At 45.4% G+C, this 69,118-nt stretch overlaps 2 protein-coding genes across 10 annotated transcripts in view; both read right to left on the reverse strand.

Moving 5' to 3' along the window:
• The window catches only part of LOC147019368 (rho guanine nucleotide exchange factor 17-like), a 223,311-nt gene extending 210,926 nt beyond the window's left edge, over positions 1-12,385 (reverse strand). Inside the window, exon 1 of one of the 2 annotated variants that reach the window (XM_085899824.1) lies at positions 10,458-12,385. In XM_085899824.1, coding sequence (XP_085755950.1) covers positions 10,458-11,783 — 1,326 coding nt within the window. In that variant the 5' untranslated portion in view covers positions 11,784-12,385. The remainder of the gene's footprint in view (positions 1-10,457) is intronic. The other variant, XM_085899823.1, reaches the window with a different exon arrangement.
• A 10,954-nt stretch (positions 12,386-23,339) lies between these two features.
• LOC147019370 (uncharacterized) lies at positions 23,340-59,753 on the reverse strand. 8 transcript variants are annotated; one of them, XM_085899829.1, is made up of 9 exons: positions 52,663-59,753; positions 49,895-50,053; positions 49,507-49,549; positions 41,114-41,272; positions 36,793-36,949; positions 36,395-36,450; positions 30,496-30,723; positions 26,304-26,465; positions 23,340-23,679 (listed from the first exon to the last, which is right to left on the reverse strand). In XM_085899829.1, exon 1 carries the CDS (start codon positions 57,973-57,975, stop codon positions 55,390-55,392), a length of 2,586 nt encoding a protein of 861 aa, XP_085755955.1. In that variant the 5' UTR covers positions 57,976-59,753; the 3' UTR covers positions 23,340-23,679; positions 26,304-26,465; positions 30,496-30,723; positions 36,395-36,450; positions 36,793-36,949; positions 41,114-41,272; positions 49,507-49,549; positions 49,895-50,053; positions 52,663-55,389. The 8 variants fall into 8 exon arrangements, with proteins under 8 accessions (XP_085755955.1, XP_085755953.1, XP_085755954.1 ...); XM_085899827.1 differs by lacking the exon at positions 30,496-30,723 and adding an exon at positions 43,687-43,722; XM_085899828.1 differs by lacking the exon at positions 30,496-30,723 and adding an exon at positions 46,139-46,263.
• Positions 59,754-69,118: the final 9,365 nt, after the last annotated feature.

A 69,118-nucleotide genomic window follows, 5' to 3' on the forward strand; every position in this document is an offset into this window, starting at 1 on the left:
CTCCATATCCATCTCTCACCATCCGCCTCCATATCCATCTCTCACCATCCGCCTCCATATCCATCTCTCACCATCCGCCTCCATATCCATCTCCAGCCATCCGCCTCCATATCCATCTCCAGCCATCTGCCTCCATATCCATCTCCAGCCATCTGCCTCCATATCCATCTCCAGCCATCTGCCTCCATATCCATCTCCAGCCATCTGCCTCCATATCCATCTCCAGCCATCTGCCTCCATATCAATCTCCAGCCATCTGCCTCCATATCCATCTCCAGCCATCTGCCTCCATATCCATCTCTCACCATATCCATCTCCAGCCATCTGCCTCCATATCCATCTCTCACCATCTGCCTCCATATCCATCTCCAGCCATCTGCCTCCATATCCATCTCCAGCCATCTGCCTCCATATCCATCTCCAGCCATCTGCCTCCATATCCATCTCTCACCATCTGCCTCCATATCCATCTGCCTCCATATCCATCTCTCACCATCTGCCTCCATATCCATCTCTCACCATCTGCCTCCATATCCATCTCCAGCCATCTTCCTCCATATCCATCTCCAGCCATCTTCCTCCATATCCATCTCCAGCCATCTTCCTCCATATCCATCTCCAGCCATCTTCCTCCATATCCATCTCGAGCCATCTGCCTCCATATCCATTTCTAACCATCTGCCTCCATATCCATCTCGAGCCATCCGCCTCCATATCGTGTCGCCCACCTCCCTATCAATCTCTTGCCATCCGCCTCCCTCTCCATATCTCACTGTCCGCCTCAGTCTACCTGTCCATCCGGGCTGTCCGCCTCTGTATACCGATCCATCTCCAGCTGTCCGCCTTTGTCTACCTATCCATCCCCAGCTGTCCGCCTTGATCTACCTATCCATCCCCAGCTGTCCGCCTCAATCTACCAATCCACCCCCAGCAGTCCGCCTCAATCTACCAATCCACCCCCAGCAGTCCGCCTCCATATACCTATCCACCCCCAGCTATCCACCTCAGTCATCCTATCCATCCCCAGCAGTCCACCTCCATATACCTATCCACCCCCAGCTATCCACCTCAGTCATCCTATCCACCCCCAGCTATCCGCCTCCGTCATCCTATCCATCCCCAGCTGTCCGCTTCCGTCTACCTATCCATCCCCAGCTGTCCGGCTCTGTCCACCTATCTATCCCCAACTGTCCGACTTTGTCTACCTCTCCATCCCCAGCTGTCCGGCTCCATATACCTATCCATCCCCAGCTGTCCGGCTCCGTATACCTATCCATCCCCAGATGTCCACCTCAGTCTACCTTTCCATCCCCAGATGTCCGGCTCCGTCATCCTATCCATCCCAGATGTCCACCTCAGTCTACCTATCCATCCCCAGCTGTCCGGCTCTGTATAGCAATCTGTCCCCAACTGTCCGCCTCCGTCTATCTCTCCATCCCCAGCTGTCCGCCTCCGTCTATCTCTCCATCCCCAGCTGTCCGCCTCAGTCTACCTATCCATCCCCAGCTGTCCGCCTCAGTCTACCTATCCATCCCCAGCTGTCCGGCTTCGTATACCAATGTGTCCCCAACTGTCCGCCTCCGTCTATCTCTCCATCCCCAGCTGTCCGCCTCAGTCGACCTATCCATCCACAGCTGTCCGCCTCAGTCGACCTATCCATCCCCAGCTGTCCGCCTCAGTCGACCTATCCATCCCAGGCTGTCCGCCTCAGTCTACCTATCCACCGCCAGCTGTCCGCCTAAGTCTACCTATCCACCCCCAGCTGTCCACCTCCATCTACCTATCCACCCCAGCTGTCCACGTCCATCTACCTATCCACCCCCAGCTGTCCTCCTCCATCTACCTATCCACCCCCAGCTGTCTGCCTCCGTCATCCTATCCATCCCCAGATGTCCGCCTCCATCTACCTATCCATCCCCAGCTGTCCGGCTCCGTCTACCTATCTGTCCCCAACTGTCCACCTTTGTCTACCTATCTATCCCCAGATGTCCGCCTCAGTCTACCTATCCATCCCCAGCTGTCCACCTCAGTCTACCTATCCATCCCCAGCTGTCCGGCTCCATATACCAATGTGTCCCCAACTGTCTGCCTCCGTCTATCTCTCCATCCTCAGCTATCTGCCTCCGTCTACCTATCCATCCCCAGCTATCCACCTCCCTCTACCTATCCGTCCCCAACTGTCCACCTCCGTCTACCTTTCCATCCACAACTGTCCACCTCCATCTACCTTTCCGTCCCCAGCTGTCCACCTCCGTCTACCTTTCCATCCACAACTGTCCACCTCCATCTACCTTTCTGTCCCCAACTGTCCACCTCCATCGACCTTTCCATTCCCAGCTGTCAGCACTGTCTACCTACCCGTCCCCAGCTGTCTGCCTCTGTATACCTATCCATCCCAAGCTATCCGCCTCCCTCTACCTATCCGTACCCAAATGTCCACCTCCATCCACCTATCCATCCCCAGCTATCCACCTCAGTCTACCTATCCATCCCTAGCTGTTCGCCTCCATCTACCTTTTCATCTGCATCAGTCTCCCTATCCATCTCTCACCATCCACCTCCCGAACAATCCATCCCAAGCCTTCCGCCAGAGTCTACCTATCCATCCCTAGCCATCTGCTTCCATCCAGCTATAAATCCAAAGCTGTTGACCTCCATATACATATCCATATCCATACCTCGCTGTCCACCTCCATCTACCACTTGATCCTTCACCAGGGTGAGACACTATGGAGTTGGGGATGTCCTGTGGGAGGAAGGATTCTGTTAAACAGATTATGTCTGGTTTATTAGCAGCGGCCTGGATTGAGAAATCTGTCAGATTCAAGTGGAGACATCAGATGATTGAAGTCCACACAGTTAGAGATAGGGGGGGGGGGGGAGGAGGAGGCCTTAGGAAGGTGCAGAATGGGAGGAGGGGGGTTTGCAGGCATGAGTAAGGTGACGTGTTTTGGGGGGGGTGAGGGGAATGTTTGAGTGTGAGGAGTATGGGGGAAGGTTTGTGTGTGTGTGTGTGGGGGGGGGGAGGGGGAAGGATTGTGTGTGTGGGATGTGGGGTAAAGTTTGGGAGGGTGAAATGAGGAGGCATTAACTTGAACCTTTGAACAGGTGGGATGGAGGTGGATGTTTATTCTGATTCCAGAGTGCCATCTTTGACATGATCATGGGATGGGAGACAAGCTCCCTTGTTGAACACATGGAGAAACACTGCGCTGTATGTGCAGGGGGATGATTGTTGGACCAAGCACCGAGTGGACAAACACCTTTGAAAAATAATAATCCTTGTGAAGAAGAAAACAGAGAATAAGAAGAGACATCTCGTGGTGTCGAAGGAAAACATGTGCCGCATTTCTAAAGGAGAGACAATTAAGGGTTGAAATGTATTTTCAAATTTGTTTGAAATGCTTTTCAATGAGGAAGGAGCATTTTTATATTGTATGTCGATTCAGTTTGGAGATATTGAAAAAAAGAGGGAGGCACGGGAAATGTAGAATCAGAAGCAGAAGGAAAAAAAAGTAGAAAGAGTCGTTATGGAATGAAAAAGAAAAGTTTTTTTTTTGTTCATTTTGATTTTTTGAAACGAGGAAAGGAAATAGGATAATGTTGGGGAGGGAGAAGGAAGATACCTTGGAAGAAGAAAACAGATGAATTAAAATTAAATATAGCACAGGATACAATAGCAACACCAAGACGACAAACAATGACATAAAACATGACAAATCCAGTTAAAACAAGCTCAAATGAGGTAAGATCCTCGTCCTCTTAATGATGACGTCATTAAAAAAAACGAAAATGACGTCATTGTGATGTATCAGGTTTGCGATAAATTATGTGTTCATGCTCGGCTTGATTTCCGCAAACAAAATTCAAACAGCTTGCCTAGTTTCGGAGATAATGGTGTCGGCGATTTCCATTAGCGGCGATATTATCACGTCAACTTTTTTCCTAGGAAGAATTTCCAAAATCGGAGATGGTTACTGCCTGCGCGTGCGCTTTCTGCATATACATGGCAAGTTTCACGAAGATCCGATGAAAACTCTGGGTTGTGAAACAAAAATTGTCAAAAAATAGGAATGATGTCATAAAAATTGATATAACGTCATAATGATGTATCATACTGTACGTGCGGTAATTCATCTCTGCTGATGCCCTGTTCGATTCCCGCAAACAGAATTCAAAAAGCTTGCCTAGTTTCGGATATAATTTTTTCGGCGATTTCCATTAGCGGAGATATTTTGATGTCATAACTTTTTTTCTCAGAGGAATTTTCTAAATTGGAGATGGTTACTGTCTGCGCAGGGTATTTTTACATATATGTGCCAAGTTTCAGGAAGTTTCGATGAAAACTGTAGGCTGTGAAACAAAAAAGTCCACAACAAGAAGATGAAGACTTAGAGATCCTCCACGAAGATCTAAAAAAACCGATTTGTTTACAACAAAAAAAAACTTTTACAAAGGTTCTAAAAAAACAACTCAGCTATATGAAGTGGAAACGAGGAGCTCAGATGATCCCCGAACTGTTGGTTGAAGTGCTAACCCGGAAACACGGGTTAGTTTGAGTTACTCCATCAAAGATCGACGTAGAGAAGTTGATAATTGCTGTCGGTGAGATCATCGAGATTGAAAATGTCAAGGCAATTTCGCGTATGAGCAAACAAATTGTTTTTTTTTCGTTTCTGAAGTCCCGATGGTTGCCCAAGTCGTGGAGCACAGGGGTTTTTTTTTTTTTTTGACCCCAATATTTATATTCCTGTTTCCCCCATAGACACCCCTGGTACATAAATGGTGATTTCCAATTTGCCACCTTTTGTTAAAAACGACCAAATTGTAACGAAATTGAAAAAAAGGTGGTACGGTTATATCTCCAACTATAAGGGCACTCAGTAGAGCACATACCTCCCAAGCAATGCCCAATCCACGAGAACATATCAGGCCCAATACATTTTTAAGATATCATGCTATAAATCGTTTTTGGACCTTTCTCTCAATGGTGAAGAATCACTAGAAAAAATTTAAATAATCCTCCTATCCAGATCTCGATGCAGATCTTCATGAAAATCGAAACAGTTAGTCCTCGTCACACACCCAACATGTGCACCAAGTTTCATCCGAATCCGTCCACAACTTTTTCAGATATCATGCCCTCCATCGCTTTTTGATCCCATTTCTTTTACTTCTACTTACGTATGGCAGCTTGGCTGCCGGGTAGCTATCATTGTGTTGCGGTGCGACTATGCGGCTGATGCTGTGCCCCTATACCAGTACACTGGCACTCATTTTTCCAACCTCGGAAGAATGATAGGCTGAGTCAACCCCACCTCGTGTAAATTCAGCAGCCAACAGGGCTGAAACTCAGGACCATAATATCCCAAGCCAGCCACCTTAACCGATAAGCCAATGCCAGGCTTACCCTATATCTCAATGGTGAAGAAACACTTGAAAAATTAGAGTAGCCAGATCCAGATCTTCACCAAAATATAATCAGTTCATCCTTGTCACAGACCCAACCTACCCACAAAATTTCATCCGGCACTGTCTGCAACTTTTTGAGATATCATGCACAAAGACAAACAAACAAACGAACAAGAAGACGCCGTGCAGAGCATGGTGCTTGCAATATCCAAAAAAACAAATTTGACCTCAAAAATAATTGGTGCTTGAATTCAATGACCAAATATGTAAATCCTCTTCACATTTCAAGTCAATCATATGAAAATGGAGGATTTCAGAAATAACACCTTAGATGTTGACCGTTAGGTCTATGTCAACCTCAAAAATAATTGGTGCTTGAATTCAGACACCAAATATGCAAATCCTCTTCAAATTTACAGTGACTCGGATGAAAACTGACAATTTTAGAAAGTTGGCCCATGTTGACCATTTGGCCTAAGTTGACCTCAAAAATAATTGGCTGGTTGAATTCAGTGACATGATAAGCAAAAATCCTCTTCAAATTTCAAGTCAATGGGATGAAAATTGAGGATTTTAGAAATCTCACCGAAGTTGTTGACCTTTGGCCGATGTTGACCTTTTGACCTCAAAAATAACAGGCTTCTTCCTTATGACAAACTCTACCATTTGGTGAAATTTCGTGAAGATTGGTTTAAAATTTTGACCCGTCGGCGACTGACAGACAAACAGACAGACAGAATAACAAAATCGACTGGCCAGTGACCAATAAGACTTGAAAAAATCTTCGATTTTGCAAGTTACAAACAGACAGAAAAGCGGTGAAAACATAACCTCCTTCACCTTTGGTGGTGGAGGTAATACCAATGATGCCGTTTTGTATTCAAAGTAACAAGTTAAAGCACATAATATGTCGTTCCGTTGAATTTTATGCATGATGTTGCCTCCAGGTGTTACGTTTCATGTAGTACATCCCTTCAAAATAGAGAGACATACTTACATGGGGAACGCCATGACAGAAACCCTTGTACGTGTATGGTTGTGGGAAACTTGGCCATGTAAAAAACAAATCGTGCCCTCAGGATATGCCGAATCAAACTGTTCCAAAGGGTCCTCACCGCAGCGACTCCCTATCTCAGTTAATACGACCAATATAGACACAGAAGCTTCAAATGCAACAGCTGCTGTTATAAATTTCAGCACCAAAAAAAAAAAAAGATCTCTTTCGCCTTTTCGAAGCACCACTGAACTCGGAACAAAAGTTTTTATTGCTTCACCGGTCCCTCTCTCAATTGCGCAGACGGTCGTGGAGACTCGCTCGACAACACAGGCCCCATTTTGCTTCTGTTTTACCGGCTGGTTCCTCCTTTGAGTCACCTGGTACCTCTAAAATTGCTACATCACGATGTTGATGTTACTCACTCTCCTTCTCCTCTTATTCCTTCTCTTCCTTTCCCCCACCTCTTGGTCTTCCTTCTCCAACCACGACCAGAGTAGTCTTGATACTTCAAGTTCTTCAAGACACTTCAAACTACTTCGAAAAATGAGTAAACTTAAATGACTTTTTTTTTTTTCCTTCCAACTAACATGCTTTTGTCCAAAAAGCACGACACATTAATAAGAACCCAGGAGTTGTTGCAACATGGAGTGCTGTCAAGGAGTGCTGAGTCTTCGCTTGGATAAAGGAGGTCAAGGCCACACAGACTTGATCAGGAAGATTATGGCCTTTCATATGACTGTGATGAAGCACCTGCTACATGGATCTTCGTGTCTGCCTTGGAGGTATCTGGCCAACTCTCTTTTGAGCCGAGCTGATGCCCTGGGCTACTCGCAGGATTGTTGTCCGATTGATGTCCAACACCTGGACCTCACGCAATACTCTTACTCCAGCATGATGAAAACTTGGCAAGCATTTAAAGTAAGCCGCTGGAAAATGTTGTCCTCAAAATAAATATTCTTGCATGAAACCCACTTTAACAACCCATTATTCAAAAGTATTCTGAAGGATGAAAGTTTTGTTGAGAAATTTGTTGGGAATAACGTTCAGAGAGTGTACGATTTGTTGAACGTGGCAGGAAACTGTGCGAGTGCTGCTGCTCTGGCAGAAGCTGTAAGCATTAGGTCAGCAACATATGTCTCTCTTGTGCTATGTGGTGCTTTGAAAAGGTTTCGTGACAAGAACACCTACATGGGGAGGAAGTGCCACCTGCCCCTCCTTTTCCGGATCTTATGGTTTCCCCCCCCAAAAATATTGTACAACCCTCTTGGTCTATAAAATTTAAACTCCTCTCCTTTGGAAGGCCTCCCACCTATTACCTAAATTGAGTGACAGGAACTGGGCGAGCTTGTTACCGGATGTATTCCCCCTCTCAACCTGAATGCCATAGTTTTTTTTTATCAAAGACTTGTACCCAAAAGAACTGGGGACCCCCAGTGGAGACTAGCCCATTGTGTGTGAAAGACAAGGATTCTTCCATGGAACTGCTCACAAAGCTGTCAAGGTTTGGAAAAGTACTTTAGAAAAAAAGGGGCATCTCTGCACAATAAAAGGGTTGGAGAACTTTCACAACTTTCCCAAAAAGTTGACATCTTCAGCCCGTACTGCAAACTCCCAACGATGTGGACCGGTGCAAGGCCCAGACTGTGGACGGGTGCGTACTACTCAAACCCTTCACCAGACCATCGCGTGGGATTACCTTGTGTGAACATGGCTTGGTGATTGGTGATTTATTTAATGGAGGTCTGCAATTCCAAGGTTGATGCCATCATTCCCAGCATTCAGGCAGACATCCCAGAGGAAGACACTGTATCTGGTTTGGGTCCTTCTTAACACCGATGGAGATGTTATATCTGGCGCTTGTGGATGCACAGGGTGAGTTTAAAATGATGACATTTACTATTAATCATGTTACAAATGGGGGGGGGGAGGGGGTTGTGAGATTGGGAGCTGTATGGGCTGTGAGTGTGGTGTCATTATAAATAGGTTTTTTTGGTTCGACAAGAGAAATTATACTAGATATTTTTTGCATCTACTAGATTTTTTTACATCTATTGCAAAAAGGAGAAACATGGGCATGCGGTGTGTTTTATCCACTGCCGCTGCTCGCTAATTGTATTAACAGGAGATGTTGCGAACCCGACTCCTCTCATCCATGGATATTTCTCATGTATCCCATGTTTGTGCGAGTCCAATTTCCATCCAGGAACACAACAGTTCTAGTTAACCATCTTGAAATTGCCACTCCTTCCTTGAAATGCTTAAAATTATGTTATGAAGCAGATACAACTTACAGATTTGAAAATTTTACTTAAAAAGAAAACATGCTTACAAGTTTACATCCCCAGGCCACCACAATAACTATGGTTCCCATTCAAGCTGTTGCTGCACGGCTATGACGTCACTCTTCAGGCCCCTTTTGATGCCATTGGCTGATTACAAAAAAAAAGTAGGGCTACTGGACCTGGAGTTTATCTGCGCCCTGGCCTTGTTGCGAGTTGTAACCCAAATTTGGTAGCATTCTGACTGGTGGGTCTGGAGAAGAAGATTTTTGATGGAATTTACTAACTCTGCCATTTTGACCTTCTTTAAGTCAAGTGACATGAACGAGCTTTACAATCCCCTTAACCAGTCAGGAGCGGAACCTTGCTGTCCGTCAAATTTCAGGCAGATCGGCCCAGCCCGGTTTGCCCGGAGAAGTCGAAATAGGAGACGGACGGATGGACGGTCGGTGCATGATGACATTAACTCATGTGGAATTCCAATTCCAGATAAGTCAATAACTGCGGTGATCGTTTCTCCGTTTGTACTTATGTTGGCTCGTCTCTTGCTCTCTTCGAATGGAACATGCTCCACACGAGTTTCAGCATCATCACCAACAAATTAGAAAACCCTGCCCTGACTCCTGGGAAGGGAACAACAAACCACCCAACAGAACCCTTGTCAAGAGACTGCTGCGGTAGCACAGACATTGTCAAGAGTGTGCTACACATTGATGGTTGTCATCATTCATTATTCAGTAGTTGGAAGAAAAAAAAAATCCAGTGAATAACAAAAATCAGAGGTTGGTACAGCAGACCAAATGCCAGCCATTCAGAACTCCACTCACACTCACATCTTAAAAATAATTGTATCCTTTCAAATTTCTCAGTGAAATATTTTATATGGCAACAAAACTGTTATATTTTGGCTCAAACCTTCCAACACTCAGCCTTATATCAAACAGGTATGCAAGGGCCTCGCGTTGCCAGCCGTAGTGATGTGAAGGCTTTTGGTGTGTAGGGGTTTCCAGATTGCGGACTGGAGGCCAAAATGACAAACTTCCCTGCCAGGGGCCTCTGCTGAAGAAACACGTAAGGCTGCTTCAACTGTGCCCCTTGGGACGGAGCTGCAGCCCAACAAATCAAGGCCAGATGGTCCGATGGCCAGGAATGCCTTCTATGAATACAGAAACGCACAATCTCGCACCAGCCAGGTGAAAAGCTCCAGACAAATGTTGCGTGCACAAACAAAGGTCTCGTGAGGAGGCACAAACCCAGTTTATCCTGGACCGGTTAAACAAAGGTGTGCGTCTTGTGAGGAGGAACAACCCCAGTTTATCCCGGACCGGTTAAACAAAGGTGTGCGTCTTGTGAAGAGGCACAACCCCAGTTTATCCCGGACCGGTTAAACAAAGGTGTGCGTCTCGTGAGGAGGGACAAACCCAGTTTATCCCGGACCGGTTAAATCTCTCGCTCGTCCACTGCTCGGCACGCGAGGAATCAATGGACCTGTTCACGGGAATGAATGTGGTGAAGGAAAGGAATTTCCTGCATGCCAACATCTCGAGTCAACCTCACAAACATCGCTCGCCAGGTAATCAAAGTTGCTGACTTTGCTCAGCAAGCAGATAATGTGTATAAACGGACACACCTGCGGTAGACAACTCCACGAACCAGGATTACGGACCACCACCCAAAAGGGGTGGTGACGCGCAATGACCACGTGGCTTTGCAAAGGTCCACATGGAGCATGGGGTGTGTGAGCATTTCAAGCAACGTGCACATCTTACCTCTGGACCCGGTGGCTTGACCTCGCGATCTGCATCGCTCGTCGTGCACATCACTCCCGCTCCGTCCTTTCTGCCCTGGTCAGCTCTGGGCTCGATCGTCGAAGCGGGAGCCAGGCTCGGGCTCGGGGTGGGAGCTGGGACTGCACGGGCGACCTTGATGCGGAACTGCCTCCGAACATCTTCAAGTGAAGGCACCTGAGAGAGGAAAGCATGTCGAGCACGACCGCCCTCAGCACTCGGCTTTGCACGGCCTGGGAGAGACGCGGACTTGGTTTCGTGCAAAGACCGCATCGGATCGGCCGAACCTTTACGGGCTGCGCAGGGTAGTCCATGGTCCGGAGCGTGGGACACGAGGACGTGCTCCGAGAGGGACTCGCTCGTTTGTGTATTCCTCGGATGCGGCGAATCGCGACCCGGGATTCGAGAGCCCGTCGGCCAGGATGGCAAGAGCGTGTCAGAACGTGAGCGTGCTCGGAATTCGAGCGGTCTGTCGACTGGATCTCCAGCGGTTTTGGTGGTCGGGATTTGTGCAGAGCCTTCGGTCCGCATGTCCCCGTCCGGACGACAAGGAGCAACTACTCGAAGAGGGATTTCGCCCGGCGCGACCACCTCCACAGTGACGCCTCGGGGGCTGGAACCGCCGCTGCCGAGCGGAGAATCTTCGTCGCTGCACTCCGACAGGGTCGTACCCGTGGAAGAACCAGTCGTCCCGCTGGACCCCGAGGCGAGAGCCTGCAAGCCCTCGGCTTCCTCGCTCACCGAGCTCAGCCGGCGCAGCGCAGGGTCACTGTGGAAGCGACCGAGCTCCCCGGGATGCTCACGACCTCCGCGGTCGCACCGTCGCCTTCTCCCTGCTCCTTGGCTCGGCTCCTGCTCCGCTTTGCTCTTTTGCTTTCGCGCTCTGCCGCTCTCATGTTGCTTACCGATGCGGTTCTCCCTCGTAACCCCCACCCCACGGCACCCGCCTTGCTGCGCACCCGCTTCATCATTCACATCTTTGCTCGTCGTTTCCAAACAGGCATCCTTCAGACTGACCTGCTCCCTGTCCCGGGCGCGACCCAGTGACCGGAACGAGCTGCTCCGCACGACGGGACTCCCGGCGAGGTCGCTGCCGCCGATTGAGAATGATCGTGAGCGACGCAGTGCCGTGGTGAGCTGCCGGAGTCGGCCGGTCCTGCACCGGAGTTCGGGAGTGTTGCTCCCGAAGGAAGGAGAGTCGGCCTCTCGGGATTCCGGCACCTCGGCGCAGAGCCTCAGACTTGCCAGATCTCTCTGCAGGTGATTGAGTAAAGTCAGAGTCTCGCAGGTGAGATCCAGGCTCGTCATGACCCCCCCCCCCCAAATCACGGCTCCACGGTCCCGTCCCTTCCGTTGTCCTTTTATGGTCCAAAGCAAGCGCTCCCAACTGAGTCGATCCTTGTGCCTGTTGCCTCGCTGCGGGGGGTGCACACGAAATCGATGATGTCACCGGTCGTGCCGTGGACGAGCTGGAGAGCACTTGGCCATCGCGTGGACCCGTCCCGGCTGACGAGGTAAGTTGTCAGCCTTGTAATTTGGACCGGGGGGACCGGGCATAGTCCCACCAAACTCAGTAGATCCTTCACCAAACTCGGATGATCTCTCCTCGTCCAAAAATCGTTGATCTCCAGCTCGGTTCATGTGACAACATCCAATTAACGGGGAATATTTAACATACGCGAAAACACTTTCACACAACCAACGATTGATGAATGGTCCAGTAAGACAAGCGAAAGCGCACCACCTATACACCGCCAAAAACGTTATTGATGTTAACTGAAGTACACAGCGAGATGACGGGAAAAATTAATGAGACGAGCCAATATGTAGAAAATAACAGTAAACAAAGCTCAAAACTAAAGCAAAATTTGAACGTAAAAAAAAAAAAGAGTGTACTACGACTAAAAAGAGGGAAAACCTGACGATGTCACCTGGAAGGGAGCCTTGGCTCGCTCAAAGTGGCAATCCAAGATTTGAAGATTGGTCGCTCACCATCACTCTATCCTCCCTTGGATGAGCAAACCAAAACGTTGGGATTCACTCTTAAACCCGCATCAAGGTCTAAACCGATGACAACGTGAAGCGCACACATCACTCACGGCTCATCAGGACAGTGTTCATGGACCTTGTGACGAATGAGTGGAGCGCGGCAGGTCCTGAGTCCTGACCTGGACCTTGTGATGATGATGAGCGAGTGGAGCGCGGCAGGTCCCGAGTCCTGACCTGGAACTTGTGATGATGATGATGAGCGAGTGGAGCGCGGCAGGTCCTGAGTCCTGACCTGGACCTTGTGATGATGATGAGCGAGTGAAGCGCGGCAGGTCCTGAGTCCTGACCTGGACCTTATGATGATGAGCGAGTGGAACGTGGCGGGTCCTGAGTCCTGATGTGGACCTTGTGATGATGAGCGAGTGGAGCGCAGTGGGTCCTGAGTCCTGACGTGGACCTTGTGATGATTATGAGCGAGTGGAGCACGGTGGATCGAGTCCTGACCTGGACCTTGTGATGATGAGCGAGTGGAGCACGGCCGGTGCTGAGCTCGAGGCAGAGCCACACTCTCCAAACCGCTCAGAGAGTTGAACGCACAGGCACGCTATGACAGGAATGCGAGCTGTCTGGTAGTGGTCACGCGTTGCCCGAGGAGCCGTGACGTTTGGTCTGCTTTATATGGTCTTGAGACTTGAGGCGTACTGCGAGCAGCCCACGAGGCATTTCAGGAATGCACTTGCTGTCGGACAGCGGCTGGTTAAGGCCATCCTCGGATACCAAACCTTGAGGTTTTCTCCGAACACAAGGCAGTTTGAAGTTTGAGAAGGCCTTTTGGCCCATAATGCCTGCACTTTATCAACGGCACGTTGAGTAAATGTTATCACTTTATTGACTCAATTTCTCTGAGGAGAGCAATGAAAAAGAGGAGGTGGGCGGGTGGTAAGGACATCAACCAGGGTTTGAATAAGAACATATGTCTCTCATTAATCCAGCACGGATGTAAACAAGCCATGAACATAATCACAACCCTCCTCGGTTGCCCTTCAACCTCGATCCAAACTGAATACAGAATCCGCACCAACGATGGTTTCATTCACAATTTCAGCACCAAATGGGTCAGTTGTAAAAGCTTCACTTGCATTGATCTCGGGCGAATGGAAAAGGTTAAAACCAAATCGTATGAATGCCAAACAATTGAGGAGAGGTGAATAGAGTACATTTCAACACCCATTACAAATACAGCACATTTTAACATCCATGACAAACAATACAGCACATTTTAACACCCATCACAAATAATACAGCACATTTTAACACCCATCACAAACAATACAGCACATTTTAACACCCATCACAAACAATACAGAACAGTTTAACACCCATCACAAACAATACAGCACATTTTAACACCCATCACAAACAATACAGCACATTTTAACACCCATCACAAACAATACAGCACATTTTAACACCCATCACAAACAATACAGCACATTTTAACACCCATCACAAACAATACAGCACATTTTAACACCCATCACAAACAATACAGCACATTTTAACACCCATCACAAACAATACAGCACATTTTAACACCCATCACAAACAATACAGCACATTTTAACACCCATCACAAACAATACAGCACATTTTAACACCCATCACAAACAATACAGCACATTTTAACACCCATCACAAACAATACAGCACATTTTAACACCCATCACAAACAATACAGCACATTTTAACACCCATCACAAACAATACAGCACATTTTAACACCCATCACAAACAATACAGCACATTTTAACACCCATCACAAATAATACAGAACAGTTTAACACCCATCACAAATAACACAGTACATGTTAACACCCATCACAAACAACACAGTACATTTTAACATCCATTACAAATAATACAGTACATTTTAACATCCATTACAAATAATACAGTACATTTTAACATCCATTACAAATAATACAGCACCTTTTAACATCCATTACAAATAATACAGCACATTTTAACATCTGTTACAAACAATACAGAACAGTTTAACACCCATCACAAATAATACAGCACATTTTAACATTCATTACAAATACAGTACATTTTAACATCCATTACAAATAATACAGCACATTTTAACATCCATTCCAAATACAGCACCTTTTAACATCCATTACAAATAATACAGTACATTTTAACATCCATTACAAATACAGTACATTTTAACATCCATTACAAATAATACAGTACATTTTAACACCCATCACAAATACAGTACATTTTAACACCCATCACAAATACAGTACATTTTAACATCCATTACAAACAATACAGCACATTTTAACATCCATTACAAATAATACAGTACATTTTAACATCCATTACAAATAATACAGTACATTTTAACATCCATTACAAATACAGCACCTTTTCACATCCATTACAAATAATACAGTACATTTTAACATCCATTACAAATAATACAGTACATTTTAACATCCATTACAAATAATTCAGTACATTTTAACATCCATTACAAATAATACAGTACATTTTAACATCCATTACAAATAATTCAGTACATTTTAACATCCATTACAAATAATACAGCACCTTTTAACATCCATTACAAATAATACAGTACATTTTAACATCCATTACAAATAATACAGTACATTTTAACATCCATTACAAATAATACAGCACCTTTTAACATCCATTACAAATAATACAGTACATTTTAACATCCATTACAAATAATACAGCACCTTTTAACATCCATTACAAATAATACAGTACATTTTAACACCCATCACAAATACAGTACATTTTAACATCCATTACAAATACAGTACATTTTAACATCCATTACAAATAATACAGTACATTTTAACATCCATTACAAATAATACAGTACATTTTAACATCCATTACAAATAATACAGTACATTTTAACATCCATTACAAATAATAGTCCATTTTAACATCCATTACAAATAATACAGTACATTTTAACATCCATTACAAATAATACAGTACATTTTAACATCCATTACAAATAATACAGTCCATTTTAACATCCATTACAAATAATACAGTCCATTTTAACATCCATTACAAATAATACAGTCCATTTTAACATCCATTACAAATACAGCACCTTTTCACATCCATTACAAATAATACAGTACATTTTAACATCCATTACAAATAATTCAGTACATTTTAACATCCATTACAAATAATACAGCACCTTTTAATATCCATTACAAATAATACAGTACATTTTAACATCCATTACAAATAATACAGTACATTTTAACATCCATTACAAATAATTCAGTACATTTTAACATCCATTACAAATAATACAGTCCATTTTAACATCCATTACAAATAATACAGTCCATTTTAACATCCATTACAAATACAGCACCTTTTCACATCCATTACAAATAATACAGTACATTTTAACATCCATTACAAATAATTCAGTACATTTTAACATCCATTACAAATAATACAGTACATTTTAACATCCATTACAAATAATACAGTACATTTTAACATCCATTACAAATAATACAGTACATTTTAACATCCATTACAAATAATACAGTACATTTTAACATCCATTACAAATAATACAGTACATTTTAACATCCATTACAAATAATACAGTACATTTTAACATCCATTACAAATAATACAGTACATTTTAACATCCATTACAAATAATACAGTACATTTTAACATCCATTACAAATAATACAGTACATTTTAACATCCATTACAAATAATACAGTACATTTTAACATCCATTACAAATAATACAGTACATTTTAACATCCATTACAAATAATTCAGTACATTTTAACATCCATTACAAATAATACAGCACCTTTTAATATCCATTACAAATAATACAGTACATTTTAACATCCATTACAAATAATACAGTACATTTTAACATCCATTACAAATAATACAGTACATTTTAACATCCATTACAAATAATACAGTACATTTTAACATCCATTACAAATAATACAGTACATTTTAACATCCATTACAAATAATACAGTACATTTTAACATCCATTACAAATAATACAGTACATTTTAACATCCATTACAAATAATACAGTACATTTTAACATCCATTACAAATAATACAGTACATTTTAACATCCATTACAAATAATTCGGTACATTTTAACATCCATTACAAATAATACAGCACCTTTTAACATCCATTACAAACAATACAGCACATTTTAACATCCATTACAAATAATACAGTACATTTTAACATCCATTACAAATAATACAGCACCTTTTAACATCCATTACAAATAATACAGTACATTTTAACACCCATCACAAATACAGTACATTTTAACATCCATTACAAATACAGTACATTTTAACATCCATTACAAATAATACAGTACATTTTAACATCCATTACAAATAATACAGTACATTTTAACATCCATTGCAAATAATACAGTCCATTTTAACATCCATTACAAATAATACAGTACATTTTAACATCCATTACAAATAATACAGTACATTTTAACATCCATTACAAATAATACAGTCCATTTTAACATCCATTACAAATAATACAGTCCATTTTAACATGCATCAATCTCCTTTGCCACACCATTGGAATACCAAGTCCAGCGATGAGCTTGTGGGGCTGAAACCATGAACCAGCACCCCAAAGTCCATGACTTCTTGCTTGGAGTAACCACCCACCATGATCTCACCGCAATCCGGTCTACAACCAAAGAGTGCTGCAATACGGATGTCCAAATGCTTGAGCTCAGATGATAAGAGAAACAGTTGATCATCCTCTCTTCGGGAAAGGACATTCCAGGCACCCACCCAAAGGGACCACCTCAGGTTCACCCAAGGAGACCGCCATATGGTGGACGACACCTCAGCACCACCCCGACAAACTCTCCCACAATCTGACCCGGGAATGTTACCCTGTGGTTTCTCCTATCACCAAAGATTGGGGGTCCCGAAGGCTTTGCCCCCAATCACGTAATCGGGTGAGCTGCCCTGCGAAGGGAAGCTGCACACGAGGTACTCCCACGGAGTGGGTTTTCAGATTTTTTTCTGCTTTTGGAATGTCTTGCAGAACGAAGGGTTTTACGGTGGCCGGAATGCAAATCCTGCCACTAACCTCCCTATAAATAGTAACCCAACCGCAGGAGGACGTCTGCAGACAGTTGGGCATGAGATATGGATGGCTGTTGGCTCACACGGAGCTCCTCCGCCCTTTGACAGGTTTTGTTCTTCATCCTGCTGGGTGTCCATATCATACACCCTCCAAACCAATAAACTTGGTGGGGGAGACGGTGCAGTCGCCCACAACCCGCCCATGGAACAGGTAAATACATGTTTACACGGTACCTGTAGCAAGTCACAGATCTAATCTGACCTGACAAGAAACAGACTGCTCTCAATTTCAACAGACCTCTCAATTTTACCTTTCCTTCATCCCGTGTCTAAAATGTCCCACTGTAACAATATTTCTTCTCTCCATTCTCTTAATTCTCCTTCATTGCATCCCTCATGTAATGTCTTTAATCACATCTCTGACTTAAAAAAAATTAAAATCCCACTTTGCAATGGATGTTCGTGTTCCATCAAACTTTTTTTTTCCAACTTCAGTGCCAAGTCACCCCACCTCTTTAAATATACCTCCTCCTAACCCCTCACCTGTTATCCCCTCTACTTACCCCTCCCATCTTGCCCTTCATCCTACCTCTGCTCTTTGCACCTCTTCACCGTCTTCTGCTTCAATATCAGCTCCTCCTCTGTTGTCCCAAAGTGTGTGGTGTTCGAACATCTGTGGGCTCCATTCTAACCTTACAGGTATCTCACCTCACTCTCTCAATCAGTACACTCATCACAAACATGCACCTTCCTTCCTCTCAGCACACCTTCCCCTCTTCTCAACCCCTCAAATGTTGTACCTCCCCTGCCCATTCCCTTCTTCACCATACCTCTACCAAGTCTCATTCTTTCCCTCTCCCCACCTTTCCCATCGCCCTCCTGCCCATTGGCCGTGCCTGCTCTCGTCTCCCCTCACTCTCAAAGCAACCTTCACACTCTTCCCCTCACCCTTCTCCCTCAACTCTCCCCTCTCACCCTTCTCCCTTCAATCTACCCCCTCACTGCCCCTTCTCAAAGTTGCCCCCTCCCCCTCACATCCACAAAGCTGCCTCCTCCCCCTGCACGATCTCTTTCATATCAGCCTCCACCTCCTCAAATCTTCAACTTCCGTCTGCCTGTGGACCTCAAACACCAGGGCCTTCGGTCAAACCTGACAGATCTTTCCATTCAGGTTGCCACTGACAAACCAGACATAATCTGCTGAACAGAAACTTTCCTCCTCCAAGAGGTCTGACTCCTTGGTTACTTCCTCCTCCGGTATGACAGACCTGAGCCCCTCGTCCTGGTGAAGAAGGTGCTCTCTCCATCAAAAACTCCATTCCTCACTCTCCATGCACTGCTCTCACTCCCCCACACTCCCAGAAATACCTCTGGCTTCGGCTTCCCCTCCACTCCCACCATTAAAAAAAAATTGTACACATTGTCGAGGCTCGTCGGAGAGTTAACACACAACGCACAACAAGGGGGGCAGGGGACAAGAGGGGTGGGAGCAGGAAGGACAAAACAGCGGGGAACAGAGACATGAGGAGATCTGTGGAAGGGAGAGGGATGGGGCAGGGAACACGGGATAAACAAGATGGACACCACAGGGACTTTCAGGACCTTACACAACAGTGAACTTTCAGGAAGGAAAGCAGGGAATTTGAAGGAGGTGGGTTTGGGTGGATTAGCAGCGGAAGAAAACATCATGGTTTTGGATGGGGGAAGATAAGAGATGATGGTGAACAGCTGTTTTGAAGACCTGGAGGGAATAGGGGGGGGTTGAAGAGAGTGTGGGAGTTTGTTCCAAAGGTGGGGAAAAAGAGGAATGAAAGAGTGAAGGTGAGCAGCGATTCATGATTTTGGCAGTTTTATCAGAAGGGGTTTGCTGGCGGACCTTGAGCGGCCTGCGGAAATATGAGGGGGGGGGCAGGGGGAGCGAGACCAGAGAGGAGATGGTAGAAGACAGAAAGACCATCGACCTGACTGTGGTGAGAGACTGAGAAACCCAAAGACTCGGCCTCACCGCAGGAGATACCAATGATCCTAAATGCCTTGGTTTCCACAGCGTGAAGCCGAGAAAGGTGGGAGGCAGGAACACCAGCCCAGAGGAGAGAACAGTACTCCATCAGGCTGCAGACGAAAGCTTTGTATGTGGTCAGTTGCTCAGGTGGGCCAAGGAAGGACTTTGGACGACGGAGGATTCCCAGTCAGTGACTGGCTTTGGAGGCCAGCTTGGAAATGTGGCTTTCCTAGGAAAGATCATGGCAGTTGGTGAGACCCAGAATCTTGAATGAAAGGACTTCTTCCAGCAGATTGTTGAGAAAGTAGATGGGGGTGGGGGGGGGCAGGGGGTTCTAAACGGTCTTTTCAGAGACATAGTGAGAATGTGAGATTTGTCAGGATTGAATGACATGTTCCACACGTTGGACCAGTTTGTGATTTTATCCAGATCTGCAGAGAGCGAAGAAGCTGCTGTTTGTCAGTCTGAGGGATGACAGATGGTAAAACAGAGAATGGAGCCATCAGCAAAGAGATAAAGAGGATTTTCCAGAGACGGAGAGATCATTGATGAAGTTTTATGATGATGAAGGTTTTGGAAAAGTTTTATCAGAATTGCACGTGTAATTTCTAAGAAAAAAGCAAATACCTATTCTGGGGGGCAATCTCAGCAGCCCTCCTTCAAACTCAATTTTTTTTTAATGCCATGAATAAACTGTTGTGCATGCATGGTTATGCACATTGTGGTAAAGTTTCATCAAAATTGCATGTTTAGTTTCAGAGAAGTTACAACCTTCATCATCGGTTCAGACCATAAAAATATATATCGGGGTTTAAGTGGGTCTTCGGGGCGATTGCCCTCCAAAATATGCATTTGCTATAACATTGGTACATGTTTTTTAAAGTACTTAAAAAAAAAAAGTATTGCCCCTATTTTTTTTAAGATGACTGGAAGGAATAAGAAAAGAATATGCCTGGGCACTCACCTGGTCGAATAATGATACTGAGGAGGAAGTCAACTTGGAATGTAATCAACGAAATCTACCAATGAACCAATGTTACAGCAATTACCTATTTGGGGGGGGGGGGGGCAACCCCTTCCCCACCTGTAAACACTCTTAAACCCCGATTATTTTTAATATCGGGAACAAACTTTAGCACATCACGGGTGATGAAGGTTATGGTAGTTTCATCGAAATTGTATGTGTAGTTTGAGAGAAGTAGTTGCAAATATTTGAGGACGAACGGACAGGTGGATGGACTGATGACGCACCATCCCTTAAGGTCATCGGAACTATGTTCCAGGTTAGCTAAAATAGGGGCAATACCCCTGGGTGCTCACCTGGTAGAATAATAATACTGAGGAGGAAGTCAGCGTGGGACAGAATCAACAAAATGTACCAATGAACCAATGTTATAGCAAATAACTATTTTGGGGGGGGTAACCCCCTCATGAACCCCCTTTAACCCTGATTTTTCAAATAGTGTGAACAAACTTTGGTGCATCATGCTTGATGAAGGCTGTGGTAAAGTTTCATCGAAATTGTGTGGTTTCAGAGAAAAAAGCAAATACCTATTTTGGGGGGCAATCCCTCCCATAGATCCCCTTACACCCCGATTGTTTTTAATGCCACGAACAAACTCTGGTACATTCAGAGGGGTGAAGGTTGTAGTAAAGTTTCATTGAAATCGTGTGTGTATATCAAGAGAAGCTGCAAGTATTTGAGGGCGGATTCACGGACGACATGCCATCCCATAAGCTCCCTGGAGCAATGTTCCAGGTGAGATAAAAATTAACATGAACATCTGGATTAATGAAGATTTATTTATATTATCCCTTCAAGTAATCATTAAAATCAACATGAACATCTGGATTAATGAAGATTTATTTATATTATCCCTTCAAGTAATCATTAAAATCAACATGAACATCTGGATTAATGTAGATTTATTTATATTATCCCTTCAAGTAATCATTAAAATCAACATGAACATCTGGATTAATGTAGATTTATTTATATTATCCCTTCTGGTAATCTTTAAAATTAACATGATCGTTGAGATAAATGTAAATTCAACACTGATCTTGAATATTGACAATATAAAAAAAGGGAGATTTTGCCCTCATTTTTTGCGTCGGGTGGTACGAGTCAGAATGGAGTGAAACCAAGAATGCACAATTGACCTTTTAAAAGTCAATTAAAACATTTTAAATTGACAGATTAATTCAAACTTTTCTCATCACAAGCTTTTGTTTGCAGCATCTGCTTATCACCCTGCCGAAGAAGTGAAAGGCAGGGTTAACCAATTGGTTCATGTCGGTCAATATCAGTTTACTGGGGTGGATGTGCTGGCTCTGCTCACCTCTCCCGAATCAGAGATTTACGTCACAGATTTGCTGTATGGTCACGACTAGATTTATTTATATTATCATTTCCAATAATCTTTAAAATCAACATGAACATGTCGATTAATAGATTTTATTCATAAACATTTGTTTAGTCCAAATTCATTTGTAATATTGGTGATATATTTATTTGAAAACGATTTGTACTATTAAAAAGGTAGAAATGGTCTAAAGCTCCAAATGGTGAAGGGCAAAAGTCTCATCTATCTGAAGGCTCTAAGGGGTCTTCAGCATAAAAGGGGTCCAAGCAGTCTGCAAGGATCTCCCCAGCAAGAAACAGCGCAAGAAGTGAGGGACCTCCTAATTGCTCCTGCAGCCTCAGTCATACCAAACTCAAGGCTGACCTCATCAGGCATACCTCAGTTCCAGAACAAAAGACTACACAAACTACTCATTTCTGAAGACCTTAGTGATAGAAAATCCTATCAGCTTTCGCAAAGGATGGCAGCTGCTTGGGGACAATACATTGGAGAATACCATCTTACAATGGTGGTTTTGCTAGACTTCAACATCCAACTGATCTTGGTCTTAACGAAAGAGGCCATCGACATCGAACAACTGGCAGGCCTTGCCGACAAGATCATGGAAGTCTCTTCATCCTCGACGCATCGGAGCCTTTCAAAACCACAGCAATTTGCACATCAACCAGACAAGTCAAAAACAATACTGCGACTTCGAAGATAATTTTTTCATCTGTCTATACATGCGTGTATGTGTGTACGTGTGTGCTGACTGCATCTGGAGACACTGAAACAAGTGCACCAGTTACCCGCAGGACAGTAAACACACTAGATGGTGTTCATGGAATACATACTCCACACAATCTTGAGGACTTGGTGCTAAACCAACTCAAAACCACCTAGTTTTGTCGTACCTTGTAAACTTTTTGAGATATCATGATATATAATTTTTAACCCAAGCTCTCAATTGCAGAAATTAGGTTGATGTCGACATTTTGAACTCAAAAATATTTGGTGGTTGAATTCAGTGACCTGATATGGAAATCCTCTTAAAATTTCAAGTCTATCAGAAAAAAAAACTGACAATTTCAGAAATTTGGCCTATGTTGCCCTCACGAGTGACCACGACATCACATGGTCAGGGTAACATGCGATAACTTTTAATTTCCTCCGCTAAACTGTTTGTGATGTTTGCTTTTAACATGGACATGAACAATTGCTAAACCCTGGTTTTTGCTTCAGGAGTGCAGTACATGCCACACAAGTACACTAATGTGCACCGTTTGTTTTTCGGGTGAAACCAGCATTCAAAAAGAGAAAAGGATATTTTAAATGATATTTATTAATCCTGACCATCTTTAAAACGAAACGAATCAAAATCAAGAATGAATGACGAAGAAATTGCGGAATTAAAGCACAAACATCAATGCGGCTCTGAGTGAACCAACGACTTCAGGTGGCAACTTATCTCAGGTAACCAGTTTGTAAAATAAATCGCAGCACGTTATAAATGGGTGAAGGGTCGGTCGGCTGTGAGCACGTTTGAAGGGATCTCGTCCAGAGGGTGTGCACAGGATGCATCTGACAGACGCGTCACAAAAGTCCTCAGAAGGTAAAAGCCTTGCAAAACAGGTCAAGCTGAGGTTGAATTCAGGCACTCCAAGCTGTGAAGGACAATGCATGATTGGAAGCAGGTTAGGAGAGAATGGAGGAACAGGCAAGTCTGCCGTCTAAGCAACCAGCGAGGAGAAGCCTGCTTCTTCGAGATCTCCGAGACAACAGCAGTGCAGTAGATTCAACAAGCAGAGGGAGTTCAGCAAATTTTACCGCACCAGCTACAAGACAAGCTTAGCTCAATCATCACAGAAACATACAGCAGGGTGCAGTTGGTTTTACAGGAATTTACACCGGATGAAATCAAGCAGTTCAGGAAATGCGCCTTTCTTACACTAAATGAAATTGCATGTCAGGAGAATGCCTTTCTCCACTTCGTTCTTTCTACATTGTTCCGCACACAACCTTCCGGTGCCCATTACATCAAGATGCTTATCGTTGCAAAGGCCAATGCAGCTGCTTTCTCATGTTGTGGTCATTTCTGAAGAGCAGCAACCTTGGCTGGTGTTATCGTAATCAATCACCAGGACAACTTTCAACTGCCAAAAATAAATTTTCACCCTCAACACAATTAAATGTTATATCTGTCCATAACCCTCTGGCGAAACAAAACAATTACTATGTCCATAACAGTTTGTGGATATAAATATATATATACATATATAACGAGCAGGGAGACCTGGGTGGGGGGGGGAGAAGCTGAGGTGGGAGAAGCAGGAGATCCGCCAGGGCAGAGAATGAGGCAGGTGGATTGGGGGTCGGGGGGATGTAGGAGGCAGAAGAGCCAGAACATCAGTGGGTAAAGGGGTCTCAAGGGTCTGAGGTCTTCCAACTCTATGGGGGTCTTCAAAAGACTTGAGGGTCTCCAAGGTCTTGAATGTTTTAAAGTGCTAAATGTGTTCTGGGAATTCAAGGGTCTGCAGGGTCTTATCTCTCAAGCATGAAGAAAGTTTTTTCTCGAGTATGAAAGTCTGCGAGCATGTACAGAAAAAGGTCTTATGGTTCTTCAATGTCTTTAAAGGCTGAGGTTGTGGATGAAAATACCCTTAGGACAATTCCTGGATCGACTTGGGTTGTGTGCCAAATTTGGTGGTCCTCAATCCAGCAATCTTTGCAAAAAACAAGGACAGACAGACATCCAATGAATCTTATTTATTACTTATTTACAGTGCCTGCAGAACGTTCGCACCCCTTTTCAAAATGTTCACCTTTTGTTGTCTTTCAGCCTGGAATTAAATTGCATTAAATCAGACTTTTTCCACCTTTATTTACACATCGTAACCCACAACGTCAATGAAAAAACAATTTTCAGACAATTAAAAAAAAAAAATACAAAACGAGAATATCTTGGTTGGATAAGTGTTGGGTTTGCACCAAATGTATTTTGCATTGAGGCCAAAAAGTTCCATCAGAACACAAAATTTTGTCACACGACTTCAGAATATCTGGAGTGGTTTTTTTTTTTTTGCATAACCCAAACGGGACTCAAGGTGGGCTTTGAGTAATGGCTTCCTTCTTCCATTCAAACGTTCAGGCCAGATTTGTGGAGTGCTTGGGATGTCATCACATGCACACAGTGACCAGTCTTTGCCAGTAAGAGATTCTCGTGGCGATTGCATGTGCGAAAATGAAATAAAGAAGCGAACGCTGACATCTCCGGATGTTTATAAGAATTGCAATGTACCCAGCGATTTGTAGCTATGATGAACAGGCATTCGATAATACGAGTGAGGAAAGTGAAGACAGAAACAGGAGGAAAAAAAAAAAAAACAATAAAAACTATCGTTTAAAAATCGTTGCAGCCTGTTCTAAGTCAAGGCATGGTTGAGCAGGCCAAAAAACATGTCTGCTTCAGATCACAGAGGTTCTTCAGGAAACGCCTTGAGACTCCATCAAGAGCAGAGGATGTGCCTGATTAAGGATATAATTAAACAAGCCCGTTAATCATCTTCAAAAGGGGTGTTTTAATTAACCCAAACACCCAATTTTCACTCATGCACTTCCTTGGAATTCTTAGTTTGCATGAAGTTTAGGGCTGCGAGGTTTTGGAGTTTGGGAGCATGCGTGCGCGCACACAAGGAGTTCTTAAGATCTCGTTTGTCTCCTTTCATGAAGATGATAATCGCATGATATTCTTTACTGAAGTTTTTGTTGCCATGGCAAAAATTTCAACCAGAAAGTCAAAACATTTCCATGAATGATGGGCTCTGAGCTTTCAAAAAACATGGAATTTACCAATTTAAATGGTACCAAGTGGTTTGATTTGGGGTCTGGCTGAGAGAAGGAAGAAGAAACAAGTTTTTGAGGGGAGCATTTCACAAATTAAACACAATAAGAACCACAAGGATTACATCACAAAAAAGTATTTTTACATCACAAGCAAATGTTTCTTTTTTTCATGCTGGTGAAACCAAGTCTCAGACAAATGCCTTGTCATACAGACATCACATGATGAGGGAAAAGCACAATTAGGGCTGCACAGCGGTGTAGAACACACCTAACTGGACAACACACTCGTTGTACTGTCCACTCGTCAGACTCGTCATCATGTAATCACAGACATGGTACATCAATCACCAGGACGTCAAAAACCATCATTGGACACAAATGAACTTTTAACACTTAAAATGGCAAACCATTCCACAAATCGCACAACAGAATGTGGACGACCGACCTTGCATCAGATTCACGTGTACACGACAGCTTTTGTGGTTCTTCGTGGGGAGAAGCCATTCATGAGCTTTGTCCACTTCACTCTCTCTCTCGTCACCATGATCACAAAGTCGATGCTTCGTTCCTTCTCAATTTCACCCACAGAGTCTTCAGCACCGGCACCCTGCAATCGTGCAGGCACACAAGTATTAAACAAAAATGAATAAATAAACCATGTTTAAAAATAGTGTGAAAAGTAAAAGTGACACTTGAGGAAACGCACAAAGGAAAAGCTTTCAAATCATTCAACACAATCAAACTATTGTTGTGGAAATGACCTACAGGGGTTAACATGGATAAGCATACTTGAGTTGTACCCATACTAAATTTCAAAGAATAAGCATGAAGCAATTTAATCATGATATTAGACATGCGTTGATTTATGCACAGTCGTGGCCAAACATTGTCACCCTTACACTTTTCAAATAACTCACAATTTTCTCTGAAAACAAGTTTAAACTGATAAAAGTATTTTGTCTCCACCATTCTTTATTTCACTGTTCATATTACAGAACCTTTGTTTTTGATTCAGAAACTAATAGATCCTTTTAAATCAGAAAATAAAAATAAATGGCATTGATAAAATTATTGACACAGACTTAATATTCGGTATCACTGCCTTTGGACAAAGCTGCAGTCAAGTGTTTGCTACAGCCATTAATTAACTTCCTCCACCTCTCTACGCGCAGTTTGTCCCACTCTTCTTGTGCAAACTGCTCCAGTTCTCCCACATTTGAAGGGTGCCCTCTCTCAACTGTTTTCAGATCTCCCCACAGGCACGCGCACACCACACACCAAAATCATGGATATCGATATGGAGATGGTCACCCCTTTGCTGCAACAACAGCCTCCACTCTTCAAGGAAGACTTTCCACTGGATGTTGGAACATTGCTGCAGGGATTTGCTTGCATTCAGCCACAAGGGCATGAGTGAGGTCAGGCACTGATGTTGGGTAATTAGGTCTGGCCCACAGTCGGCATTCCAATTCATCCCAAAGGTGTTTGATGGGGATGAGGTCAGGGCTCTGTTCAGACCAGTCAAGTTCTTCCACACCGATCTCGACAACCCATTTCTGTATGGACCTTTGTGCACGGGGGCATTGTCCTGCTGAAACAGGAAAGAGCCTTCCCCAAACTGTTGCCACAAAGTTGAAAGCACAGAATCATCGAGAATGTCATTGTATGCTGTAGTGTTAAGATTTCCCTTCACAACAACCAAAGGGCCTCACCTGAACCATGAAAAACAGCCCCACACAATTATTCCTCCTTCACCAAACTTTACAGTTGGCACTATACATTAGGGCAGGCAGCGTTCTCCCAGCATTCACCAAACCCAGATTCGTCCGTCGGACTGCAGGATGGTGAAGCGTGATTCATCAGTGCAGATTCCAATGGCGGTGAGCTTTACACCACTCCAGCCGACATTTGGCATTGTGCATGGTGATCTTAGGCTTGTGTGTGGCTGCTTGGCCATGGAAACCCATTTCATGAGGCTCTCGACGAACAGTGCTTGTGCTGACATTGCTTCCAGAGTCAGTCTGGAACTTGATAGTGAGTGTTGCAACCAAGAACAGACGATTTTCCGTGCTACGCCCTTCAGCACTTGGCGGTCCCCTTCTGAGCTTGTGGCCTACCACTTCAAAGCTAAGCTGCTGTTGCTCAAAGACGTTTCCACTTCACAATAACAGCACAAAGATGACCGGGGCAGCTCCACCAGGACAGAAATTTGCTGAACTGACTTGTTGGAAAGGGGACATCCGATGACGGTGCCACGTTGAAAGTCACTGAGCTTTTCATATGGTCCATTCCACTGCCAATGTTTGTCTATGGAGATTGCTTGGCTGTGTGCTTGAGTTCATACACCTGTCAGCAATGGGAGTGCCTGAAATAGCCAAATCCACCAGTTACAAGGGTTGTCTGCATACTTTTGGTCATGTAGTGTATACACATACATACATGATTTGAGACACGTCTGACTTCTGTACACGCCTGAGCTGCTGGATGGAATGAATTAGAAAGTTATGCATGGACTCTGTACAAACTAGGAAGGCTTCAATCAATTTATTACAAGGGGGGGGGGAATTTGGGCCAAGGTTCAGGGTGAGGGTGGAACCAAATTCTCTCCAAGTGAATGTGTCTGATGATGTGGTGAGCATGGGGTCGTTGCGCACGACCACCTGGACATCGGTCACGATTTACCCTGCTGGCATCATTGAGCGGCATGACCATATCCTTGGGTTTTGTATACAATTCCTGAAGACATATAAACACACTTGCATGCTCTAATCCACAAATTGTGTACACATCCAGCAATCAAAATCACAGAATAGATGCATTCACAAGCATGGGGTTCGTTGCATGTTATAAACAAATATCTATTCTTAAGTCTTTGATACCTTTCATATTTACAAGATATATCAGTGGTATGAACCAGACAACCGCCACATGAAAGGCGTGCAGGGATGAACACAGACAACTTGCTCTACCCCCAAGAGATTAAAGCCACGACACCACAGATGAGGATGTTGCTTTGCCCAGTTCGAGGGGGAAGATGGATATCCATCACTTAAGCAAAATAGAAATACGCTGCAAGATCAATATTACCAATGCAAGGGATAAATACAATCACAGGCATATTGTTGTGAATCTGCAGCGCTTAACAGCACTGCCGTCTCAGGGGATATATCACCGGCAAGTTTGGCACAGGTCTCGGGTCACGTGCTTAAGATCACGATACCAAAGTACCCCTGTGCCTTGCCAGTTGGGGATATACCCCGGCTACAAACTGGGTTTGATCAGAGACCGAGCGAGGACTGCCGCAATCCGTAGGCAGTTTGGTTTTAAATACAAATCGAGCGATTGTTCTTCAGCGAGACACAAATAAATTCAGGGCGGCAAATTTCATATGAATCAGACAGATTTATTGGGGAAACATCGGGGAACACGACATGACAAAAGCAAAGCATTCGCGATAACGTTATAATTCATCTATAACCCGTCCTTATCTCTGGAGCTACGGATATGGGTTTCACAGGGGGGCCCGAGCAAAATAGCAAAAAAACCGTCTTATTTAAATTTTAATTCCTACTCGATTGCACCTAACCTTAAGTTTAACCCTGCAAAAGGCAGCTGCAGAGGAGGTACTCCCACGGGATGAGTTTTCAGTTCTCTTGGCATTTCTAGTGTTTTGCTCAGTGAAGGGTTTTATGGTGGATGGTGTGCAAATCCTGCCACAAACCGACTGGATTTTTTTTTTAAGCAACCCAACAGCAGGATGATGTCCGCAGACAGTTGGACACTGGAAATGGATAGCCGTTGGCTCATAAGGAGCTCCTCCGCCCTCTATTCACACAAACGCCAAATAAATGAAGGCTTTCAAAGAAGAAAACACATCCATTTAATTGGGTGATGGATAATGGCACTTTGGTGCCAAAAATATGAACCCAATGTACATGTAGTGCCTTCAGAAAGTATTCACACCCCTTGGCATGTCCCATTTTGTTGCAACAGCCCGAATTTAAAATAGATTATATTTAAAAAAAAAATAATAATAATTTGTCATTGATCGACACAATACCCCATAACATCAGTGGAATTTTTGTTTTTTCTCTCCATTGTCAAGGCTCAAATGAGCTAACAAACGCACAGCAAGGGGGGGAGGCATGAAACAAGAGGGGCAGGAGAGGGGAGGACAAAACATTGTGGAAGAGAGACATTATATTAGGATATCTGTGGAAGGGAGAGGGATGGGGCAGGGAACACGGGGAAAACAAGATGGACACTGCAGGGACTTTCAGGAAGGAAAGCAGGGAATTTTAAGGAGGTGGGTTTGGGGTGGATTAACGGGGGTAGAAAAGATCGAGGATTATGATGGGGGACGACAAGATGTGGTGGTGAACAGCTGCTTTGAAGGCCTGGAAGCAAGAATGGGATTGAACAGAGTGAGGGAGTTTATTCCAAAAGGCGGGAAAAAAAAGAATAACGAAAGAGGAAAGGTGAGCAGCCATTCGTGATTTTGGTAGTTTTACCAGAAGAGAGATGTTGGGGGACCTTGAGCACCCTGCGGAAATATGGTGGGGATAAATCGCAGACAGAGCAGGGGGGTGGGGGGGGCAAGACCAGAGAGGAGACAGTCGAAGACAAAGACCACTGACCTGCCTGCGGTGAGAGGTCCAAACACTCAGCCTCATCGTGAGAGATACCAACAATCCAAAATTATGTTTATTATGATGAGAAATTTTGACAAATTAAAAATGAAAAGCTGAAATGTCTTGCAGCAGTCAAGAAGTATTTGACCCCTTGGAATGACACTCCAAGTCAAAGTCAGGTGCATCCAATTTCCTTTGATCATCCTTGAGATGTTGAACACGATTGCAGTCCACCTGTGGCCAACACAATTGATTGGACATGATTTAGACAAACACCATTCCAGTGCCGATAGAAAGTCCACACCCTTTCAAAATTTTCACCTTTTTTGCCTTATAGCCTGAAATTAAATTGCATCTTGTCAACCTTTTCACACCTATATTCACGAATCGTAAATTTCCAAGTGAAAAACAAATTCTAAAAATGTCAGAAAATGAATTTATACAAAACTGGAATATCTTGGTTGGACAAGTGTTCATCCCCACGAGTTAATTATTACTTGATGGAAGCGCCTTTGACAGCAATTACAGCTGTGAGTCGGTTGGGATAGGTCTCCACCATCTTTGCACATTCTTCTGCACAAACCTGTTCAAGCTCAGTCAAGTTACGTGGGGAGCGTTGATGGACAGCAATCTTCAAGTCATGCCACAGATTTACGATTGGATTCAGGTCGGGGCTCTGACTGGGCCACTCAAGGACATTTATCTTTTTGTTTCTTAGCCACTCCAGCAGAGTTGGGGATGTGTGTTTCAGGTCATTGTCATACTGAAAGGTGAACTTGAGTCCCATTTTCAGATTTCTTGCAGAGGGCAGCAGGTTTTCCTCGATCCATTTTCCCTTCTATCCTGATAAGTGCCCCAGTCCCTGCTGATGAGAAACATCACCATGACATGATGCTGCCACCACCATGCTCCACAGTTGGGATGGTGTTCTTTGGGTGATGTGCTGTGTTGGGTTTGCACCAAACGTAACATTTTACATTTAGGCCAAAAAGTTCCATCTTGGTTTTGTCAGACCACAAAACTTTTTGCCGCATGGCTTCAGAATCTCCAAAAAAAAAAAATATATATATATATATATATATATATATATATATATATATATACATATAGATATATATATATATATATATATATATATATAGATATACATACATACCTCAAATGGGACTCAAGGTGGGCGTTTTTGTGTATTGGCTTCCTTCTTGCCACCCCACCATACAGGCCAGACTTGGAGTGTTTGGGATATGGTCACGTGCATGCAGTGACCAGTCTTTACAGCAAAAACATGTAGCTCTTTCAAAGTTTCCATTGGCCTCTTGGATCAGTCTTCTCTTTGCATGGTCATCCAGTTTGGGGGATGGATTGATCTTGGCAGGGTCTTGGTGGAACCAGACACACGCCACTTCTTAATGATCTTGACTGTGCTCCAAGGGATATTCAAGGCCTTGGAAATAGTTTTATTTCCATCCCCTGATGTGCCTTTCCACAACTTTATCCTGGAGGTATTTTGAAAGCTCCTTGGTACTCAAGGTTGAGTCTTTGCTGTGAAATATACTACGCAGCAGAGGACAGATACAGGAACAGCTGATTTTATTCTGAAATAATCACGACAATTTAACACATGTGGAGGTCAATTAACTTGGTGTGTGCTTTTGAAGGAGATGAGTTACACCTGAGATAATTTACAATTGCTACTATAAAAGGGGGGGGGGTGGTGTGGACACTTATCCAACCAAGATATTCTAGTTCTGTATTATTTAATTAATTTGCTGAAATTTGCGTTTGACTTTGAAGTTTTGGGTTACGATTTGTAAATAAAGGTGAAAAAAAGTGTTTTAAGGAAAATTCCAGGCACCAAGGTAACAATTTTGAAAGGCAGTGGAGACCTTCCACAGGCACTGGATACAACGAGTCAGACTTTTCCGTGAGCTGGCCGGATGACCAAACTGAGCAGCCAGGCAAGGACCTTGGTTAGTGAGGTGAACAACAACCCAATGACCACTGACAAAACTAGAGTTCCATGGCTCAGATGGGAGAACCTACAAGAACAATCTTTGCAGCACTTCACAAACCTAGTCTTTATGGGAGTGACCAGACAGAAGCCACTCGTGAGAAAAAGGCACTCCACAGCATACCTGGAGTTTGCAAAAAGCCACATGGAAGACTCACAGCATAAAGAAAAAGATTGTGGTCTGACAAGATGAAAAGTAAACTCTGGCTTGAATGAAAAGCACGTCTGGTGGAAACCGAGCACAGCTCATCACCCATAAACACCATCCTTTCCGTGAAGCACGGTGGTGGAGCATCTTGTTATGGGGATGTTTTTCAGTGACGGACTCAGAGACTTGCAAGGATAGACGGGAGAATGATTGGGGTCAAATACAGGCAAATCCTTGAGAACCTGCTTCAGAGTGCAAAAGACCTGAGACTATCAATTTTAATTTTTTTACCCAAACTGACCTGTCAGTTGCCTATACACCACCCAAATAAAGGTGCGTGTCAGAAGAACATGTTGCATGCTTGAAACAAGATCGCTCATAAGGTGGGTACTCTGCAAATATCGATACTACATCATGGATATACAATGGGGATCATTCCAGTTGCACTGGCCACTGGACGAACACCCAGGCCTGTCAGTCTGTTCCGTTTCATGGAATGGTGGTGGTGGAGTCAGGCCAGCTGTACAGTCAATGGGTGTAAAGCAGTGGAGTGGAGTCAGGACAGCTGAACACCGACACATGCACAAGTATTGTTACAAATCTGGGAACAATGCCCACTAAACATTGAGGCCCCAAAGTTAGTTATGCCGGTAAGTACGTGTGGAGTCAGGACCCCATCCTTTTGCTTAGCGGGAGGATTAAATGTGTGCGTTGTGACGTCTTTAGTTAGGTTTTACATCCAACGAACCCTCCAACAAGCCATCTAACAACAAACAACCATCCCATCTGCTTGACCCAACCTGCCCATCACACGCCATCACCACCCGTTGGCTGCTCGTACCATGACTTGCTGAGAGGGGGGCCTCGTGGTTCCAGTATGGCTTTTTCAGCGTTGACCCTGTTACTCTTCGCGAGCGAAGCCACGTGGAGGAATAACTGGGGTCTCTGAACAGGGGCCACGGCTCCGCCCCGGTCGGGTGCGGCCGAAGGCCAATGAGGGAAGGACAGAGATGATTCTCGCCAATGCCCCTCCCCGTGTGGGAGGATTTTTTTTTTTTTTTTTTTGTATACCTTGGTCGAGGCTCGTATGAAAGCTAACACACAACTCACAGCAAGGAGGCATGAGACAAGAGGGGCGGGAGTGGAAGGGACAAAACAGTGGGGAACAGACACATTAGGTGAACTGTGGAAGGGAGAGGGATGGGGATGGGACGGGGAACATGGCGAAGAGAAGATGGACATTTCAGGGACTTTCAGGAAGGAAAGTAGGAGAAATGAAGGAAGTGGGCTTGGGTGGATTATCGGGGGTAGAAAAGATCGAGGATTTGGATGGGGGAAGATAAGAGGTGGTGGTGAACAGCTGTTTTGAAAGCCTGGAGGGAAGAATGGGAAAGAATAGAGTGAGGAAGTTTATTCCAAAGGCGGGAAAAAAGAGGAATGAAAGAGTGAAGATGAGCAGTGATTCGTGATTTTGGTAGTTTTACCAGAAGGGGTTGTTGGCGGACCTTGAGCGCCCTGTGGAAATGTGGTGGGGACAAATCGCAGAGAGAGCAGGGGGCAAGGCTGGAGAGGAGTCGGTAGAAGACAGAAAGACCACCGACCAACCTGCGGTGATTGAGTGAGAGGCCCAAAGACTCAGCTTCATTGCGGGAGATGCCGATGATCTTAAATGCCCTGGTTTCGACAGCGTGAAGCCGAGAAAGGTGGGAGGCAGGAGCACCAGCCCAGAGGGAGAGCAGTACTCCATCAGGCTACGGACAAAAGTTTTGTAAGTGGTCAGGAGCTCAAGAGGGCCGAGGAAGGACTTAGCACGACGGAGGATTCCCAGTCGGCGACTGGCTTTTGAGGCGAGGTTGGAAATGTGACTTTCCCAGGAAAGGTCATGGCAGATAGTGAGACCTAGAAGCTTGAAAGAAAAGACTTCTTCCAGAGGATTGTTGAGAAAGTGGATGGGGGGTTTTGTAAACGGTCCTTTCGAAGAGACATAGTGAGAGTGTGAGATTTGTCTGGATTGAAAGACATGTTCCACGTGTTGGACCAGTTTGTGATTTTATCCAGATCTGCAGTGAGTGAAGAAGCTGCTGCTTGCCGGTCTGAGGGATGACAGATGGTACGGCAGAGGGTGGAGTCGTCGGCAAAGAGAAATAGAGGATTTTCCAGAGAGTCCGAGAGATCATTGATGAAAACCAGAAAAAGAACAGGGCCCAGAACGCTACCTTGAGGAACTCCAGCCTGCACAGGAAGAGGGGATGAAAGAACTCCATTTAGGGCCACACGTTGACTGCGACAGGAGAGGAAGTCTGCGAGCCATGAGTGGAGATGGCCTTGAATACCATGGGAAGAGAGTTTGGTGAGTAGTGCAGGGTGCCAGACTGTGTCAAAACCACGTGATATGTCCAGGGATACGGCTCGGATTTCCTGTCTGGCATTGAGGACCTCCATCCATTGATGGGAGAGCAGAATATATATATATATATATATATATATATATATATATATATATATATATATATAAGCCTGGTGTTGGCGCAGTGGTTAGGGCAGCGGCTTGGGATCCAAAAGGTCCTGAGTTCAAGCCCCGTTCGGCCACTGAATTAATACACCAGGGGGTTGACTCAGCCTGTCATCCTTCCGAGGTCGGCAAAGTGAGTACCAGTGTACTGGGCCGGTGTATACCCCGGTTAAAATAGGTGTACCATATCCCTGTGTCGTAAGAGGCGACCAGGGTTGCGTCAGGAAGGGCATCCGGCGTAAAACATTGCCAAATCACGATGTGGATCACACGGATGATCCGCTGTGGCGACCCCTAACGGGAGCAGCCGAAGGAAGAAGAAGAAGAAGATATATATATATATATATATATATATATATATATATATATATATATATATATATATATATATATATATATATCCCCGAGCAGACTCGTTTGTCGTTGGAGCTGGGAGATCGAGTGCTTGAGTGGTTACAAGTTGGTGGACGGTGGTTGGGCTGGAGAGCGAGTGAACCAGCCTGTTCGTGGAGCCTTGGTGGGTCCCGTCCATGACCGTGATCTCCGATTGCTCCACGCGGCTGCCGCCAGGAGTCCCACACATGTATATTTTCTAAGTTAAAAAAGGACAACTGAAAAATTGAAAAAACACCCTGAAACCCAAACTTGTTTTGCAACTGAGCATAAAGCATAAAGCAGTGTACCAAGTTTAAGTTGAATTCGCTAAAGGGTATGGGAAAATGTCAGAAAAGCAAGAGCTGGAAAGGACAGACAAACCTACAGCGCAGCATGGCATAGTGGAACTTAAAGTCCCCTCGGATGATACCAGTAGGGGACAAGTACAAAGTTTGCACAATCACACGAACAAGTTCAAAATGACATCTTTCAATATCCGTCGAGAGAGCTATTAACTTATTTTAAAAGGTTTGTGCAAAAGAAACAAAATGGATAAAAGTGCAACACTCAAGTTGAAAAAGGAAATATAATTACGTTTTTTTTTTAACAATGTCAAAAAAAAAAAGACAAACCCAAAATATTTAATATTTGTAAATGTGAGTGGACGCAGGTCAGTGAGGTTGTGACCAAGGAATTGGAAATTTGCACAAACAGGAAGGAGTATTCACCTTCCATCAAGATTCACCCAAATCAGGTCATTGAAGAGTGTGAGGTGTGGGGGAGGGGGTGCTGGAGGAGGGAGGGGGGAGAGGGAGTCAAGGAAACTTGAGAATACCAGGCTCCACAATCTGAGGATTACCTTTGGCTTGAATGGCAAGTCTTCATGGCAAGTCTTCACGTTTTTGGGAAGTCAACCTGCAGAGGTGAGTGGAAAAAGTGAATGAAGTCCAGAATTTCACCAATGCAATCAATAACCAACTGGTTAAGGCTGGTGAAACCAAGTCTCAGACAAATGCCTTGTCATATGGACCTCACAATGAGGGATAAGCACAATAAGGGCTGCACAGCGGTGTAGAACACACCAAACTGGACAACACTCGTTGTATTGTCCACTCGTCAGACTCGTCATCATGTAATCACAGACATGGTACATCAATCACCAGGACTTAAAAAACCATCATTGGACACAAATGAACTTTTGACACTTAAAATGGCAAACCATTCCACAAATTCCACAACCGAATGTGGACGACCGACCTTGCATCAGATTCACGCGTCCACGACAGCTTTTGTGGTTCTTCGTGGGGAGAAGCCATTCATCATCTTTGTCCACTTCACTCTCTCATCACCATGATCACAAAGCCGATGCTTCGTTTCCTTCCCAATTTCACCATCAGTCTTCAGCACCGGCACCCTGCAGGCACACAAGTATTAAACAAAAATTAATAAATAAACCATGTTTAAAAATAGTGTGAAAAGTGAAAGTGACACTTGAAGAAATACACAAAGGAAAAGCTTTCAAATCATTTAACACAATCAAACGAGATATTGTTGTGGAAATGACTCACAGGGGTAAACATGGATAAGCATACTTGAGTTGTACCCATACTAAATATCAAAGAATAAGCATGAAGCAATTTAATCATGATTTTAGACATGCGTTGATTTATGCACAGTTGTGGCCAAACATTGTCACCCTTACACTTTTCAAATAACTCACAATTTTCTCTGAAAAAAAAGGTGAAACTGATGAAAATATTTTGTCTCCACCATTCTTTACTTCACTGTTCATATTACAGAACCTTTGTTTTTGATTCAGAACTTAATAGATCCTTTTAAAATCAGAAAATAAAAATAAATCTTCTTCTTCTTCTTCTTTCGGCTGCTCCCTTTTTAGGGGTCGCCAAAGCGGATCATCCGTATGATCCGCATAGTGATTTGGCACATGTTTTACGCCGGATGCCCTTCCTGACGCAAGCCTGGTCGCCTCTTACGACACAGGGATATGGTACACCTATTTTAACCGGGGTATACACCGGCCCAGTACACTGGTACTCATTTCGCCGACCTCGGAAGGATGACAGGCTGAGTCAACCCCCTGGTGTATTAATTCAGTGGCCAAACGGGGCTTGAACTCAGGACCTTTTGGATCCCAAGCTGCCGCCCTAACCACTGCGCCAACACCAGGCTCAGAAAACAAATATAAATGGCATTGATAAAATTATTGACACACTGGACTTAATATTTGGTATCACTGCCTTTGGACAAAACTGCAGTCAAGTGTTTCCCACAGCCATTAATTAACTTCCCCGACCTCTCAACGAGCAGTTTGTCCCACTCTTCTTGTGCAAACTGCTCCAGTTCTCCCAGATTTGAAGGGTGCCTTCTCTCAACTGTTTTCAGATCTCCCCACAGGCACGCACACACCACACACCAAAATCATGGATATCGATATGGAGATGGTCACCCCTTTTCTGCTACAACAGCCTCCACTCTTCAAGGAAGACTTTCCACTGGATGTTGGAACATTGCTGCAGGGATTTGCTTGCATTCAGCCACAAGGGCATGAGTGGGGTCAGGCACTGATGTTGGGTGATTAGGTCTGGCTTGCAGTCGGCATTCCAATTCATCCCAAAGGTGTTTGATGGGGACGAGGTCAGGGCTCTGTGCAGGCCAGTCAAGTTCTTCCACACCGACCTCGACAAACCATTTCTGTATGGACCTCACTTTGTGCATGGGGGCATTGTCATGCTGAAACAGGAAAGAGCCTTCCCCAAACTGTTGCCACAAAGTTGGAAGCACAGAATCATTGAGAATGTCATTGTATGATGTAGTGTTAAGATTTCCCTTCACAAGAACTAAGGGGCCTCACCTGAACCATGAAAAACAGCCCCAGACCATTATTCCTCCTTCACCAAACTTTACAGTTGGCACGATGCTTTCAGGCAGGTCGCATTCTCCTGACATTCACCAAACCCAGATTCGTCCGTCGGACTGCCAGATGGTGAAGCGTGATTCCTCAGTCCAGAGTCCAATGGCGGTGAGCTTTACATCACTCCAGCCGACATTTGGCATTGTGCATGGTGATCTTAGATTTGTGTGCGGCTGCTCGGCCATGGAAACCCATTTCATGAAGCTCGAGACGAACAGTGCTTGTGCTGACATTGCTTCCAGAGTCAGTTTGGAACTTGGTATTGTGTGGCAACCGATGACTGACGATTTTTCCACACTATGCGCTTCAGCACTTGGCAGTCCCCTTTTGAGCTTGTGTGGCCCACCACATCGCAGCAGAGCTGCTGTTGCTCAAAGATGTTTCCACTTCACAATAACAGCACATAGATGACCAGGGCAGCTCCACCAGGACAGAAATTTGATGAACTGACTTGTTGGAAAGGGGACATCCAATGATGGTGCCACGTTGTCACCGAGTTCTTCAGTATGGTCCATTCTACTGCCAATGTTTGTCTATGGATTGCATGGCTGTGTGCTCAATTTCATACACCTGTCATGAAGGTGCCTGTGCCTGAAATAGCCAAATCCACCAATTACAAGGAGTGTCTGCATACTTTTGGTCATGTAGTGTATACACATACATGCATGATTTGAGACATGTCTGACTTCTGTACATGCCTGAACTGCTGGACAGAATGAGTTGGAAACTGATGCTTGGACTCTTTGTGAACCAGGAAGACTTCAATCAATTTAATACGGGGGGGGGGGGAAATTTAGGCTGAGGTTCAAGGTGAGGGTGGAACCAAATTCTCTCCAAGTGAATGTGTCTGATGTGGTGAGCATGGGGTCATTGTGCACGACCACCTGGACATCGGTCACGACCCACCCTGCTGGCATCATTGAGCGGCATTGACCATATCCTGGGGTTTTGCATACAATTCCTGAACACGTATAAACACACTTGCATGCTCTAATCTACAAATTGTGTACACATCCAGCAATCACAATCACAGAATTGATGCATTCACAAGCATGAGGTTCTTTGCATGTTTTAAACAAATATCTATTCTTAAGTCTTTGATACCTTTCATATTTACAAGATATATCAGTGGTATGAACCAGACGACCGCCACATGAAAGGCGTGCAGGGATGAACACAGACAACTTGCTTTACCCCCAAGAGATTAAAGCCACGACACCACAGATGAAGGTGCTGCTTTGCCCAGTTCGAGGGGGAAGATGGATATACATCACCAATACAAAAGAGAAATACAATACAAGATCAATATTTCCAATGCAAGGGCTAAATACAATCAGAAATACAACTCTTCCACTTCATAAAAATTCACTTAACCAAGTGTTTTTATGTACAAATCCACAAGGCAGTCAAGTCTTTCACAAACAGGTTGGCCAGGCCTGATGTTTAATTGGAGCTGGTCAGGACAGTTTTTTTGGAATTTGTTCAGGGTTCCAGCAGGCTGCACACAGGTCAGATTCAGAATAAATGGACATCGTCAATGTTCATGGAAGAGAACATGTGATTGTTTTGCTCGACGCCACGAATGAGGAAATCAATCCATTGCACAGTCTTATTTAAATTTTAATTCCAACTCAATTGCACCGAACCTTTAGTTTAGCCCTGCAAAGGGCAGCTGCATCGGAGGTACTCCCACGGAATGAGTTTTCAGTTCTCTTGGCGTTTCTAGTGTTTTGCTAAGTGAAGGGTTTTATAGTGGCTGGAGTGCAAATCCTGCCACAACCAACAGCCTGAAATTTTTTTTTTTTTTTAAGCAACCCAACAGTGGGATGACGTCTGCAGACAGTTGGGGCACTGGTAATGGATAGCCGTTGGCTCACAAGGAGCTCCTCCGCCCTCTATTAACACAAACTCTTTCACAGTTAAAAAAAAAAACACAGATCCCTTTAATTGGGTGGTGGATGATGGCACTTTGGTGCCAATAATATGAACCCAATGTACATGCAGTGCCTTCAAAAAGTCTTCACACCCCTTGGCATGTCCCATTTTGTTGTTACAGCCTGAATTTAAAATAGATTATAAAAAAAAATAGTAATTGATCGACACATAATACCCCAAAACATCAATGGAATTTTTGTTTTTTGTCTCCATTGTCAAGGCTCGTGTGAGAGCTAACACACAACGCACAGCAAGGGGGGTAGGAAACAAGAGGGGTGGGAGAGGGGAGGACAAAACAGTGTGGAAGAGACTTTAGATCTGTGGAAGGGGCAGGGAACAAGGGGAAAACAAGATGGACACTGCAGGGAATTTGAAGGAGGTGGGTTTGGGGTAGATTAACGGGGTAGAAATGGTCGAGGGTTTGGATGGGGGACGATAAGAGGTGGTGGTGAACAGCTGTTTTGAAGGCCTGGAGGGAAGAATGGGATTGAATAGTGAGGGAGTTTATTCCAAAGGCGGGAAAAAAGAGGAATGAAAGAGTGAAGGTGAGCAGTGATTCTTGATTTTGATAGTTTTACCAGCAGGGGATTGTTGGCAGAACTTGAGCGCCCTGTGGAAATATGGTGAGGACAAATCGCAGACAGAGCAGGGGGGCGGGGGCAAGGCCAGAGAGGAGACAGTAGAAGACAAAGACCCCCCCTCTCGACCGACCTTGTATCAGATTCACGTGTCCACGATCGCTTTTGTGGTCCTTCGTGGGGAGAACCCATTCATTATCTTTGTCCACTTCACACTCTCTCGTCACCATGATCACAAAGTCGATGTTTCGTTGCCTTCTCAATTTCACCATCAGTCTTCAGCACAGGCACCCTGCAGGCACACAAGTATTAAACAAAAATTAATAAATAAACCATGTTTAAAAATAGTGTGAAAAGTGAAAATGACACTTGAGGAAACACACAAAGGAAAAGCTTTCAAATCATTCAACACACTCAAACTCGATATTGTTGTGGAAATGACTTACAGGGGTAAACATGGCTTCACATGTAATATGGCAAAGAACAAGTATGAAGTAATTTAATCATGAGAGAAGACGATCATGATATTCGGAGCCACTGGGATTACAGGTTTCCTGGGTCAAAACTAAGATCCAGGCTTTCAATGACATCTTGGATGCTGCTGTCCTGTCTGTGCCTGTTTGTGGCGAGGATGTTGAGGACACAGAGATTCCCTTACCTTGGCAGTGATATTCATGTCTCTGCTGGCTCTGAGCCAGAGTTCAAAAGATAGCCTGGGGAGTCTTGGATCCACTGGAACATGGGGTGTGGCCCTGTCGGTACCTGTGCAGGATGACGAAAGTCCCGAGTCTTCAGGTCCTTCCAGTCTTGCTCTACGGATTTGAGACTTGGATTCTGACCAGGGGTCTGAGGCAGAGACTCGATTCCTTTGGTACCAGGTCTCTTCAGAGAATCCTTGGTTATCGCTGGTAGGACTTTGTGTCCAACGAGCAGTTGCTGAGAGAGACTCAAATGAGATTTGTTACCTGCATCGTCCGTGAGCGTCAGCTGCGGCTCTATGGACATGTGGCTCGTTTTCCTGACGTTGATCCCACTCACCACATTCTCAGCGAGGGAGCCTTGAGTGGAGGTCATTGGGCTGACCACGTGCCTCGTGGTTGCAGCAGGTTGATCAGCATCTCAAGGAGATGGGGATGGGCCAGGCATCTGCCTGGGAGATGGCCAGACGGAGGCCCCTGGAGTACCGGGGGAAAGTGGACACAGACGCGCTGCTCCGGCACATGCTCCCATAACTGACCTTACCTCTGTAATGCGGCTATGTTCTTTTAAATCATACCATTGGGCCTTTCAGCACAAGTTTGGGCAAGAAATCCAAGATGGTCACACAATCAGCATCACTGGCTGTGGCTGATGCCTGTACTTGCTCTTTTCTTTTTATTTTTAATGAAAGCCATTTGAAATTAATCAGTGTAATTTGAAGGGAAGTAAAAAATTTTTTTTAATATAATTATTTATTTTGCTAAAGTGCAAGGCCGACAGTGTTGATTTTCGATTTTGCCAGTAACGTCACACCATGATCTCACCTTGATCGAAGCGGTAGCTTTACATGAAGAAACGGTGCACGACAAGCTCAGATTCTGATATTGATCGCACCATCAGCAGCAACTCTGAAGGTTCTCAGTATTGAAACTGATCACTGGGGTTTTGAAGAAACTATTGCAGACAAATTTAGAAACGGAAATGCTCTTTGGGGGAATTGGAGAGCCGAATCATTTTGAGCCTTGAGCGAGTGATTCAGAGGAAGCAGCCGGACGTGAATATGGAGGTGTTCAAAGATCAAAACGCCAGTCACAGCTCGGTCGGTTTTTCTTTCCATTCAAGTGACTCTCCACAAGGGAGGGTGTTTGTATATATCAGTTAACATATTATTCGAACAGAAATACAAGTCATCACCCAGCACATGAGGACACCGCGGACAAAATTGGCAACACATGCTTTTCCCCCCACCGTCTCAGGCTGATGCCTTGTATATTACAGGATCATCCAGTTTCATACTTTCCTGGGATGCCATTTGTGTCAATGCCAGTGTCCCACCATCGTGTACTTTCGGTGTCGATGTCTCAACAGTTGGGGGGGGTGGAGGGGGGAGAAGGGATGGGTTATTGCAGACTGTGGAGAGGATACATGTACACTTTCTCTCCACCAATGATGGTGGTTCATTTGATTTTTGACATTTGTGTTGATTCTTTTTAGGTGGTCTTGGGGTAACAAGTGTTCGATTCATCGTACAAATTGCTGTGTTCATGTACAGGTGCTCTGGTAGCTCGGTGGAGATGTTAGTTTCTAGCGACGGTTTCTTCCACTTAATCGTGAGGATGGCATCCTTTCTCAATCATGGTGGATAACCACAAGATCTATCCATCTCTGTTGTTTCATAACATGCTCTGGAAAATGTTGAGTACAAAAGTGAACATCTTGTCGCTCTGAACCACAATCGGATATTTTGGACAAACCTCGCCAAATTTCTGACAAACCTGGGGTTGTTTGGTCATTGGTTCAGCATGAAACCATCCCGATGTACATTACTATGCAAGTACAAAGGACACATTGACTCACCATATTTGTGGTGAGTCCATGTGTCCTTCGGGGGGGGGGGGGGAATTAAATAATAATAATTTAAAATAAAATAAAAACCAGAAATTATTCACCATTTGAGTTAAATTGAAGTGCATTTTAACCTGTAAATAATACAGAAGTGATGATCACCTTCATCGTGTGACATCACAGTTCTGAAAGTTGAGACTGGGGAGGGGGGGGGGGGAGGGTATTCAGAAAAAGACATGAATATTGTGCGGTATCAAGGGTAAGATTGGCGTTGAGGTGGACCGAGCATTTGGGTTTCCTTTAAGGAAACTTCAGATGGTTTGTTGTTTCGTGGGCACGATAAGTAGTGGGTAAGGGGTTTATTGTGTGGCTCAATTGTATTCCCACAAATGTATGCCGTTTTGAAATTTGAAAGCTGTGTTTCACCAATTTGAAAGCTGTCTCTTTCACCAATTTGAAAGCTGTTTTTTCCCCAAGGTTTGAATTAATTGTTCAAATTATTAATTCATCCCAAGGTTTGAATTTTCCCCAAGGGAAACACCTGCTTCCCAAGGGTTTGAAAGCTGTTTTTTCCAAAGGTTTGAATTAATTGTTGTGCTTTGTAGACATTTGTGAATACATTTACAGAGAGAGAGAGGAGGGCGAGAGAGGGAGGGGGGCGAGAGAGGGAGGGGGGCGAGAGAGGGAGGGGGCGAGAGAGGGAGGGGGGCGAGAGAGGGAGGGGGCGAGAGAGGGAGGGGGCGAGAGAGGGAGGGGGGCGAGAGAGGGAGGGGGCGAGAGAGGGAGGGGGCGAGAGAGGGAGGGGGCGAGAGAGGGAGGGGGCGAGAGAGGGAGGGGGCGAGAGAGGGAGGGGGGCGAGAGAGGGAGGGGGCGAGAGAGGGAGGGGGGCGAGAGAGAGAGGGGGCGAGAGAGGAGGGGGCGAGAGAGGAGGGGGGCGAGAGAGGAGGGGGGCGAGAGAGGAGGGGGGCGAGAGAGGAGGGGGCGAGAGAGGAGGGGGCGAGAGAGGAGGGGGCGAGAGAGGAGGGGGCGAGAGAGGAGGGGGGCGAGATGGGGCGCGAGAGGGCGAGATGGGGGCGCGAGAGGGCGAGATGGGGGGCGAGAGGGGGCGCGCGAGAGGGGGCGCGCGAGAGGGGGGGCGCGAGAGAGAGAGAGAGAGAGAGAGAGAGAGAGAGAGAGAGAGAGAGAGAGAGAGAGAGAGAGAGAGACAGAGAGAGAGAGAGGGGCGAGAGAGAGGGGGGGCGAGAGAGAGAGAGGGGGGCGAGAGAGAGAGGGGGCGAGAGAGAGAGGGGGGCGAGAGAGAGAGGGGGCGAGAGAGAGAGGGGGGCGAGAGAGAGAGGGGGCGAGAGAGAGAGGGGGCGAGAGAGAGAGGGGGGCGAGAGAGAGATGAGAGAGAGAGAGGGGGCGAGAGAGAGAGGGGGGCGAGAGAGAGAGGGGCGAGAGAGAGAGGGGGCGAGAGAGAGAGGGGGCGAGAGAGAGAGGGGGCGAGAGAGAGAGGGGGGCGAGAGAGAGAGGGGGCGAGAGAGAGAGGGGGCGAGAGAGAGAGGGGGCGAGAGGGCGAGATGGGGGCGCGAGAGGGCGAGATGGGGGCGCGAGAGGGCGGGGCACGAGAGGGGGCGCGAGAGGGGGAGCGCGAGAGGGCGCGAGAGGGGAGGCGCGAGGGGGCGCGAGAGGGGGGGCGCGAGAGGGGGGCGCGAGAGGGGGCGCGAGAGAGAGAGAGAGAGAGAGAGAGGGGCGCGAGAGAGAGAGAGAGAGAGAGGGGCGCGAGAGAGAGAGAGAGAGGGGCGCGAGAGAGAGAGAGAGGGGGCGCGAGAGAGAGAGAGAGGGGGCGCGAGAGAGAGAGAGAGAGAGGGGGCGCGAGAGAGAGAGAGAGAGAGAGAGGGGGCGCGAGAGAGAGAGAGAGAGGGGGCGCGAGAGAGAGAGAGGGAGCGAGAGCGAGAGCGAGAGCGAGAGAGATATGCTACAATCCACAAATTGTGTGGCACACATCAAGCAATCACAGAAGTTGTGAAATTGATCCATTCATCAGCATCGGTTGTTTGCAAGTTATAAACAAATATTTATTCTCAAGTCGAGGATACCTTTCATATTTACAAGATATATCTGTGGAATGGAGCCGACTTCCGCCACAGGAAAGGCATGCCAGAACGAACACAGACGACTTGCTTTACCCCCAATGTGATTAAAAGCAATAACACCACAGATTAAGGTGCTGCTTTGCCCAGTTCAAGGGGGAGAGTGGATGGAAGAAAAAGGAATACCTCCAAGATAATTTGATCAAGGAAACTGAAATTTTAAGGGATTAATGAGGGCACCCTGAAGTTGGGCCTGTGCAAATGCAATCCCATCAAGTTCTGAAATAATTTGTTTTTTTGCCCATCTTCACATTTTCCTTTTAGGGGGAAGGGAGGGGTGAAATTGGAATAATTAGAGCGAGCCAACCACTATGTATTTTGCACACAAGCGATATACATGTTATCACTTAATACATTCATCTCAGTTTAATTATATTTTCTGGAACAATCAAGGCAGCAGTCTGTTACAAATACACCATCCAAATAAAGGGATCGAGTCAGAAGAACGTGTTGCACACTTGGAACAAGATAGACAAACCCACCCTGAAGACATCGTGCTTTCAAAAACAACACCAAGACTCCATCTGATGGGTCCATGAGGGAATGGACGCTTCACCGTTTTCACAATATAAACAGTCAAAAGGAAAACGAAAAAAAACAAGACTTCCTGAAAGGACATTTGAAAAGATGTTTCAGTTTGGGCTTATACCATTTGAGAACATATTCATGTTAAACGCACAGTTTACAATGCCGTACATCCCATGGAGGATGAAAAAGGTGTTCATGACTCAGAACACACTACTTACCATATGATATGGGAAACATGCAGAGTTCAAAACATGTAAAAGTGAAATTGCTCAAATGCTGCCAGCATTTAAATAATAATGTAATATATATATATATATATATATATATATATATATATATATATATATATATATATATATATATATATATATATATATATATATATATATATTCTTTTTAATGGATCCATGAACATTAAACGAGTCATCATAATTAAACAAGAAAGAGCAATAGGTAGTCCAACAGCCAGAGTGTAAAGACAGGGTGATAAAGCATCATACACAACTTACAGGGATACAAGAATCTAAATAAATAAACAATCAGGATATGGCTCAATCAAATAAAAATATATATAAAAAAAATTAAAAAGTGAAACAAAGCACACCTATTGCAGCTTCTTGGATGAAATTATTTAGAAATGATGAGTCGAGTGGTAGGAGCCGGTCTCAAATGTTGGACCGAGGCATTAGCTCTGCCGCAGATGACCACCAAGGGTAAGGTGTTTCCAGATTGATTATGAAACGTGACAAATCACCCAATTTTTATTTTATTTTAATCAGAATTTCCAGCCTTCGGATCGCCACACCTAAGGTTTCAAATGTATCCCCTGTAAATACCTCCAATGGAAACAGGAAAACAACAAGGAACTACAACACAAGTCATGACGTCCATAAAGCGTGCACAATGCTCACCAATCGAGGGGTTTTCTTTGTGGGTGTTCATTCATCCACATATCAAGAGAGCTCCATCTCAGCATGCGTGCGTCCGTCCTTCAGCCATGTGATACATGTCTATTTATGTTCGCGCTATTGGAATTCAACTTTCAACTCCTGAGACAATTTTGACCTCTGAAGACCGAAATAATAATAATTTAGAACCCTTTCATCGATCAGACAGTTTCGACAGTTGAGATGAATGACCACGTGATCCTTCTTGCATCACAAATGAAATTTCAAATATAATAATATCACCGATATTACAAAACAAATTTGCAGAAAATCAATGTTTGTATGAAGATTTCTGCAAATCATGCCAACACAGCAAATCTGTGACGTCAATTTCTGCAACGACGTGTGGAGGGGCGAGCCGATCCACACTCGTCCTCACGAAACGGGTCAGATTTCAAACGGTTTTGTAATCCCCGACGGTGTGATTCGCAGCAGTGGATTTTTTTTTATTTTTTTTAAACATCTTTATTTGCAGGGTTTTGTCACATCTTATTTATTAAGTTTTGTCGCATCAATCAAGTGATTAATTGGGGATGTTCTGTTGATGAATCGCACCGGTTTCACATTACCATGGCGACTTACCTTGACCGTATTCTAACCAAGCAACAACAGGCCAGGGCCCATCCACAAACCACGAGCACCATCAGCAGATACGAGTGGAAGGTAAATCTTTCAAATAACGAGGAAAATAATAATAATAAAAAAAATAATGTGAATAGTCACACCTCGTCCAACTTTTGTATTAAAACCACGTACAAACAAGGGGATATCGTTACATCGGGGTAAAAGGTAGAGCACGTTACAAAAGGGCACTCACTAAGTCGAGTCGCGTGGGGAGATCACGTCGTGCAACCATGTTGAGGGAGGCCGAGGGACTCGGGACAATCCACATCCATCCTGCACTTTACTGTGGAAGTACCTTCTAAAATGTTCCTTGGAACTTGGATTAACAGCCAAGGTATGAAGGGAACACGTTCAGATTCGCGTTCGCACACCCCCACCCAACATGACACAAAGACTCAAGACAAAGAGAAAGTATTTCCGCTGAACAAGGGATTCATACAAGGTTCATCACGTGCTCTTCCGGTGCCGATAATCTTCTTCTTCTCTAATGTTTTTCATAATTATAAATAATTTGAATTGACATCTTAATGTTGTTCAGACAGATTATAAAAGAAAAACATTAATATAAAATAAAAAGCTTCAATAAATCCAACACACAAACAACGGAGATTTCCACCTGAAATGTCAATCTCACGTTTTCCTTTCTTCCCCCACGTGTATCCTTCCCCGTTTTCCTTTCTTCCCCCACGTGTATCCTTCCCTTCCCTCATGAACAGGGGCCACGGCTCCGCCCCGGTCGGGTGCGGCCGAAGGCCAATGAGGGACGGACAGAGATGATTCTCGCCAAGGGCCCTCCACGTGTGGGAGGAGATATATATATATATATATATATATATATATATAGATACATGCATACATATATATATATATATACATATATATATATATATATATATATATATATATATATATATATATATATATATATATATATATATATATATATATATATATATATATATATATATATATATATATATATATATACATGCATACATACATATATATATATAGATACATGCATACATACATATATATATATAGATACATGCATACATACATATATATATATAGATACATGCATACATACATATATATATATAGATACATGCATACATACATACATATATATATATATATATATATATATATATATATATATATATATATATATATACATACATGTACATATATGGGAAAATGGGAAAATGGGAAAATACATATATGGGAAAATGTCAGAAAAACAAGAGCTGGAAAGGACAGACAAACCTACAGCGCAGCATGGCATAGTGGAACCGAAAGTCCCCTCGGGTGATACCAGTAGGGGACAAGTACAAAGTTTGCACAATCACACCAACAAGTTCAAAATGACATCTTTCAATATCCGTTGAGAGAGCTATTAACTTAATTTAAAAGGTTTGTGCAAAACAAACAAAATGGATAAAAGTGCAACACTCAAGTTGAAAAAGAAACATAATTACATTTTTTCAAACTATGTCCAAAAAAATAAGACCAACCCAAAATATTTAATATTTGTAAATGTGAGTAGATGCAGGTCAGTGAGGTTGTGACCAAGGAAATGGAAATTTGCACAAACAGGAAGGAGTATTCACCTTCCATCAAGATTCACCCAAATCAGGTCATGGAAGAGTTTGAGGTGTGGGTGGGGAAAATGGGGGGAGGGGGGGGCTGGAGGAGGGGAGGGAGTCAAGGTAACTTGAGAATACCAGGCTCCACAATCTGAGGATTACCTTTGGCTTGAATGGCAAGTCTTCACGTTTTTGGGAAGTCAACCTGCAGAGGTGAGTGGAAGAAAGTGAATGAAGTCCAGAATTTCACCAATGCAATCAATAACCAACTGGTTAAGGCTGGTGAAACCAAGTCTCAGACAAATGCCTTGTCATACGGACTTCACAATGAGGGATAAGCACAATAAGGGCTGCACAGCGGTGTAGAACACACCAAACTGGACAACACTCGTTGTGTTGTCCACTCGTCAGACTCGTCATCATGTAATCACAGACATGGCACATAAATCACCAGGACTTTAAAAACCATCATTGGACACAAATAAACTTTTCTGACACTTAAAATGGCAAACCATTCCACAAATTCCACAACCGAATGTGGACGACCGACCTTGCATCAGATTCACGCGTCCACGACAGCTTTTGTGGTTCTTCGTGGGGAGAACCCATTCATCATCTTTGTCCACTTCACTCTCTCTCGTCACCATGATCACAAAGCCGATGCTTCCTTTCATTCTCAATTTCACCATCAGTCTTCAGCACCGGCACCCTGCAGGCACACAAGTATTAAACAAAAATTAATAAATAAACCATATTTTAAAATAGGGTGAAAAGTGAAAGTGACACTTGAAGAAATACACAAAGGAAAAGCTTTCAAATCATTCAACACAATCAAACTATTGTTGTGGAAATGACCTACAGGGGTTAACATGGATAAGCACACTTGAGTTGTACCCATACTAAATATCAAAGAATAAGCATGAAGCAATTTAATCATGATTTTAGACATGCGTTGATTTATGCACAGTCGTGGCCAAACATTGTCACCCTTACACTTTTCAAATAACTCACAATTTTCTCTGAAAAAAAGGTGAACCTGATAAAAGTATTTTGTCTCCACCATTCTTTATTTCACTGTTCATATTACAGAACCTTTGTTTTTGATTCAGAACTTAATAGATCCTTTTAAATCAGAAAACAAAAATAAATTGCATTGATAAAATTATTGACACACTGGACTCAATATTCGGTATCACTGCCTTTGGACAAAACTGCAGTCAAGTGTTTCCCACAGCCATTAATTAACTTCCCCGACCTCTCAACGAGCAGTTTGTCCCACTCTTCTTGTGCAAACTGCTCCAGTTCTCCCACATTTGAAGGGTGCCTTCTCTCAACTGTTTTCAGATCTCCCCACAGGCACGCACACACCACACACCAAAATCATGGATATCGATATGGAGATGGTCACCCCTTTGCTGCTACACCAGCCTCCACTCTTCAAGGAAGACTTTCCACTGGATGTTGGAACATTGCTGCAGGGATTTGCTTGCATTCAGCCACAAGGGCACGAGTGAGGTCAGGCACTGATGTTGGGTAATTAGGCCAAAAAAAAAGTGTTGCATTGGCGTAACGGGTCACTGAAAAATAGGGTAGGTCGGTCGGGATCTTTTTTTTTTTAATTTTTATTTTTTTCCTAATAAATCCCTCCCAAAATCTCCCCCGGCTCGAGTACCACCCTTTTTGTCGGCGGGTTCTGTCCGAAACACTTCCGGGTTTTTGCGATCGCGATCGCAATCAACAAGATACTTGAAAACGATAGCAAAACAACAAAAATAGCAATAAAATAGGGTCGGCAAAATTTTTCGATAGCAAAAAAAACAAACAAAAAAAAAAACGTAGGGTCGGCGGAATTTTTCGGGTCGGGCGGGTTACGCCAATGCAACATTTTTTTTTTTTTTGGCCTTAGGTCTGGCCCACAGTCGGCATTCCAATTCATCCCAAAGGTGTTTGATGGGGATGAGGTCAGGGCTCTGTTCAGACCAGTCAACTTCTTCCACACCGATCTCGACAACCCATTTCTGTATGGACCTCACTTTGTGCACGGGGGCATTGTCATGCTGAAACAGAAAAGAGCCTTCCCCAAACTGTTGCCACAAAGTTGGAAGCACAGAATCATCTTGAATGTCATTGTATGCTGTAGTGTTAAGATTTCCCTTCACAAGAACTAAGGGGCCTCACCTGAACCATGAAAAACAACCCAGACCATTATTCCTCCTTCACCAAACTTTACAGTTGGCACGATGCATTCGGGCAAGTAGCATTCTCCTGGCATTCACCAAACCCAGATTCGTACGTCGGACTGCCAGATGGTGAAGCGTGATTCATCAGTCCAGAGTCCAATGGCGGTGAGTTTTACATCACTCCAGTCGACATTTGGCATTGTACATCGTGATCTTAGATTTGTGTGCGGCTGCTCGGCCATGGAAACCCATTTCATGAAGCTCGAGACGAACAGTGCTTGTGCTGACATTGCTTCCAAAGACAGTTTGGAACTTGGTAGTGTGTGGCAACCGATGACGGACGATTTTTCCACGCTATGCGCTTCAGCACTTGGCAGTCCCCTTCTGAGCTTGTGTGGCCTACCACATCGCAGCGGAGCTGCTGTTGCTCAAAGACGTTTCCACTTCACAATAACAGCACTCAGAGTTGACCGGGGCAGCTCCACCAGGACAGGAATTTTATGAACTGACTTGTTGGAAAGGGGGCATCCGATGACGGTGCCACGTTGTCATCGAGCTCTTCAGTATGGTCCATTCCAATGCCAATGTTTGTCTGTGGAGATTACATACACCTGTCAGCAATGGGTGTGCCTGAAATGGCCAAATCCACCAATTACAAGGGGTGTCTGCATACTTTTGGTCATGTAGTGTATACACATACAAACATGATTTGAGACATGTCTGACTTCTGTACACGCCTGAACTGCTGGACAGAATGAGTTGGAAACTGATGCTTGGACTCTTTGTGAACCAGGAAGACTTCAATCAATTTAATACAGGGGGGGGGGGATTTAGGCTGAGGTTGAAGGTGAGGGTGGACCAAATTCTCTCCAAGTGAATGTGTCTGATGTGGTGAGCACGGGGTCATTGCGCACGACCACCTGGACATCGGTCACGACCCACCCTGCTGGTATCATTGAGCAGCATTGACCATATCCTTGGGTTTTGAATACAATTCCTGAAGACATATAAACACTTGCATGCTCTAATCCACAAATTGTGTACACATCCAGCAATCAAAATCACAGAATTGATGCATTCACAAGCATGAGGTTCTTTGCATGTTTTAAACAAATATTTATTCTTAAGTCTTTGATACCTTTCATATTTACAAGATATATCAGTGGTATGAACCAGACGACCGCCACATGAAAGGCGTGCAGGGATGAACACAGACAACTTGCTTTACCCCCAAGAGATTAAAGCCACGACACCACAGATGGTGCTGCTTTGCCCAGTTCGAGGGGGGGAAGATGGATATACATCACCAATACAAAAGAGAAATACAATACAAGATCAATATTTCCAATGCAAGGTATAAATACAATCACAGACATATAACTTTTCCACTTCATAAAAATTCACTTAACCAAGTGTTTTTATGGACAAATACACAAGGCAGTCAAGTCTTTCACAAACAGGTTGGCCAGGCCTGATGTTTAATTGGAGCTGGTCAGGACACTTTTTTGGAATTTGTTCAGGGTTCCAGCAGGCTGCACACAGGTCAGATTCAGAATAAATGGACATCGTCAATGTTCATGGAAGAGAACATGCGATTGTTTTGCTTGACGTCACAAATGAGGAAATCAATCCATTGCAGCGTCTGATTTAAATTTTAATTCCAACTCTATTGCACCGAACCTTTCGCTGCCCTGCAAGGGGCAGCTGCATCGGAGGTACTCCCACAGAATGGGTTTTCAGTTCTATTGGCGGTTCGAGTATGATACCAAGTGAAGGGTTTTATCGTGGATGGAGTGCAAATCCTGCCACCAACCAACAGCCTGAAATTTTTTTTTTTTGAAGCAACCCAACAGTGGGATGACGTCCGCAGACAGTTGGGGCACTGGAAATGGATAGCCGTTGGCTCACAAGGAGCTCCTCCGCCCTCTTTTCACACAAACGCGAAATAAATGAAGGCTTTCACAGTTACAAAACAGATCCCTTTAATTGGGTGGTGGGTTATGGCACTTTGGTGTCAAGAATATGAACCCAATGTACCTTCAGTGCCTTCAGTACTATATGCAGTGCCTTCAGAAAGTATTCACACTCCTTGGCATGTCCCATTTTGTTGTTACAGCCTGAATTTAAAATAGATTAAATAAAAAAAAATAGTCATTGATCACAATACCCCATAAAATCAGTGGAATTTTTGTTTTTTGTCTCCATTGTTAAGGCTCGTGTAAGAGCTAACACAACGCACAGCAAGGGGGGCAGGAAACAATAGGGGCGGGAGAGGGGAGGACAAAACAGTGTGGAAGAGACTTTAGATCTGTGGAAGGGAGAGGGATGGGGTGGGGAACAAGGGGAAAACAAGATGGACACTGCAGGGAATTTGAAAGAGGTGGGTTTGGGCTGGATTAACGGGGGTAGAAAAGATCGAGTATTTGGATGGGGGGGCGATAAGAGGTGGTGGTGAACAGTTGTTTTGAAGGCGTGGAGGGACGAATGGGATTGAACAGTAAGGGAGTTTATTCCAAAGGCGGGAAAAAAGAATGAAAGTGAAGGTGAGCAGTGATTCGTGATTTTGGTAGTTTTAACAAAAGGGGGATGTTGGGGGCGCCCTGGGGAAATATGGTGGGGACAAATCGCAGACAGAGCAGGGGGGCGGGGGCAAGACCAGAGAGGAGACGATAGAAGACAACGACCATTGACCTGCCTGTGGTGAGAGAGTGAGAGGCCCAAACACTCAGCGTCCTAGTGGGAGATACCAACGATGCAAAATTATGTTTATTTTCCCGCCCCCCGGAGTGAGGGAGCGGGATATTGAAATCGTCTGATTTATTTGTTTTTTCTGTCTGTTCACAACTTTACGGCAAAACGGCTTTAGCAAACACTATCAAATTTAATCCACAGGTGGGGCAATGAACCTTGGACGACCCCATTAACTTTTGGGTCCAATTGGATCAAAGGTCAAGGTCACAAAAAGATCAAAATCGTTTTATTGACTTCAAACTAAGACTAAAATATTCCTTATAATCAACATTCAGGTTAAGGATGTATAAAATTTTCATTTGATCTCCAAAATAACTATGCCTTAAATGGGTGGGATTTGTTGTGCCTGGCACCACTTATGATTAGAAAATTTGACAAATTAAAAATTAAAAGCTGAAATGTCTTGCATCATCAATAAGTATTCGACCCCTTGCAATGACACTCCAAGTCAAAGTCAGGTGCATCCAATTTCCTTTGATCATCCTTGAGATGTTGAACATGATTGCAGTCCACCTGTGGCCAACACAATTGATTGGACATGATTTAAACAAACAACATTTCACAGTGCCGATAGAAAGTCCACACACCTTCAAAATTTTCACCTTTTTTTGCCTTATAGCCTGGAATTAAATTGCATCTCATCAAACTTTTTCCACCTATATTTACGCATCGTAAATTTCCAAGTGAAAAACATTCTAAAATTTTCAGAAAATGAATTTACACAAAACTATAATAACTTGGTTGGAAGTGTTCATCCCCATGAGTTAATTAATACTTGCAGAGATGCCAACTTTTGGAAATCAGAATTAGGGAGGATTTGCAACAGACACCAAATAATGTGCGCCAAGCGCACATCTCGAGCGCGGAGCGCTCGACCCTTGCGGCGGGGTCCAGGGCCCGCCTTAGGGCCCTGGAAGCTCTGGGGTTCTAGACGCTCTCTAGTGCCCTCTGAGCCCTATTTTGGAGCATTTAAAATGTTAAGAATTCCCACTTTTTGAACAAAAAAAAGGGGAAAATTGTGCACTTTTTAATGTTACATGTATGTTAATATTAGTAAGTTAGGGGACAATCAAAGATTAACAAAAAGCACAAAAGAAGCAATATTTTTCTTACCTTACTGGCTGGTACTACTGCTGCTTGCTTTTTCCATGGCAGCTTTGCTGAGTGACAGCTGTGTGGCTCTTTTAGCCCTTCTGATTATGTCTTTGCTGTATTCTCTCTGGTAGCAAGGGGTGCTATGAGCTAGTTTTTCAATTAAGAGAGCTTCCAGGGTTTTGACACTCAAATTGGGACGAAATTCAGTATGATTCTTCCGTACAAGACTGAGTGCCCGCTCACATGATGCGTTCGAATGAGGAATGACCAAGATTCCCTTCATCACTTTGCTCAAATTAGGATACTTCTTGGCACCAGTGCAGGGATCTGTGAGCTGTGAAATCCGATGCCACTGCTCATCCACTCTCACTGTCTCAGTAGCAATTGCAGCTATGGAGGCGTCTGCCTGGTAGTGAGCGAATTCACTCTCAAGACTGTCTATGTCACTATCACCGCCACTGAACAGACAGGGGAATTTCTTGATGAAAAACTCCACACAGTCAAACCCCACTTCTTGGTGTAGCTTAACATCCAGCACCTGAGCATGCTTGGCTAATTCATCATCTAGCGGCCAGGTTTTGAAGATGTAATTGCAGGCTTTCACATAATATGAGCGAACTGCACTGAAGAAACCTTGGATGTCTGACTCACTCAGAGTGAAGGTGGATTTCTTGAGACTCCTTTGTTCCCTTATATACAGTTTGGCATCGTTCCCAATCATGAGGTCCTCATCATTCTTCTGATGATTTCTGTCAGAGAAGGGTACATTTACCAGAGCAACCGATGACACCGATGGTTTCAAAAACCGTACGAAGATATCTTTCAGAAGACCATTCAATTCTCCGTGCAGGAGATGAATACAGGGTTCGTCTCTTTGGAGCAGAAGATTCCCCTTCTCAAAAAGCTTGTTAGCATATCGAAGGAAGAAACAATAGAGTTTTGTTTGTGGAGACAAGAACATCCTGTTGACACGTTTTTCTCTAGATTCCTGCACAGTGTTTGAGGAAGATGCGCTTTTAGTTGTAGAACTCGTAGTACACTTAGCCGCAGGGCGATCACTCTTGCGTTTACTGCCAGCAGAAGAGGTCAGACTCGTAGTACCAGATCCAATTTTACGTTTGAGGAGAGAGCTTGAGGTAGGTGCAGCCAAGGAAGAAGACCTCTGATTCGAAGGTTTTGCTGAGCTTCTATCAAGTGATTTGGCAAAAGCAGAACTTAACTTGGGTCCTTCTTTGCCTGTAGATGGGACTATCACAGTCTTTCTCGACTCTGAAGGGATCTGCTTTGTAGATGAACGTGATGAAGGGCCGGTGATGCTACCTGCTCTCAGCATTGGTTTTGGTGCTGTCCCTGCTGTCTTCTTCGCAGCAGATACTGCAGTGGTAGTGGTGAATGCTGCTCCACTAGTGCTTGATCCTGCAGTGCCAGTACTGGCAGTAGATACAATGCCGTCCTTCTTGCTTGTTGTTAGAGTCTTGGCTACAGTTGGTTGCATTTTTCTTCGTACTTCTTCTTTGAAGAAGAGGCGAAGTGGCTCCCACTGTTCAGTCAGCCTGTCTAGGCACTGACCAAGGGACAGCCACCTTGTTGCGACATGCTTCAGAATCTTGTGTGTCGGGGCATCACAGAGTTCTTGCAGTGCTTTCACTCCTTTGACGCGTTTACTACTTTTGTCCAAGTAGTAGTAAATATCGATGAGAAAGTCATCTAATTCAATGGGTAAGGCCAGAGCCGCCTTCTTGGCCGTATTGTGCATCATATGGCAAGGGCATCCCATGATGTAGCACTCTGGATTTTGTTTGTGGATATAAGCAGCGACTCCTTTGTGCTTGCCCACCATGACAGAGGCATTATCAGCACAAAAGGAAACACAATTTCTCCACGGAATTTTCCTGTCACTGAACTCATGATCAAGCAGTTTGAAAATGTTTTCTCCAGTGGAATCTTGTTTGCACGCAGGCAAACTTAGCAAACCTTGCTTCACAATCCCAGCACTGTTGTCATAGTACGAAATCAGGACAGGATATAGCTGGGCCTCACCACTGTCATTGCTACCGTCTGGAGCTAGGCTAAATGGAGCTAGTCTAGCAATATCGGCAATAGATGAAGCAGTAACATTTGACAACTCACCAATTATTGCTGAAGTTTTTGTTCTTGCACATCCATACTTTGAAGCAACTTTTGAATCTGGAAACATCTTTTGAAATAGAGGTCCAGCATGATCTGAGACTGATATGGGCAAGTTATGTTCCACAATAAATCCACTAAAGAGAAGTTCCGCTCGGGTAACATCCTCTTCCTCGCTTGTCCCTTGTTTGGTGAAATAATTCAGAAGTGTACCGGTACTCGTGCTCGAAGATCTCTCCTTTGCAATGTCTGTGTGCCGTTTGCTTCCAACGTGCTTCCGAATATCATCGCGACCTCCGTGCTCAACTGAAATATCAACGCTGCATATTGTACAATACGCATGATGAATTCCTCTTTCAGACTTTTGAATACACGGGTATTGGAGACTGTATTCGGTCTTGTACTTCTGAGACCATTTCTTGGTCTTCGTAAGCTTCTTTTCTGCCATTTCGTAATCAACATCGAGGGCTTGAAGCATCGGTAACTTCGAAGTCGATGTTCCACAGCTGCAGCGCGACTCTTAGAACTCTAGCGGCTGTTAAACACCGCACGGTGGTCGCGACCGCCGGGCTGGTACGGGGCCCAGCTGCATGCAGTGAGCGTATCGCATGCATATACACTGTGCATACATACCGCATGCACTGTATTGCACACATACCGCATGCACTAAATCTCAGTGCATGATCGCATAAGCGAGATCCAGACCCAATGTTTCGCTGCTCCTCATTTGAATTTGCAATTTTTTACGTGCAATTTGGTAGCAGCGAACGTTATGGAGTTACCACATGCTATACGTAGCAGACGATGCTTTTCATTCAATTCTCATACTAGTACATTCTGATTAGTGAACAGTGCAAAAATATCAAAATTTCGGGAGGATAAGGACAGTGATCGTAAGGGCGGGAGTTTGGGTGAATTTTCGGAAGCCTCCCGATGAAATCGGGAGGGTTGGCATCTGATATGTATATACACACACACACACACACACACACACACACACACACACACACACACACACACACACACACACACACACACACACACACACACACACACACACACACACACACACACACACACACACACACACACACACACACACACACACACACACACACACACACACACACCTCAAATTGGACTCAAGGTGGGCTTTTTTGAGTATTGGCATCCTTCTTGCCACCCCACCACACAGGCCAGACTTGTGGAGTGTTTGGGATATGGTCACGTGCATGCAGTGACCGGTCTTTTCTGCAAAAACATGTAGCTCTTTCAAAGTTGCCATTGGCCTCTTGGATCAGTCTTCTCTTTGCTTGATCATCCAGTTTGGGGGATGGCCTGATCTTGGCGGAACCACACACACTCCACTTCTTAATGATCATCTCGACTGTGCTCCAAGGAATATTCAAGGCCTTGGAAATAGTTTTATTTCCATCTCCTGATGTGCCTTTCCACAACTTCATCCTGGAGGTATTTTGAAATCTCCTTGGTACTCAAGGTTGAGTCTTTGCTGTGAAATGTACTACGCCAGCGGAGGACAGATACAGGAACAGCTGATTTTATTCTGAAATAAATCACTACAATTTAACACTGGTGGAGGTCAATTAACTTGGTGTGTGCTTTTGAAGGCGATTGGTAACACCTGAGATAATTTACAATTGTCACTATAAGGGTGGGGGGGGGGGGCGTGGTGTGGGCACTTCTCCAACCAAGATATTCTAGTTCTGCATTAATTAATTAATTTTCTGAAATTTGCGTTCAACTTTGAAGTTGTGGGTTGCAATGTGAAATTGAAGGTGAAAAAAGTTTGTTTTAAGGAAAATTCCAGGCTTCAAGGTAACAATTTTGAAAGGCAGTGGAGACCTTCCACAGGCACTGTATACAACGAGTCAGACTTTTCCGCGAGCTGGCCGGATGACCAAACTGAGCAGCCAGGCAAGGACCTTGGTCAGTGAGGTGAACAACAACCCAATGACCACTCTGACAAAACTACAGAGTTCCATGGCTCAGATGGGAGAACCTCCAAGAACAATCTTTGCAGCACTTCACAAACAAAGTCTTTCTGGGAGTGACCAGACAGAAGCCACTCATGAGAAGGCACTCCACAGCATACCTGGAGTTTGCAAAAAGCCACATGGAAGACTCACAGCATAAAGAAAAAGATTGTGGTCTGACAAGATGAAAAGTAAACTCTGGCTTGAATGAAAAGCACGTCTGGTGGAAACCGAGCACAGCTAATCACCCATCCAACACCATCCTCACCATGAAGCACGGTGGTGGAGCATCTTATGGGGATACTTTTCATTGACGGACTCAAAAACCTGCAAGGACAGACGGAAGAATGAATGGAGCCAAATACAGGCAAATCCTTGAGAACCTGCTTCAGAGTGCAGAAGACCTGAGACTCTGGCAATTTTTATTCATTACCAAAACAGAAGTCAGTTGCCTATACACCACCCAAATAAAGGTGCGTGTCAGAAGAACATGTTGCATGCTTGAAACAAGATCGCTCATTGGGCGGGTACTCTGCGAATATCGATACCACATCATGGATACACAATGGGGATCATTCCAGTTGCACTGGCCACTGGACGAACACCCAGGCCTGTCAGTCTGTTCCGTTTCATGGAATGGTGGTGGTGGTGCACAATTTTAGGTGGTGGAGTCAAGCCTGCTGTACAGTCAATGAGTCTGAAACAGTGGAGTGGAATCTGGACAGCTGAACACTGACACCTGTATAAGTATATTTTCTAAGTTAAAAAAGGACAACTGAAAAATTGAAAAAACACCCTGAAACCCAAACTTGTTTTGCAACTGAGCATAAAGCATAAAGCAGTGTACCAAGTTTAAGTTGAATACGCTAAAGGGTATGGGAAAATGTCAGAAAAACAAGAGATGGTAAGGACAGACAAACCTATGGTGCAGCATGGAAAAGTCGAACCGAAAGTCCCCTCGGGTGATCCCAGTAGGAGAAAAATACAAATTTTACACGATCACACGAACAAGTTCACAATGACATCTTTCAATTTCTGTCACTCGAGCCATTACTTGATTAAAAAGGTTTCTGTGCAAAACAAACAAAATAGATAAAAGTGCAACTCAAGTTTGAAAAAGAACATAATGTGATAAGATTATTATGTTTTTTAACAACGTCCAAAAAAATAAGACCAACCCAAAATATTTAATATTTGTAAATGAGAGTGGAGGCAGGTCAGTGGGGTTGTGAACAAGGAATTGGAAATTTGCATAAACAGGAAGGAGTATTCACCTTCCATCAAGATTCACCCAAATCAGGTCATTGAAGAGTTTGAGGTGTGTGGGGGGAAAATGGGGGGGGGGCTGGAGGAGGGAGGGGGGTGGAGGGAGTCGAGGTAACTTGAGAATACCAGGCTCCAAAATCCGAGGATTACCTTTGGCTTGAATGACAAGTCTTCATCTTTTGGGGACATCAACCTGCAGAGGTGAGTGGAAGAAAGTGAATTAAGTCCAGAATTTCACCAATGCAATCGATAAGCAACTGGTTAAGGCTGGTGAAACCGAGTCTCAGACAAATGCCTCGTTATATAGACATCACATGATGAGGGATAAGCACAATAATGGCTGCACAGCGGTGTAGAACACAGCTAACTGGACAACACACTCATACTGTCCACTCGTCAGATTCGTCATCATGTAAGCACAGACATGGTACATCAATCACCAGGACTTTAAAAACCATCATTGGACACAAATGAACTTTTCTGACACTTAAAATGGCAAACCATTCCACAACCGAATGTGGATGACTGACCTTGCATCAGATTCACGTGTCCAGGATAGCTTTTGTGGTCCTTCGTGGGGAGAACCTATTCATTATCTTTGTCCACTTCACTCTCTCTCATCACCATGATCACAAAGTCGATGCTTCGTTGCCTTCTCAATTTCACAATCAGTCTTCAGCACCGGCACTCCTGCAGGCACACAAGTATAAAACAAAAATTAATAAATAAACTATGTTTAAAAATCGTGTGAAAAGTGAAAGTGACACTTAAGGAAACACACAAAGGAAAAGCTTTCAAATCATTCAACACAATCAAACTCGATATTGTTGTGGAAATGACTCACAGGGGTAAACATGGCTTCGCATGCAATATGGCAAAGAACAAGTATGAAGTAATTTAATCATGAGAGAAGACGATCATGATATTCGGAGCCGCTGGGATTACAGGTTTCCTGGGTCAAAACTAAGATCCAGGCTTTCAATGACATCTTGGATGCTGCTGTCCTGTCTGTGCCTGTTTGTGGTGAGGATGTTGAGGTCGTGGAGAGATTCCCTTACCTTGGCAGTGATTTTCATGGTTCTGCTGACTGTGAGCCAGAGGTCAAAAGATAGCCTGGGGAGTCATGGATCCACTGGACCATGGGGTGTGGACCTGTCGGTACCTGTGCAGGATGACGAAAGTCCCGAGTCTTCAGGTCCTTGGTGCTTCCAGTCTTGCTCTATGGATTTGAGACCGATTCTGACCAGGGGTCTGAGGCAGAGACTCGATTCCTTTGGTACCAGGTCTCTTCAGAGAATCCTTGGTTATCGCTGGTCGGACTTTGCGTCCAACGAGCAGTTGCTGAGAGAGACTCAAATGAGATTTGTTACCTGCATCGTCCGTGAGCGTCAGCTGCGGCTGCATGGACATGTGGCTCGTTTTCCTGACACTGATCCCACTCACCACATTCTCAGCGATGGAGCCTTGAGTGGAGGTAATTTTGGCCGACCACGTGCCTCGTGGTTGCAGCAGGTTGATCAATATCTCAAGGAGATGGGGATGGGCCAGGCATCTGCCTGGGAGATGGCCAGACGGAGGCCCCTGGAGTACCGGGGGAAAGTGGACACAGACGCGCTGCTCCAGCGCATGCTCCCATAACTGACCTTACCTCTGTAATGTGGCTATGTTCTTTTAAATCATACCAGTGGGCCTTTCAGCACAAGTTTGGGCAAGAAATCCAAGATGGTCACACAATCAGCATCACTGGCTGTGGCTGATGCCAACACTTGCTCTTTTCTTTTTATTTTTAATGAAAACCATTTAAAATTAATCCGTGTAATTTGAAGGGAGGTTTTTTTATATATTTATTGATTTTGCTAAAGTGCAAGGCCGACAGCGTTGATTTTCGATTTTGCCCGCGACGTCACACCATGATCTCACCTTGAGAGAGAGAGAGAGGGGGGCGATAGAGAGAGAGAGAGAGAGAGAGAGAGAGAGAGAGAGAGAGAGAGAGAGAGAGAGAGAGAGAGAGAGAGAGAGAGAGAGAGAGAGAGAGAGAGAGAGAGAGAGAGAGAGAGAGAGAGAGAGAGAGAGAGAGAGAGAGAGAGAGAGAGAGAGAGAGAGAGAGAGAGAGAGAGAGAGAGAGAGAGAGAGAGAGAGAGAGAGAGAGAGAGAGAGAGAGGGAGAGTGAGAGAGAGAGAGGGCGATAGAGAGAGAGAGGGCGATAGAGAGAGAGGGCGATAGAGAGAGAGAGAGAGAGAGAGAGAGAGAGAGAGAGAGAGAGAGGGCGATAGAGAGAGAGAGAGAGAGAGAGAGAGGGCGATAGAGAGAGAGGGCGATAGAGAGAGAGGGCGATAGAGAGAGAGAGAGAGAGAGAGAGAGAGAGAGAGAGAGAGAGAGAGAGAGAGAGAGGGAGAGAGAGAGAGAGAGAGGGCGATAGAGAGAGAGGGCGATAGAGAGAGAGGGCGATAGAGAGAGAGGGCGATAGAGAGAGAGGGCGATAGAGAGAGAGGGCGATAGAGTGAGAGGGGGAGAGAGAGAGAGGGGGATAGAGAGAGAGGGGGATAGAGAGAGAGGGCGATAGAGAGAGAGGGCGATAGAGAGAGAGGGCGATAGAGAGAGAGGGCGATAGAGAGAGAGGGCGATAGAGAGAGAGGGCGATAGAGAGAGAGGGCGATAGAGAGAGAGGGCGATAGAGAGAGAGGGCGATAGAGAGAGAGGGCGATAGAGAGAGAGGGCGATAGAGAGAGAGGGCGATAGAGAGAGAGGGCGATAGAGAGAGAGGGCGATAGAGAGAGAGAGAGAGAGAGACAGAGGGCGAGAGAGATAGAGATAGAGATAGAGATAGAGATAGAGATAGAGATAGAGATAGAGATAGAGAGAGATGGCGATAGAGAGAGATGGCAATAGAGAGAGATGGCGATAGAGAGAGATGGCGATAGAGAGAGATGGCGATAGAGAGAGATGGCGATAGAGAGAGATAGAGAGATAGAGAGAGAGAGATGGCGAGAGAGAGAGAGATGGCGAGAGAGAGAGAGATGGCGAGAGAGAGAGAGAGAGGGCGAGAGAGGCGATAGAGAGAGAGGCGATAGAGAGAGAGGGCGATAGAGAGAGAGGGCGATAGAGAGAGAGGGCGATAGAGAGAGAGGGCGATAGAGAGAGAGGGCGATAGAGAGAGAGGGCGATAGAGAGAGAGGGCGATAGAGAGAGAGGGCGATAGAGAGAGAGGGGGAGAGAGGGAGGGCGATAGAGAGAGAGGGCGAGAGAGAGAGGGCGATAGAGAGAGAGAGAGGGCGATAGAGAGAGAGAGAGGGCGATAGAGAGAGAGAGAGGGCGATAGAGAGAGAGAGAGGGCGATAGAGAGAGAGAGAGGGCGATAGAGAGAGAGAGAGGGCGATAGAGAGAGAGAGAGGGCGATAGAGAGAGAGGGCGATAGAGAGAGAGGGCGATAGAGAGAGAGGGCGATAGAGAGAGAGGGCGATAGAGAGAGAGGGCGATAGAGAGAGAGGGCGATAGAGAGAGAGGGCGATAGAGAGAGAGGGCGATAGAGAGAGAGGGCGATAGAGAGAGAGGGCGATAGAGAGAGAGGGCGATAGAGAGAGAGGGCGATAGAGAGAGAGGGCGATAGAGAGAGAGGGCGATAGAGAGAGAGGGCGATAGAGAGGGGGCGATAGAGAGGGGGCGAGAGAGAGAGAGAGAGAGGGCGAGAGAGAGAGAGAGGGCGAGAGAGAGAGAGAGGGCGAGAGAGAGAGAGAGGGCGAGAGAGAGAGAGAGAGGGCGAGAGAGAGAGAGAGGGCGAGAGAGAGAGAGAGAGAGAGAGAGAGAGAGAGAGAGAGAGAGAGAGAGAGAGAGAGAGAGAGAGAGAGAGAGAGAGAGAGAGAGAGAGAGGGCGAGAGAGAGAGAGAGGGCGAGAGAGAGAGAGGGGGCGAGAGAGAGAGAGGGCGAGAGAGAGAGAGAGAGAGGGGCGAGAGAGAGAGAGAGGGGCGAGAGAGAGAGAGGGGCGAGAGAGAGAGAGGGGGCGAGAGAGAGAGAGGGGCGAGAGAGAGAGAGAGGGGGGCGAGAGAGAGAGAGGGGGCGAGAGAGAGAGAGAGGCGAGAGAGAGAGAGGGGGCGAGAGAGAGAGAGAGGGGGCGAGAGAGAGAGAGGGGGCGAGAGAGAGAGAGGGCGAGAGAGAGAGAGAGAGAGCGAGAGAGAGAGAGAGAGAGGGCGAGAGGGCGAGAGAGAGAGAGAGGGCGAGAGAGAGAGAGAGAGAGGGCGAGAGAGAGAGAGAGAGAGGGCGAGAGAGAGAGAGAGAGAGGCGAGAGAGAGAGAGAGAGAGAGAGAGAGAGAGAGAGAGAGAGAGAGAGAGAGAGAGAGAGAGAGAGAGAGAGAGAGAGAGAGAGAGAGAGAGAGAGAGAGAGAGGGCGAGAGAGAGAGAGAGGGGGAGAGAGAGAGAGAGAGAGCGCGAGAGAGGGAGCGCGAGAGGCGAGAGAGAGAGAGAGAGAGAGGCGAGAGAGAGAGAGAGAGAGAGAGAGAGAGAGGCGAGAGAGAGAGAGAGAGAGGCGAGAGAGAGAGAGAGAGAGGCGAGAGAGAGAGAGAGAGAGGCGAGAGAGAGAGAGAGAGAGAGAGAGAGAGAGAGAGAGAGAGAGAGAGAGAGAGAGAGAGAGAGAGAGAGAGAGAGAGAGAGAGAGAGAGAGAGAGAGAGAGAGAGAGAGAGAGAGAGAGAGAGAGAGAGAGAGAGAGAGAGAGAGAGAGAGAGAGAGAGAGAGAGAGAGAGAGAGAGAGAGAGAGAGAGAGAGAGAGAGAGAGAGAGAGAGAGAGAGAGAGAGAGAGAGAGAGAGAGAGAGAGAGAGAGAGAGAGAGAGAGAGAGAGAGAGAGAGAGAGAGAGAGAGAGAGAGAGAGAGAGAGAGAGAGAGAGAGATAAGGAAATTGTAGATGGTTTGTTGTTTCGTGGGCACGATAAGCAGTCGTGGGTAAGGGGTTTATTGTGTGGCTTAATTGTATTCCCACCAATGTGTGTCATTATTGTTGATAAATATACCTATTATTGGGGTGATTTGAGCAGTCATGATTGTCAAGGGAATTTGGCAAGTCGGGTTAAGGGCGTTTGCTTTACATGAAGAAACGGTGCACGACAAGCTCAGATTCTGATATTGATCGCACCATCAGCAGCAACTCTGAAGGTTCTCAGCATTGAAACTGATCACTGGGGTTTCGAAGAAACTATTGCAGACAAATTTAGAAACGGAAACGCTCTTTGGGGGAATTGGAGAGCCGAATCATTTTGAGCCTTGAGCGAGTGATTCAGAGGAAGCAGCCGGACGTGAATATGGAGGTGTTCAAAGATCAAAACAGTCACAGCTCGGTCGGTTTTTCTTTCCATTCAAGTGACTCTCCACAAGGGAGGGTGCTTGTATATATCAGTTAACATATTATTCGAACAGAAATACAAGTCATCACCCAGCACTTGAGGACACCACGGACAAAATTGGGGGGGGGGAGGGGAGCACGAGGGGGGAGAAGGGATGGGTTATTGCAGATTGTGGAGAGGATACATGTACACTTTCTCTCCACCAATGACAGTGGTTCATTTGATTTTTGACATTTGTGTTGATTCTTTTTAGGTGGTCTTGGGGTAACAAGTGTTCGATTCATCGTACAAATTGCTGTGTTCATGTACAGGTGCTCTGGTAGCTCGGTGGAGATGTTAGTTTCTTGCGACGGTTTCTTCCACTTAATCGTGGGGATGGCATCCTTTCTCAATCATGGTGGATAACCACAAGATCTATCCATCTCTGTTGTTTCATAACATGCTCTGGAAAATGTTGAGTACAAAAGTGAACAACTTGTCGCTCCGAACCACAATCGGATATTTTGGACAAACCTCGCCAAATTTCTGACAAACCTGGGGTGGTTTGGTCATTGGTTCAGCTTGAAACCATCCCGATGTACATTACTATCCAAGTACAAAGGACACATTGACTCACCATATTTGTGGTGAGTCCATGTGTCCTTCAGGGGGGGGGGGGGAATTAAATAATAATAATTTAAAATAAAATACAATAAAAACCAGAAATTATTCACCATTTGAGTTAAATTGTAGTGCATTTTAACCTGTAAATAATACAGAAGTGATGATCACCTTAATGGTGTGACATCTCAGTTCTGAAAATTGAGACTGGGGAGGGGTATTCAGAAAAAAAACATGAATATTGTGGGGTATCAAGGGTTAGATTGGCGTTGAGGTGGGCCGAGCATTTGGGTTCTCTTTAAGGAAACTTCAGATGGTTTGTTGTTTCGTGGGCACGATAAGTAGTGGGTAAGGGGTTTATTGTGTGGCTCAATTGTATTCCCACCAATGTGTGCCGTTTTGAAATTTGAAAGCTGTTTTTCACCAATTTGAAAGCTGTTTTTTCCCCAAGGTTTGAATTAATTGTACAAATTATTAATTAATCACAAGGTTTGAATTTTCCCAAGGGAAACGCCTGTTTCCCAAGGGTTTGAAAGGTGTTTTTCCCCAAGGTTTGAATTAATTGTGTTTGGTAGACATTTGTGAATACATTTACAGTGAGAGAGGAGGGGGGAGGGGGGAGAGAGGGGGCGAGAGAGAGAGAGAGGGGGCGAGAGAGAGAGAGAGGGGGCGAGAGAGAGAGAGAGAGGGGGCGAGAGAGAGAGAGAGGGGGGCGAGAGAGAGAGAGAGGGGGGCGACAGAGAGAGAGGGGGCGACAGAGAGAGAGGGGGCGACAGAGAGAGAGGGGGCGACAGAGAGAGAGGGGGCGACAGAGAGAGAGGGGGCGACAGAGAGAGAGAGGGGGCGACAGAGAGAGAGGGGGCGACAGAGAGAGAGGGGGGCGACAGAGAGAGAGGGGGCGACAGAGAGAGAGGGGGCGACAGAGAGAGAGGGGGCGACAGAGAGAGAGGGGGCGACAGAGAGAGAGGGGGCGACAGAGAGAGAGAGGGGGCGACAGAGAGAGAGGGGGGCGACAGAGAGAGAGGGGCGCGACAGAGAGAGAGGGGGCGACAGAGAGAGAGGGGGCGACAGAGAGAGAGGGGGCGACAGAGAGAGAGGGGGCGACAGAGAGAGAGAGGGGGCGACAGAGAGAGAGAGGGGGCGACAGAGAGAGAGGGGGCGACAGAGAGAGAGGGGCGACAGAGAGAGAGGGGGCGACAGAGAGAGAGGGGGCGACAGAGAGAGAGGGGCGACAGAGAGAGAGGGGGCGACAGAGAGAGAGGGGGCGACAGAGAGAGAGGGGGCGACAGAGAGAGAGGGGGCGACAGAGAGAGAGGGGGGCGACAGAGAGAGAGGGGGCGAGAGAGAGAGGGGGGCGAGAGAGAGAGGGGGGCGAGAGAGAGAGAGGGGGGCGACAGAGAGAGAGGGGGGCGACAGAGAGAGAGGGGGGCGACAGAGAGAGAGGGGGGCGAGAGAGAGGGGCGAGAGAGGGGGGGCGAGAGAGAGAGGGGGGCGAGAGAGAGAGAGAGGGCGGCGAGAGAGAGAGGGGGGCGAGAGAGAGAGGGGGGCGAGAGAGAGAGGGCGGCGAGAGAGAGAGGGCGGCGAGAGAGAGAGGGCGGCGAGAGAGAGAGGGCGGCGAGAGAGAGAGGGCGGCGAGAGAGAGAGGGCGGCGAGAGAGAGGGCGGCGAGAGAGAGAGAGGGCGGCGAGAGAGAGAGGGGGCGAGAGAGAGAGGGGGGCGAGAGAGAGAGGGGGGCGAGAGAGAGAGGGGGCGAGAGAGAGAGGGGGGCGAGAGGGCGACAGAGAGAGAGGGGGGCGAGAGGGCGACAGAGAGAGAGAGGGGGGCGAGAGGGCGACAGAGAGAGAGAGGGGGGCGAGAGGGCGACAGAGAGAGAGGGGGGCGAGAGGGCGACAGAGAGAGAGAGGGGGGCGAGGGGGCGACAGAGAGAGAGAGGGGGGCGAGGGGGCGACAGAGAGAGAGAGAGGGGGCGAGAGGGCGACAGAGAGAGAGGGGGGCGAGGGGGCGACAGAGAGAGAGGGGGGCGAGGGGGCGACAGAGAGAGAGAGAGAGGGGGCGAGGGGGCGACAGAGAGAGAGAGGGGGGCGAGGGGGCGACAGAGAGAGAGAGAGGGGGGCGAGGGGGCGACAGAGAGAGAGAGAGAGGGGGGGGCGAGGGGGCGACAGAGAGAGAGAGAGGGGGCGAGGGGGCGACAGAGAGAGAGAGGGGGGCGAGGGGGCGACAGAGAGAGAGAGGGGGGCGAGGGGGCGACAGAGAGAGAGAGAGGGGGGCGAGGGGGCGACAGAGAGAGAGAGGGGGGCGAGGGGCGACAGAGAGAGAGAGGGGGGCGAGGGGGCGACAGAGAGAGAGAGAGGGGGGCGAGGGGGCGACAGAGAGAGAGAGAGAGGGGGCGACAGAGAGAGAGAGGGGGCGACAGAGAGAGAGAGAGAGAGGGGG

Source organism: Eptatretus burgeri, chromosome 10 (genome assembly GCF_056783735.1).
Source record: "Eptatretus burgeri isolate ZD-2024b chromosome 10, Ebu_testis_v1, whole genome shotgun sequence".
Classification (NCBI taxonomy): Eukaryota; Metazoa; Chordata; class Myxini; order Myxiniformes; family Myxinidae; genus Eptatretus; species Eptatretus burgeri.

What these genes read in the sequence shown, in the direction of transcription:
- LOC147019370 (XM_085899832.1), bottom strand. Translation starts at nt 57,975, where the DNA reads ATGCTTCAAGCCCTCGATGTTGATTACGAAATGGCAGAAAAGAAGCTT.